Source organism: Pinus tabuliformis, chromosome 4_1, assembly GCF_031772625.1.
Source record: "Pinus tabuliformis cultivar Carrire ecotype Pingquan chromosome 4_1, CPIR1, whole genome shotgun sequence".
Taxonomy (NCBI): Eukaryota; Viridiplantae; Streptophyta; class Pinopsida; order Pinales; family Pinaceae; genus Pinus; species Pinus tabuliformis.
Window position 1 is genome coordinate 761,604,976 of NC_142303.1, and position 72,089 is coordinate 761,677,064.

Here is a 72,089-nt window from a genome sequence, read left to right on the forward strand (position 1 = left end):
GGCCTTCTTTGCCTTACTCGCTAAGGAAAAATCCTCTTCCACTTCATTGGAAGAGTCTTTGCCTTACTCGCTAAGGAAAAATCCTCTTCCACTTCATTGGAAGAGGTCCCATCTCCGGTGTTTCTTCAAAACTCCTCTTGTACCAAATGTGACCACATTTGTTCCCAATCTGGAAGCTTCTCCCTCCCATTGACAGAGTCCTGATAACTATGCCAACTCCTGGGAAGTCCTAGAAGAGCTAGGCTCACCATATCATCATCGACAATAGTGATTCCAACACTTCCAAGTTCATCCCAACAATGAGTGAACTTGGTCAAGTAAGTTGGAATTGAGTCGCCCGCCTCCATCCTGATTTTTTGAAGCTTATCTTTCAGTGCTAACTTCCTATGGTCACTGCTATTCTGGAAAAGTTTCTTCAATGATTTCCACATAGCATGCATATTTTCCTTCCCATGGATACTTGAGACAATGTGGTCTCAAACTCCCTCAAGGATTATTCACCTCGCCCTTGCTACACACTTCTTCCATTCGGCTAGATTCTGAGCATTCAATGTTAGTGGATTCAGAATGTCCTCATAAATGAATTCCTTTGAGCCATGATCCTCCAACATGACCTCCATCCTGTCCTTCCAGGCTATATAATTCGAGCTTCCATCTAAGGCATACTTGAGCCGCAAACCGTAGAACGCCATTTTCCGATCCTGAAGTATGAAATGCAAATTAAAATTTCACCTAAAACTCTGAACTCAAAACTTCGAAATCTCCTATAGTATACTGTTCTCAACTCTAATACCATGTAGATTTTCTTGTAGATTCACAAGCTCATGCGATTTACTAAAACATAGGACAAGAATCTACTTATACTTTCAACTAATGGAACCATTATATTGATGAAAACAATATGAACAAGAAGAAGATAAATCAATGACACATAACACAATAAGTATCTGGGGAAAGCCACAACTAAAAACCCCCTACTATCTGTATTGCATTAAATCAGAAATCCAAGATGATAATACAATGCTTTTTCTCACAGGAACAATCTCAGTACTCAGTATGATCAATCTCCTTGCTCACAAGCAAGCTCAAGCAAATCTCTATCCTCTTCTGTTGCTAGCCAAGCCCCTGATTCCTTACGCAATTCCTATGGCTGAATAGCCCATATTAGTGGGAATCTAGTGCTTCCAAAATTGCGCAATCCAAACTAGGTCTAGTTCCTGATTGCATGCATGATTTATACAACTTAGTAAATCATACAACTGATAGTACATTGTCCTTACACTCTAGTCGCAACTGGGTCTTTCTCACAATCGACATGCATGAGTTTCTAATGAGGGAATCTTCAGTTAACTGGAGTAACACTTATGAATGCACCAATGCACCAACTGACTGCTAATCCTCTATTAGTTCCAACAATTAGAACTAATTTATCTGAACATAACTTAGTAAACTGAGTTATCTAATTACAATTCACAATTAAACTCATCCTGGACCCCTAAAACTTAGGGAGAACATATACATGACTTCAATTAAGACTTCCAACTCGAAATTCCTAAGTTAACTAAGTCAACTTAACTTAGTTAACTATTACAAGTTGCTTTCAGAAAATAATTACAATTTTAATTCTCAATTTAATTCAATGATAAATTAAATTAGAATTTCTAGAGGCTATTTTTAACATTTCTTGTTGCTAGTTTCAACACCTTCCTCGTACCTAATACAAGGACAACTTGAGTCATGAAGCTCTCCTGATATGTTGGGAACTACACCCTCATCCACACCCTGCCCAACTTCTCGGCCAACAGAGAGAACTAGAACCCCAATATAATCTATTGCTAGAAACCCTATTCCACAACATATCATGGTAGGACAAGGTCTACCCCAAAATCAACAAAAGCTGCCCAATTAGTGATTAGCCTGGGTAGCAGCTCGGTATGCACCCCTGGCCTTACCTAAAATCTTACATGACAGTCCTGGGAATTATCTGAAACTCTTGCCTATATTCAATGATGAAAATAAAATGATGACTGAAGAACATATTAATGCTTTCCAAGATTTTACTAATAATTTCATGGTAGAGGAAGAGGTCGTGTTTATGAGAATCTTTATACAAACCATAGAAGGATATGTATGAAAATGGTCTCGTACGCTTCCTCCTTGCTCTCTAAACTCATTGGATGACTTAGAAATAACATTTCATACGCAGTGGGGTGAGAAGAAAGATTTCTAATATTACCTCACAAAATTTTCAAAAGTTAAGAAGAAACCCTTAGAGAATGTAGAGGAGTTTACTAAAAGGTGTAACAAGGTGTATAACAAGATCCCAAATGAGATAAAACCTACACCCAATGTTTCCATGGTGAATTATGCCGCAACATTTTAACTTGATTTTTCCATCATGCTGAGAGAAAGAAAACCCACAACCATGGTACACACACAATTTGATGCAGTTGAAATAGAATGAAACCTAATTTCTGTTGGAAAATTAAGGGGAACTAAGACAAGGGATGAGAATCATGGCATAAAGAAAGAAAGGGGAAATGGAAAGGGCAAAGGGAATTAGAAATCAAGTTCCAACATATTGTAATCCTAATTTCATTTGTAGGCCTTTTAACACGCAACTAATGCAAAGAGAAAAGAGGCCCGATGACTATCTAATTCAACCCCCGATTATAAGGGAATTGAACTTGCAAATGGATGAATTCTCTAACGAGTTGAACTAATACTTAGATATAAATTGGGTAGGAGATCAATATCTTGCATTTATATCACAAAGACTATTATGAAAACTCCATATCATTATAGGAAGCCTATGACTCAGAGGAAGATTATGGAATTCCTACTATTCATTTTCAATGAATCACATATACAGTAATGGCAGAAATCCAAAGGAAATATGACTTGCATCCTAGACTAGGAAAACCAACTAGAGCATGATGTCGAACTAAAGTTTCTATGCCCCCACCCAACACAAAACCATCCCCTCATACCATCCAACATCCTCATGATGATCTTAAAGACTCATAAGGACCATTACATCAGAGGAGTAAGCCTAATTTAAATTCCATTCCGAACCCGAACTAGGTAATAAGGAAAGCACAAGAGCCCTTACTACCTAAGTCACAACTTCAACTAGCTAGTGAAAGTGAAAAAGCCACAGTCCCACTATTCAAGCTATAACATGAGTTGATCAAGATAAAGATCCTAGAACCTTTGTTGGAACTAGCTTAGAATCCAACCTATCAGTCTCACATACAAAAGTTCATGAACCCCATTGAATTATCCTTTCACAGTGATACCTTGAACATTCAAGAAGATCAACCTAATGTGTTATGTGACCCACATGTAGAGGAACAAGATGATGATAACCCTCCTTTCTACATCATCCTCAATGTCCATGATAAAATTATTTCATAATTATATGTTGGACTCATGAGCTTCTCACAACCTCATGCCAAAATCAGTCATGTTGGAGTTGGGTTTAGACATCACCAAACCTTAAAATGACCTTTATTCAAGTGCCTAGGTCTCATCAAAGAATTAATGATATCCCTCACCCAATTCCCACCAAGAGCATAGTCATGGACATCATTGTGGCTGACATTCCAGTGATTTACGACATGTTACTTTCCAGATGTTGAGCTAGAAAATTAGGCGGAACCTTGTAGATGGATTTATCCTATGTAACCATAACTATTTTTGGAGGTCAAAAGAGGAGATTATACAGATAGTGTAAATTCCTATATGTTTTAAGTGACGCTAAAAGTCTAAGAGTCAAACTATATATTCCATAGAGGAACCCATGGGTTGTTACAACCTATTCATGAACCCAAAAACAATAGAAGAAATAGCTGCACTCCTTGCTAAGATCAAGCAGCTGCATGACCCACTTTCAATTTGGAAATTGTTATTTGATGGAGCATGCTCAAAGGAAGGGACATGAACATGAATTCTCTTAATACCTCGCACAAGCTAGAAAACATCCCTGTCATTTAAAGTATAGTTAGATGCCACGAATAAAATTATCAAATATGAGGCATTAATTATAGGGTTGTATACAACAAAGAAAATGGAAGTAAAAAATATAACAACATTGAATGATTCTGAGTTGGTAGTATTACCAATAAGGAATATATACACTACCAAACACCCCAGGATGTGTCCCTACCATAATGCAGTGTGGGGTACTATTGAAAACAATTTTGTTATGCTTAACATTACATCTGTGCGCAGGGAAGAGAACCAACAAGCATATGCGCTAGCACTTTTAAGCCACCTCTAGAACCAAAACTGAAGCACGAAGTAGAGATGAGGTATAGACCTTATGCCCATAATAATATCAAGTACTGGTAAGTTTTCGAAGATCATGAACAATTGAAGAGGTTTTTGGAGCTAGTGGAAGAGTTTTCAACCATCAATATAGATCATGAGTACCAAGCTCTTGAAGTGGATCAACAAGAGATAAAATCACAGAAGGGGGATCCAGGTTTCTTGAATCAAATAAAGGGCTGAAAAGTGATACAACTATAGAATAACTTTATCCCAAAGTGGCTAGTCCCTCTGGAAATTTTTTTTGACCATAACAATATACCTGCCATACCTACTTTCCAGCCGGTGGTCAAAAATGTGGAAGACAATCTTGGCACATAGACAAATCCTCATAAATTTAAGCTAGCCAAACACTTGGAACCTTCATGAAAGGAAAGGTATGTAGAATTATTTAGACAATTTAAAGATATATTTTCACAAAGTTATGAAGATTTTAGAAAATATGACACTTCCATAATACAACATAGAATACCTTTTAAAGGAGGTTCTAAACATTTTGTGCAGAAGCTCAGAAGATTTAATCCTATTTTGTTGCCAACAATAGGGAAAGAGATCATCAAAATTATTGAATGGAAAAATAATTATGCCTTCAAGATACTCAAAGTGGGTGGCTAACGTGGTGCCTGTTTGAAAGAAGAATGGGGATATGAGGCTATGTGTATACTTCATAAACTTGAACATGTGTTCACTGAAAGACAATTATCCATCGTCGGAGATGGACCATCTATGCAGAAAGTAGTGGGAGCATCTAGGATATCTATGATGGACGATTTTTTTGGATATAATCAGATAGCTATGCTTGAAGAAGACAAGATGCAGACAACATTCATCACACCATGGTGAACATTTATGTATGCCATTTGTTTTAAGGAATGCAGGAGAAATTTTCTAAAGAACCATGGATATCACAATTATGGGAGAGAAGGACAGATTGATAGTTATCTTTCTCGACGATATGATTGTGTTCTGTAAATAAGATGAAGAACATTTAGATAATTTGAAATAAGTTTTTTTGAAGTGCATGCATTTTTTTCCTTTCTTTGAACCCAAAGAAATCGTTCTTTGCTCTATTGGAAGGGAAGTTGCTGGGATACATAGTATCCAAGGATGGCATCAAGATTGACCCAGAAAGGGTAGAGGCTTATCAAAGATCATATTATCCATGAAAAAATGAGGTTCAATCATTCTTATGTAAGATCAACTTCCTACACAGATTCATTGCAAAACCTTGCAAAGCTCCTCAATTATGTGACGGGGATTCTAAAAAAGGATAGTGACATGAGGTGGACACCTGAAGCCTGAACATCATTCAAACAGATTAAAAAATCTTTCACGGAGGCTCCAATCTTAGTAAGTCAAGACTTCTCAAAGGAATTTCAGACATTCTCCTTTGTGTAAGAACTTACAATAACTGTTGTCCTCTTACAAAAAAATCAAGAAGGATATGATCTACCTATATCCTTTTTTAGTTGTTCACTAAGAGATGCAGAGATAAAATATATTATTCTAGAAAAACAAGCATATGCCACGGTGAAATATTTTAAATCTTTTTGGGGATATGTATTTGTTAAAATTGGCAAATAGGACCAAACTCCACCATGGACAACTCATATGATGGACATGATATTTTTATTGGATTCCTCTTTCCGAGAGGTGCAAGATTGATCTAAAGATCATCTCATTTTGACAGGCAGAAATGGGATTATGAATTTGTTTCTTCTATGGATAAATTTTCAAGGTCGGCCAAAAGTCTAATGTAGGCTCATGAAGCCCAACAGACGTGTCTCTTCACCGTCAACGTTGTGTATAAATAGAAGAAGCATTTTCCTCATTTGGACACACGTCAACACACATCTTTCTCTCTCCTCTCCTCATTGGTTCGTACAGCAAAGGAGCAACTCTTCTTCTCCATGTGTTGACTTGGGTTGACCAAAAATTTCAGGCTGGAATTTTAGGACTGTTTTTGGGCCATATGTAGCAGTGTTGACGAGCGTTGACCGAGGGTCAAACTCAATCCTTTGACTACATTTTTTAGGTAGGAAATCCGATTTCCTTAGGCCACATTGCCTAGCACATAAATCCAGGAATTTGCTGCTGTTTGTCCTGCGTTGACCACAGGCCCTTTGATCGCAGAGTTGACTATGAGTTGATCGAGTTTGACTAAATTTTTCAGGATTGTTTTGGGCTGATTCAAACTATCATTGGAGGCCAAGTTGACTAGGTTTGACCGAGCTAATTTGGAGGAGACTTTCTGCTGGTTTGACCAACATTGAATTTCTGGTTAGGGCATCCTGTTAACTATTGTTTGATTGGACTATTTTACAGTGATTGGGAAACGAATTTTTTTATGATGTACTCTCTCTCTCTGCTAAACTTTTGAAGAATAATAAGAAGATTTGATCAAAGGGTTTTCCCCACATTGGGGTTTTTCCCTAGCATTGGCCAAATATTGTGTCCTCTTGTCTTAGCTTGTCTTCTGCTTATTGTTTTTTTTTTTTTCTATCTGCATTTACTATCAATGTTAATGTGATTTCCAATCTCGAATTTGATATTGGGCTTATAAGAAAAATTGAAGTAAGTTGCTCTAAAACATACAACATACCATTATTATCTAAAATTAACATGGTATTAGAGTTGAGGTGAAGACAAATCCCAAGCAAGAGTGAGAAAAGCAATCACTGAGATTTGTTGGTCAAGAACAAGATTCAATGGCCTCCTCATCTTACTTCAAATCTAATGACAAGCTCAACGATAAGTCTTATTATCATGCATGGAAGATGTTGATGGGCCTCCAAATTAGACATAAATTAAGGCCCATCTAACCTTTCTTAGGAACATGAGGGCTATATTAAACCTCTCCTTCTACACTTAATAATGTTTTTTAGTTTTAATATGTTCATTAGGAAGGTTTATGGATAATTACATATTTGTGCCTAATATTATTTATTTTTGTAGAATATTGTGAGAATATTGGGAAGATTATGGAGATTTGGAGGAGGAGATAATTTAGGGACTTGCTCCCTACTATAGGAGGATCAATATTGGATAATAAATCAACAAGATATTCTGAAATTATTGCACAGATTCTAGAGCTCCAATGATTGAGAAAATCTAGGAATGTGTTCCCTGTCATTTAATGCAGATTCCTAGTGTTGGGAACCAGATCCACTATTAGAGGGATTTTGGAGGGGAAAGCTTCCTCCTTTCATGGGGAATGCTTCCTAATCATTTTGTATAAGTACCAAGTCAAATTTTCCTCTAGGGGTTGTTTTTCTTAGTCTTCTTGTGGAGAGAACTCGTATTTTTGCAGCTCCACTGTCATTTCTTGTAGGGATGTAATTGTATTGATGGAAATAATGAAGATTGGTGCCATGTTCAGCTTCTAAATCTTGGTCTCCTTCATAGGAATATGATTTTCCTTAGGCTTGGCCATCCCAAGAGCCTCAAAGCCCTTTTGTATCATTTACTTTTCTTCCTTTCACTTCTTATTCACATGCATCTTTTGTTCTTGTCTTTTTCTATTTTTGCATTTAGTATTGATGATTTCTTGTTGTAGGATTGGGTTAAATGGTTGAAGTAAGTTATTTTGCAGGATCACAAGCATCATTTCATCCTTGGAACAACTTTTGAAGGTCATAGTAATCATTGAGCTACTTGGATTAGTTTGCTTATTCCAAAATCTAAATTTTTGGAAGTCCCTTTGTGGCAAATAGTAGTAAATTTATGCTATTTTTAGAACATAATAACGAGCTTCAATCAAGTTGATTCCACTTGCATTAGATCAAAAAAATGTTCTAGTTAAAAACAAAATTTATCCCATTGCATTTTCACTTGATTAGGTTAGGCATTTGATAGATTTATTAGCTCACTAGTTCTCAAATTTCTAGATTTTAGACTAATAACTTTCTGCTGTTTTTTAGCATGTGTTAATAGGGGTATTTTTGAGCGATTTCACTTGGAATGGAGACCTAAGACATCCTAGTCAATAAAAAAATTTCTCCCATCCAATTTTGATTTGATTTGCTTGGTCATTTCAATGAATTATAACATCCCGTAACATCTTGTAGTTTCTTGTAGCACTCTTCCAACGTGTATATACTTGCCCATATTTGCTCAAAAAGATTGGTTTTCATCCCTTAGGGTTGAATAATGACCCCTAGGATCTAAATAAATGGTCGAGGAGGAATAAACACCACTTAGGAATTGCCCTTTTACCCATGCAAAACATCTCAACGATTTTTGTTAATGGACATATTTATGAAATGGGAATATAAAGATGATTTTATTGATTGCTGCATCCAATGAACTCTGCTAATGGATCTGAACTCTTTGAAATGTAATGATTGATATTTAGTTCATGATATTCGATTTATGCAATTAGAATAGGTTTGATTTCATTTTATTTTCTTTCCTGCAATAGGTTAAGGTTTCCATTTCAAGCATTTCATTTGCTACAAATAGTTTAGGATTTGATTTCATTAAATTCACTCCATTACATCATGACAACGAAGGAAGCACACAATGTATGCTAGACACATAGTTTCGATACCTCTTAATTTTGTACGAACCCCATGTTGATAATTAAAGTTGGTAGATTTGGGAGTTGCAACATTCTTGCTGCAATACTGAGGCTCATCACTTTTTGGCATCATTGTCGGGGAGGTGTCAAAGTATGCATTGTTTTCTTCCCTAGTTGATTCATTTCTTTTTAATTTCTGCAAAAACAAAAAAAATTGCATTAGGCATCTTTCATTTCAAGAACATAAAATTGCATTGCATTAGCATTCTTATTCAAAAAAAAATTCTCCAACACCAACCCCCCCATTTGATCACGTGGTGCAGTAAGAGCCACATCACCATTCATTTTTGCAGGTAGAAGAAGAAGAGGTGATAGAGAAGGTAGAAGAAATGGATGGATATGATGACAATGAAGAAGATCCTCTTGGATTTCCCATTCAAGATACTGATATTAGTGTGCACATGAAGAACATCCCTCCATCTTTTCTTCCAAACTTTCATGGTCTAAGGTCAGAGGATTCGAAAACCTTTCTCTTTGAATTTGAAATTGTTTGTAGATCTTATGGTTACTTATTAAACACTCAAAAATTGAGATTGTTTCCGACAACATTGAAGGATAGAGCTCTGTTGTAGCAGCTACAAACACCCTCCAAAATTTTTCCTTAGCCTCGTTTTGGAGCCTCCCTACCAACCTTTCACAACACCTTGTCTTGCTTCGTCAAGTACACAAGCTTCAGTGTTTTTCTTGCATAAAGGTAGCCTGTCGATTGCAGCTTGATGCATTCGCCTCACAGGCTGTTCACCTGGACTTGGTCCAGCTGCAAGCTGAGCATCTTCTTCAAGAAATTGCGCATATCTGGAGGGAAACCAACCTTCTCTCCAAAAATTGCGCAATCCTGTCTGGCAGCCTACTGGGCTCCAGAATTGTGCAATTCTTCCAGTCAAAATTCCCAGTGAAAATTGTGTAACTTTCCCCAGCAGGGCTTCTTAGCCAAAAATCTGCGCAAATCTAGGCAACAGTCAGCTGCTTTGCCCAGAAATTGTGCAAATCTCCTGCGCAGCCAGCCCAGCTCCCAGCCAGAAATGCACATTTTTCTCAAGCAGTTGAGCAACTTCATGCATGAGCAGTTCAGTTGACCAGTTCCACTCGGAACCATGGAAACTTGACTTGCATGCATAACTTTATTTTATTGGAATAGAAAAAGGCAACATGCGAAAGGTATCCCATGATTCAGGGAGCTATTTTTAGTAGTTGGAGGATACATGCAAATTTGTTTTAGAAACTTTCCTCCAAGTGTTGCTTTTTCCTAGATTTGTGGCATGCGCGTCATGAGCCCCAACTTATGTATTCGATGCATCAGAGTTTATTCTTTCACATTGATCTTGGAGCTCTGACATCCCACAGCACATCTAGGACTCTTCGACACATCCGGCTCAGCTATTCACGGGTATGTGGCCTCAACTTTTCTTTTTCAGCATTTCTGTCGCTTTTTGTGTATTCTCTTGTGTGAGTGTTGTTTGCTTGATTTCTTTGAACGCTTGCTATTGTTTACATGTATAATAACTTTTCCTAGATCTGTTTCAATTTTCGTTGCTATCTCACTACTGTCGCATGCATGAAACTGTTTTTCACGAACGTTCATCGAATCGGCGAATTGCTTCACCCACATGCATGTTGATCTGTTTGCTAAATATTTCATTCATGTTTGCATGCATTGTCAATCACTTCTTCTTTCACTTAGTGTCGCCGTGCATTCACTGTCTTATTTGCTTTCAGTTTCCCATCAGCGAGTCGAGCCAACCTCGGCTCGGACTCTGCCTTCACTGAGACAATATTGCACAATCTGGGGAAGGAAGGCTTTGTCTTCCTCTCTAGAAATGCAAATTTCTATCCAGCACTGTTGTCCAGGACTGTTTTGTGCATTTATGAAGGACAGTGACTGTTGGCCCAAAAAATTGCGTAATGCAGTCCCTGAGCCTGTAGTGATTCCCCGCTGAAATTGCGAATTGCGCAATCCTAGCAGCCAGCGACAAGCCTGGATTGCACATTGTGCAAGTCCAGCAGCCAACCTTACCTCCCAGATAGTCCAGACTGCCTTTTGCGCAGTTCTGGCAGCCAGTCACCTAGCCTCCCAGAAGAAATTGCGCAATCTTACCCATTAGTTTCCCAGGTATGTGCTATGTCATTCCTCGAATTTGCTTTGGTTTTTGCTAACAGATTTCTCGCCATGCATGTTGCTTGTCTCCAGATCTTTCAGGTGTTCATCCATCTCAATGGCTTCCAAGAGAACATGATCACAGGGCACTGATGGAAATGTAGTTGGAGTAGCAGTTGAGCGAGTGTCCTCTAGTTTGCCAATCTATGAAGATACAAAGTTGTATATAGACAAGGACATCAAACTGAAGTGGCAAGAGGTCAATGAAACATTTTCAGGCACTTTTGGGGAAGACCTCGAAGACCGTCAGGTGTATGTGAACATTCACAAGTCTCACACTGATCCCGAGACGATGACCTTGAGCAATGTCAGTGGGACGAAGCTTGCAACCTTCTGGGCACGAGATTATGATGAGATGTATCAGATGTCAGAGCCCGTGACTGTCATGAAAACTCCATTCAACTTACCCAATAGTAGTGCTAACTCCAGAGACATTCTGAAGAATTGGGTAAAGGAGCCAACTTGATTCAGGTTGACACCCAACTAGGTCTACAAGACAAAGATATTTCTGAAGGCATACCAATACTTGGTTATATTTGCATGTCGACTGTATGGCCAAGCAAGCATGGAAACCTTTCCACAGAGTTAGGTGGTTGCACTGGACCAATTGGCTAGAGAAGGAAAACCATGTAACTGGTCCAGCATATTGGCTCATCAGCTGAAGGAACAAGTAACGAAGGCTCGATAGTCACTCGAAGGTATGCATGTAGAGATTAACATGTACACCTACATCCTAGATGCAGTCTGTTTCCGACAGGAGTTCCCGGGTTTGGAGTGGGCATGGTCACCAACGGAGACTACTGTGAACATGTATTTCAAGTTGTTGTCCAAATGCAGCTTCAAAGGAGTAAACACATGGCTTTCTGATCATTTTGTCACCCCTATGTACAAGATGATATTCAAACAGGTTCCACCCTGCATGTCAAAGGAAGCAATGGAGGCATTGATAGGCATTACAGATTGGTATGCCTCACCGTTCGACACTTTCATCCAAATGTTCAGTGCGGAGAAACCTCCACATGTTCTTCCGATGTTTGCCTTGGACGTACTTGTCATGTAGGAAGTATCATATCACATCTCGACAGGATTGATAGTTAGACTGCATCGACAGAAGAAGGCACCTTGGCCCGCTCTTTCATTGCGGATTGGGTTATATGAGATCTGGAGTATCAAGAAAGCAGATTTCGAAGCAGAACTGATGAAGAAGTACCCATTCGACCTCCGAAGCTACAATCCGTATGACCCACATTGCATTGTGAAAGATCACTGCATGAGATTTTAGTTCAACTGGATCCACGGGGCATGTCGTTGGGCCGAGGAGGACCTATGGAGATATTGCTACAGTTTCTCTAGACCCAATGAACCGATCAGTTTCACTTTGGAGTGGTTATAGAAGCAACATGAAGCAGCATCATGGAGAGCAGCAACAACAACAGTGGCAGTAGAGGCAACCATGCCAGTGCGTGACAAAGGTAAGAGGAAGATTGTTGATCACATGGAGGAGGAGCAAAGCTGCAAGTTTCGAGCAGATCCACTTGTAGAGAAAGCAGTTATGGCTATAGAGGCAAATAGGCAGCAATGCGACAAGAGAATCGCGTGAAGGCAGAGGGATAAGAAGAGAATGGAAAAATCAGAGAAGGAGCTGCATGAGCTAAGGGAGCAACTCTGAAAGGAGCAAGAGCTGCGCAAAGAAGAGAGAGAAGCGCAACAACAACAGACATAGCAGGGGGTGCAACATGTGAAAACAGATGAAGCAACGCCCGTACAAGTAGTTGATTCATTGGAACATCTGGCATCAGGTGAGTACGATGAACCATCGCAGGGGCCAGACTTCGCTAATGAGATAGAAAAAGCACTTCAACAATTGGATGCAAACATGGAGCAATAGGAGTTGGAATAGGACACCGACCTCATGCCTCACCATAAAGAGGTCGACTCACCTGCTTCAATGCATCCAGATGATGAGCAAGCCTCGAATGACCAAGGAGGCACTGAGATCCTTGGTGATCAGCCGGAAGAAGAGATGCACAACATCTCGTTCGATGAATCCCAACATAGAGTTGTGCAGTCTCACAGAGTGTCAACTCCGGAGGATCATACGTCTCCTACACAAGTTACAGAACGAGTGATTGTGACTTATGTGCGCAAACATCCAGCTGCCTTGGCCGATGCAACCAGAGTGTATGCTGAAGCCACTAGCTCAAGTGTTCGCTTCCTAATAACTGAGAATGAGCGAATGGCAAAGGACTAAAAATGACCAAGCAAGGAGGAGACTTGGTGACAATGTTCGCCGGAGCTGAACTGAAGAAGGAAATACTAGATAAAGTATTATCCCTTGACACAGTTATGCAAGCATTGTACTCCAAGTTTGGTATCGTGCACAAGGCAATCATCCATCTCAACGGATGGCAGCAACGATGTGTTAGAAGAGCATGTATCTTAATGAACTTGCATGATGTTGTTGCTGACATGCAAACATGGACGATAAAGTACAAGGGAGCCCCACTTGACTTTCCTAATATGATGAGGGCCAATGCGGTTGAGCTGAAGGCACATATCCGTAGTCAGATCCAGAATTATGAAGAGCTCCCGTAGTTCATCACTAGCATACGTGCTTCCCATGCACAAGTATTCAAGAGTATGGATGTTGTGGTGCACGCACATGCGAGCCCATAACTTAGGACTCTGACCCAGGCAAAGACAAAGAAATAGGTACGACTAGAGCTTGACTCGTACTTCGATGAGTTGATGCGCATCGCCACCAGCTCAGACTTGCCTATCAGTGTAGACATCATGCACAAGTATGTTGCTGGTCCGACCACCTTGAAGACAATGATGCACATGCTTTTAGATGAGTTGGACAGAGGAGCCCGAGCAGTGTACCCGGATGCTATGGAGGCAAGGGTTAGGTTTCAAACAGATGTCACTGCGGAACACACAGACACCATCAAGGACTACAAATCTTAGCATCAGTATGTTACTGTCGATCAACATGAAGATGTTGAGGAGTTGGACTTCCATGGTTGTCTAAGTCAGAATGATGTCTAGTTTGGCTTGCTCAATCCAGTTGTGTTCACATGGGTACATGTGCATTGTAATGTTAAGTCATGTCAAGTGTAAGTCAAGTGTCAATAGTGGATGTAACAGTCATAGAGTAGGTGAAGAGTCATGAGGGTAGTTGAACGGTCACAAAGGGAATGTCAAGGTCCATCCCACCCTTTGCTATAAATAGTCCCTCATAACTCATTATATATGCTTTTTGGTCAGCCAAGCTTCCGATAAGACTATCTTGGAGAGAGCTTGGACAATATTGTAACGCACCTTGGCTTCTCCACTGCACGTAGCTAGTACATCTCTTTGGACGAGCACGCGGATGTGGATGTAGCATTCCATTGTTGGGGCTAGCAGGTTTACATGGATGTATTGTATGACTGGAACTTACACTTCTTTATATAATAAGAGCTAGCATGTTTCATGCATATGTTGTATTGTATTCCAGCTATCTTGTTTACTCTAAATAGCATATGTATTTGCTTTCTTACGTACGCATGTATGGACTGCTCTGTATGAGCATGTATGAATCTTTCTGAAATGTGTTGATTGTTTTAACCATCACTTTGGATTACGAGTTGACTTGCTTTCCAGCTTGTGATGCATCTTCGCTCGTGTTTTCCCTTCCCATCTGAGTACTATTATAGGTTTCCAAGGGGCGCACTCATCTCAACCCACCGGTGTTAGAACCTCTCATGCACCTTCCTTGACTCACTGCAGCGGTCACACCCTTGCTACTGACAAAGTTATCTTACTTGCCTCTATGCGAAATCGCGGTCAAGGAATTGTTATACGACCCACTGCTAGGACTCCTACACCAAATGGTCTGAGGTCTAATTGGGATTTCTTACCGGCGATATCCCCTTGACATGTTGGCGGGTCCAACAATGTGAACATTTTTGGCACTAGAAGGAGGGCCTAATGACAAGTTGTGTCCTCTCATCCAGTTTTGAACCTTTGCATACCTTTCATGGATTCTTGCACTCTTCTCCCTTCGTGATGTTTCTTGAATTGTGAAGATGTCTCCATCACGGGGGAGTTTTTCGATCTCTTCTCCACTTACATGTATGATGGTGGAGGCGAAGTGGCCTTGCTTCATGAGGAAGATGGGTGTTCTGACGAACAAGTCAGCTTGATGCTTGCACACACACTTCGTGAATCTCCACGTCAATGGCTGCTCAGCCTACCGGCTGACAGCGTGCACTCACTTGAGCACTTCTGTGATCTCATTGAAGACACTTTCTATCATTTTGATCTAGACTATCTTGACCAAAAACTGTTACAACAACGGAAGGCTCTGCATGAATTGGTTATGGATTTTTGGAAATGCTTCCATGACTTGCAGTTTCAAGCTCCGAGGAGCCAGAATATTCTTATGCATCCAATGGATAAGAATATTCCCAAACCCTAATGCTATTTCGCTCAAATTCTCCCAGCGCAGGCCAAAGAGGGCTCAAGTGCGCTGCATAGCACCCTATCAGTGTATGGTTTGCATTGTAACACACCCTAATGAAGGTTTGCCTACGCTGATCTTCTTAGAGGCAGTTTCTGGATGATTTCGGTCATGTAACTTCTTGGGAAGCTAGGCATTATGATGGTCGAATTTTTTAGTGCATGTAACAACTGAATTAGGGTTTGATGGGCCCTAATAATACTAATTTATAAGTTGGGGTTGATGTGCCCAAATGGACCTGTAACACTTTGGGACCGGTTTGAGTATTGCCTTAAGAAATCTACCCATCCCAAGAAGAAGCTTGAGATCAAGCCTCGCTCAACATTCTTCAGTGAGGGAGCTGCGCAATCTCATGTGGATGCGGTCACTGTCTCGACTGACTATCCACCTTCCCCTCATTCAACAGCTCCACCACTGCTGAGTGATGTTGAGGATCATGCTCACACACTTGTTCAACTTTCACATCCTCCCAACATCACTTCACTCAATTTTCACACAGATTTGGTTGTGAGTCCTTCGAGTTCTCATATGCATTATGTTCTACGACCTCCATCTTCACACTCGGGTGTTCCTCTAGATGATACTATCTTGTGTTCATCCATTCCAGACTCTTCACTTGTTGTGAACGAGGAACAAGCCACTGACGGAGTTGGTGTTGCACAACCAACATGCGCTGTCATTCGCAAAGAGTATGAGTGGGATATTGAGCATCAACACTCAGCCAAGGATGACTCCCTTCCATCCGAACCCCCTCCGTTCTTTCCTGATATCTTTGGTGAACCTGCCATCCATGATTTCTCATGTGTGTCTTCATCCACGGATGCACCCATTGTTGATCACTCACAGGACTCGCCAGATGTTGGTCCATAATTTGATAACAGAGAGGATAATTTATTCATTGAAAATCCACTTGATATTTCATCTGTCTTTTCTGGAAACACAGAGGATGAGTTTGTTCGCTTTTCATCTACCCCTCTATTTGATTCATCTGATCATGAGGATGCCAATGAAATCATTGATTTTTCTGATCATGGTGGTCGTCATCCATTTGTTTCCATATTTGGTCATGATCACGACTCTATCACAGTTGATATTTTGAAGCCACCAGTCTATGATGATCTATCTGATGATGAAGTTGAAACACCCAAGACTGTCGAGGCATTTTAGCCCGAGATGATGGTTATGTCAGGTCCTCGCTCTCTTAGGGTTAGTCTCACTTCCGATCATGAAACTATTCAATCACCCAAGGCTCCTCATCACTCATCTGTATGCATTGAAGATCCATCTCACACACAGATCATACTTCCTCCACTCAAACTGCACGATCCCATTACTCATGCATCAAAAGAATCTTACATTGCAAGCACTCGTTCACGACGCAAGTTATCTTTGTTTCTTTTGTTTTCTTGCATGTCACAGTCAAGAGTGTGCTTATGCTTCAAAGTTGCATGCAGTGTCACACAACACTATGGTAAGTCCTGGTCATCATTCACTTGCACCCACTTATGTCCTGTGGGCACTGTCAAACATGAAGTGTGGTTGTCTTCATTGTTATATCTTTCTTGCTTGCTGGTTCGCACAACTGGGTTGCTTGCAGACCAAGCCTTCACCAACATGGGTGAACTAATGCACCGGTGGCTGCATTGGAAATATTACTTCACGTGATCAGGCCCATGCACCGTTAACGTAGGAGTAGGAGTAGTGTCTGCTTTCTGTCAGTTTGCTTGCTTGCTTGTTTGCTTACTTGCTTTGCTTTCACTTTTGCTTCTGCTCTTGATTTTCTTTATTGTTTGTTAGTTCGCTTGTTTCATTCATATAGTTCGCTTGTTTCGTTCGTAGGTTAGTTTTGCATGAAACCATGTATGACTCTTCAAACGAGCTGGGTGAAGTACAAGAGGGCTTGTACAACTATCACTACTTGGTTATCTATCATCTTGCCTATGTATGAAGAGCTTGTTACTTTTAGTCCATGATACGTCGAAGGAAAATATGTACTGTTCGACGGTTGCGCGCTAACTAGTGTTACCTTCTCTAGTTGGTTGTTTTTTGGTTAACCCTTGTCAGCTCATTCAAGTAGAGTAAGGTGAGGGGGAAAACCTTAACAAACATGTCAGAGATATAATAAACTAATTCTATGCTGGAACAACCTCTTCTTCTCTTAATAAGTCGGGATCCCTCTTTCGCCTCTGTAATGAATAAGTGCTATGCACAGTTGAAAAAATGAAAAATGAAAAAATGAAAATGAACAAGCAAAAGAAGGGAAAGGCTTCCTGCGCAGGGAGGTGATGCAAGTAACTCTGCCGGGGTATTGACCAGGCTCGTTGGCAGTGGAGCCATGCTTGTGTTCCTATGTGACTTCGCCAGGGTACTGCCCAGGTCTACTGACAGCGGAGCAACACCAGAGATGAAACTAAGACTTTGACGACTATAATGCTTGTACACCAATATACCCCTCAACCCCAATAAAAAAAATTATGTTGTCTTGGCTTAGAATGTGTGTCAATCAACCAAGAGCTTGGCAGATGCTACATCTTACAATCAAGCTATTGTAAAGCCCAGATGAGCTGAGAACTGAAAAATACTGCTGGAGGTGTTAGACGTGCTTTTCACGAACAAGGTCCATTCAGAGAGTTGGAGTTCTACTAGTGTGTCGCCAAGTGTTGTAGCGGCTATAAACACCCTCCAAAATTTTTTCTTAGCCTCATTTTGGAACCTCCCAATCAACCTTTCACAACACCTTGTCTTGCTTCGTCAAGTACACAAGCTTTAGTGTTTTTCTTGCATAAAGGCAACCTGTCGATCACAACTTGATGCATTCCCCTCATAGGTTGTTCACCTGGACTTGGTCCAGCTGCAGGCTGAGCAACTTCCCCAAGAAATTGCGCATTTCTGGAGGGAAACCAACCTTCCCTCAAGAAACTGCGCAATCATGTTTGGCAGCCTGTTGGGCTCCAGAATTGTGCAATTCTGCCAGTCAGCACTCCCAGTGAAAATTGTGCAATTTTCCCCAGCAGGCTGCTCAACCCAGAATTTGCGCAAATCTGGAAAGCAGTCTACTGCTCTTCCCAGAAATTACACAAATATCTTGGGTAGCCAGCCCAGCTCCCAGCCATAAATGCACATTTTTCTCAAGCAGTTGAGCAGCTTCATGCATGAGCAGTTCGGTTGACCAGTTCCACCTTGGACCAAGGAAACTTGACTTGCATGCATAACTTGATTTTCTCAGAATAGAAAAAGGCCACATGCAAAAGGCATCCCATGATTCAGGGAGCTATTTTTAGCAGCTGGAGGTTACATGCAAAGTTGTTTTATAAACTTTCCTCCAAGTGTCGCTTTTTCCTAGATTTGTGGCATGCGCGTCATGAGCCCAAAATGATTTATTCGAGGCATCAAAGTTCATTCTTTCACATTGATCTTGGAGCTTTGACATCCCACAACACATCCAAGACTCTTCGACACATCTGACTCAGCGATTCATGAGTAAGTGGCCTCAACTTGTCTTTTTCAGTATTTCTGTCGCTTTTTGTGTATTCGCTTGTGTGAGTTCTTTTTGATTGATTTATTTGAACGCTAACTGTCGTTTACATGTATACTAGCTTGTCCTAGCTTTGTTTCAGTTTTCGTTGCTATCTCACTACTTTCGCATGCATGAAACTATTTTGCAAGAACGTGCACCGAATCGGCGAATCGCTTCACCCACATGCATGTTGATCTGTTTGTTGAATCTTTCATTCATGTTTGCATGCATTGTTAATCACTTCTGCTTTCACTTAGTGTTGCCGTGCATTCACTATCTTATTTGCTTTTAGTTGCCCATCGGTGAGTCGGGCCAACCTCGACCCGGACTCTGCCTTCACTGAGACAACATTTTACAATCTAAGGAAGGAAGGCTCTGTCTTCCTCTCTAGAAATGCACATTTCTGTCCAACATTGTCCTCTAGGACTGTTTTTCCCAGAAAATCGCGCAATGCAATCCTTGAGCCTGTAGTCACTCCAAACTGGAATTGTGCATTGCACAATCCCAACAACCAACAACCAGTCTGGATTGCACATTGCACAAGTCCAGAAGCTAGTCTTGCCTCCCAGACAACCCAAAATTCCTTTGTGCAGTTATGGCAGCTAGCCACCCAACCTCCCAGAAGAAATTGCACAATCTGGCCCATCAGTTTCCTAGGTATGTGCTGTGTCATCCCCTGAATTTGTTTTGGTTACCGCTGTTAGCGCTTGAGATTTCACCCTAGGCTGAGGAAGGTAAACCTTCAAGGCTACATCAAACCATTTCACCTCGTAGCTAGCCCTACGAGGTATGAGAAGGCTCTCTCGGGTCAGATTCGATAGATCTTTCAATATGATTAGGCTGACCAATTAAGAATAAGGATTTTAGGCTAGTAAATTGATAGGGGGTTTGGATTTAATGATTTTTGGGGTTTTTTAATGGAATGACGGGGCTTTTCTGGGCTACATGGGCAAAATCACAGCTTCAAACAGAAAAATATAATGACTACACAGGTTATCAACTGAGGCAAGGTAGGTATGCAATTTAACACCAAATTTGGTTTCAAATGGGATGGCAAGACTGGTGAGGAGCTAAGGAGGGCAGACAATAACTCTGAATCCTCCTTAAACAGTAGAAAACATCGAATGCGAACAAACTTATAGGAGGAGCATATAATACTATGAATTCCTACCTAATCACTTCATTTGTTCAGCTTGAAAGGGTCATGAAATGAAATGGAACATACTGATTACATATGAGACAAAGGGAAAAACTTATGCTAAATCAACATACCACATGAATCTCAGCAAACAGAGCTTTGAAATTCCATTAAATTCTCTGTCATAAAACTGTACAATAAAAAGCTCTCTGCTTCTCCAGCAGCTCCCAGCGCTCAGAAAAAACTCTCCTTCCTTCCTCTCTCTCTTACAAATGAATTTTTAATACAATAAGTACCTCTGCTGCCCAAAACAGGGGCGCTCTTTTAACTAACAACACCAAATATGAAACAAAAACCAGTTGGGGGAAAACCAATCGACCCCAAGATGAGGGATTTGTTTTATGATTATTTAATAAATAAAACTAAAAAAAAACCAAAAACAATAACCACTAAGCGCTGCTGAAGATGGAAACAAGTGCGTTCACAGGTGTCGATCCCAACTAGGCAATCGCTCCTCGTTCTCTGCCACTTTGCATACGCTGGAAATTACAACTGCTCCCGAATTTCTGGAAATACATTGGCGATTTTAATAAAACAAACTTTTAAATTAACATTCTGTTGATGATTTGGCTAATTATGAGGCTAAACTGGAGCGCGTATCTTTTTGATTTAGGTGATCTTGAAATAGGAAATTCGTTCCTAAGTTTTTGTTTACGGTTGTGTGATGAGGACCAATAACACGTTTCAGATGAGCGACGGCATTGACTGTCATTGTCTTTCCATTTCCTGATGGCCCGCAGAGAAGTATAATAGGTTCGGCTCCATAAGTTATCACATCTTCAAGACCAGCATTCTTTAATTGCTTGTTGAACGATTCAACTCCACCTGCTGTTGCAGATCATTAACTTTCTGTTCCATACCATGTCATAAGCCGGAGCTCCAAAGATGCTACCTCCACATGCAAGCTTAAAAACACAACTTTGGGATTTCGGATCTAGTGCATATATATTATGATCATGTGAACCACACCAGATTAACCCCCTTAATTTATCCACAATTGGCTGTGGCTTTACCTCACCACTTGTCTGAAAGCTCCACAGGATATTGCTACTAAGAAACTCAAGGAAATATATTAATCCATTGTAATATCCAACAACCACCTGAGTGAAATCCTCTGTGACAGCAGCAGTGCTTTCAACCCGGCCTCCCAACTGAGCCTCCCATCGCACATAACCACTGTATGCATCAATGCACAAAAAATTGTGTGCATGGGAGCCAATAAATATGTAATATTTATCATGCCACTTCACAAATAAAGGTGACGCATCAACACAGGAATACAACAAGGCTTTCCATAGCTTGTTCATCTTCCCAGAATCTTTATTACTGAAGATTGTACAGGATTTCTGAAGAACTGAATGAATGTCAAATTATTCTTTAGATGCAATTTTGTTACATCGAGAAAATGCCACTGCTTCTGGTAAACTAAGACCAGACTCCCAGAGCTTCAGACCAATTTCATCATTTTTGAATTGCGCTTCTAGAAACTGCTGCATTTTTTGAGGTCTGGGAGCATAACTATGAAGACTCAGATTGTGTTTTTTCGTTTTGGTGTGGAACAAAGACTTCATGATAGAACTCTTCTCCTCAGGTACAATTTTTGATCCTTCCACATTGAAATCTAAAACTAAAGGAACTTCCTCGTAACTGCCATCTGTAGCGCTTTGGGTTTCAGGAATGATTACATTATGATCATGTAAACTCGGCACCCCCTTAATATCTCTTCTTTTTCCACTGTTGCTTAGTTCTGATGATACTTTTAGAGAGGCATCAAGCCCTTTAATTCTATCCAGCAATCCTGGAACTTGAAGCAAAGGACTATGAAGTTTCTGGGGACTCGGATGTTTATAAATAAGACGCATATCAATTCCTAATGTATAGGCGGCATGTGCAACAGATATTGAAGTCCCGCCAAGTAAAAAGAAATCATCATGACTCAAAACCTTGTCAACCATAAGAACTCTTCTGAAAACCTCTCTTATAATACAGATAGCTGTATCATTTAAATGGATAGCATCATAATCTCTTTCTGTTTCCAAAACAGAAGGTTCGACCTCAGGCAATGCTGCAATAAAATGAAACCTGTAAGGGATCATTACAACAGGTAACCTTTCCTCCAACCAGCTCCTCAATGAAGCATGCAAGCCGTTTCCATTGTCTGCATTCAAGTGGCCATCAGACTTCTCTTTCCTATTAGAACCATACATAAAAGATTGATCAGTTCCTTTCATGACAATGTAAGCTATGATATGGATGCTGTCCTGTTTACCAACACGAAAAGAAACTGCAGCATCTGCTACATCAGGGTGTTTCCTCAAAATGTATTCTATCTCTTCAATTACAACCCGTTGCCCATTAATTTTCACCACACGGTCTTTTCTTCCAACAAATACAAAATTACCATCGTTAAGCTTTCTTGCAAAGTCACCAGTTTTAAAGTACATTGTATCTTTACCTACATAATCTGAAAGGATGCAGCGATATGCGCAATTTCCATTCAAATTGACAAACTTTGAAAAATCACCTGAAGCATCATTTAAATATTTCACTGCAAGACATTTACCCCCAACCCAAATTTCTCCCTCATTCTGCGACAATTCTAATGGGTCCGTAAGCAGAGAAGAAAATCCAAAGTAAATGTAACATCTGAAGGAGACATATTCCCTCCATTTTCATGTATAACATGCGTAAGGACTTGCAATGCCTCCACTGCCATCTTATTTCTGCCACCATTACTCATAGCATCTTTCAGAATGATTGAATTACTCCAAGCTGCTTCATGGCAAGACTCTATAATCCTTCGAAGAAAACTGACCATCGTAACAAGAGATGATGATTTGAATTGTGTTTGTGCTTTTGCAGAGATAGGAGCTGAGGAAGCTGCTCCCTTTTGAAGAGCTGGAGATAAATTACATAATCTGAAAAACAACATTAATGATTTCTTCTTCAAAACCCTGTTTTGAAGAAGAATCAATCTCTGATATAAGACAGAGTCTAACATCGGCTCCATTTGGGATGGCAGCTGCAGCTTCCTGGAGGTGCCAAGAACCGCAGAACTTTGGGAGAGCAGACCAGTGCTTTATTCATTGGGCAATGGAGTCATCTTTCCAACAAATCAACATAGCTGAAGACTTATTTTCACACTGAAACTTAACTCAATCAAACTAAAAGCCAACTGAAACAAGATGCTGCCCTTATGGCTGCTTATTTATGTACAAAACCTACTCTAATCTGCTGTACAAAGAATAGATCAAGTAATGCTAAAATGCCAAATTAACCACTCGAGTAAACCTGGAAATGAAGCCGCTTGAGAATGCTGCCACGAAGTCACAGATGCAATTGCTGGCAGCCCTTCATGCATGTGCTGAGCCTGGTCACGGAAAAGACAGCCTGATCTGTCCATCAGAGTGAAAAACCTGTCCATATATGCTGCAATAGGATCACGGACATCGGCCTCTGTTGGCTGCCCCAACTCTGCAATGCATATTTCCAGCTGCACATTGTCAATGTATACCTCTATAGGCAAATCTGTTATTTCTTGTTTCGATGGAGGAAGGATTTCCAAGAACTTTTTAGGGTCTTGGAAATCATAAGAGTGGATCTGCTCATCGAGATACTGAATCTCATTTTCAACTCTTTCAACAACTAACTCATAAAATCTAGTTTTGCCTTCAAGATGAAGCTTCGGAGATTTCACACATTGAAGGAAAATACTGAAAAATTCTTCATTAATTTCAATACCTGCTAACATCTCTCTAACTCCATCTAGAACTTCACAAAGTGCAGGGTCTGCCACATACCCTACCATTGCATGAACATATCAACAGGCACTGGAATGTCTGGATCGAGTTGGAGTCGCCAGGTGAATGATTCAGCCTTTCAAGTGTCTGATCGTTGTCCACTATCAACAATCAGATCTGAACTTGATACATGTACTGGGGTAAAGTGTCAATGAAGCGCTATGTTCACAAATCCCACGGAGATAGACTGAAGCAGCGTTTATCTACTTGCGCTGATGTAAAACAAGAGCGTTTTCGAAGGCTTCTGGCGTAACTTCAGGCTCCGTCTAAGACTTATGAAACAACACACTCAATGAGCAAAGATTTAGATGTTCTTCCCCAGTATGGTCGCCAATATGTTAGCGCTTGAGATTTCACCCTAGGCTGAGGAAGGTAAACCTTCAAGGCTACATCAAACCATTTCACCTCGTAGCTAGCCCTACGAGGTATGAGAAGGCTCTCTCGGGTCAGATTCGATAGATCTTTCAATATGATTAGGCTGACCAATTAAGAATAAGGATTTTAGGCTAGTAAATTGATAGGGGGTTTGGATTTAATGATTTTTGGGGTTTTTTAATGGAATGACGGGGCTTTTCTGGGCTACATGGGCAAAATCACAGCTTCAAACAGAAAAATATAATGACTACACAGGTTATCAACTGAGGCAAGGTAGGCATGCAATTTAACACCAAATCTGGTTTCAAATGGGATGGCAAGACTGGTGAGGAGCTAAGGAGGGCAGACAATAACTCTGAATCCTCCTTAAACAGTAGAAAACATCGAATGCGAACAAACTTATAGGAGGAGCATATAATACTATGAATTCCTACCTAATCACTTCATTTGTTCAGCTTGAAAGGGTCATGAAATGAAATGGAACATACTGATTACATATGAGACAAAGGGAAAAACTTATGCTAAATCAACATACCACATGAATCTCAGCAAACAGAGCTTTGAAATTCCATTAAATTCTCTGTCATAAAACTGTACAATAAAAAGCTCTCTGCTTCTCCAGCAGCTCCCAGTGCTCAGAAAAAACTCTCCTTCCTTCCTCTCTCTCTTACAAATGAATTTTTAATACAATAAGTACCTCTGCTGCCCAAAACAGGGGCGCTCTTTTAACTAACAACACCAAATATGAAACAAAAACCAGTTGGGGGAAAACCAATCGACCCCAAGATGAGGGATTTGTTTTATGATTATTTAATAAATAAAACTAAAAAAAAACCAAAAACAATAACCACTAAGCGCTGCTGAAGATGGAAACAAGTGCGTTCACAGGTGTCGATCCCAACTAGGCAATCGCTCCTCGTTCTCTGCCACTTTGCATACGCTGGAAATTACAACTGCTCCCGAATTTCTGGAAATACATTGGCGATTTTAATAAAACAAACTTTTAAATTAACATTCTGTCGATGATTTGGCTAATTATGAGGCTAAACTGGAGCGCGTATCTTTTTGATTTAGGTGATCTTGAAATAGGAAATTCGTTCCTAAGTTTTTGTTTACGGTTGCGTGATGAGGACCAATAACACGTTTCAGATGAGCGACGGCATTGACTGTCATTGTCTTTCCATTTCCTGATGGCCCGCAGAGAAGTATAATAGGTTCGGCTCCATAAGTTATCACATCTTCAAGACCAGCATTCTTTAATTGCTTGTTGAACGATTCAACTCCACCTGCTGTTGCAGATCATTAACTTTCTGTTCCATACCATGTCATAAGCCGGAGCTCCAAAGATGCTACCTCCACATGCAAGCTTAAAAACACAACTTTGGGATTTCGGATCTAGTGCATATATATTATGATCATGTGAACCACACCAGATTAACCCCCTTAATTTATCCACAATTGGCTGTGGCTTTACCTCACCACTTGTCTGAAAGCTCCACAGGATATTGCTACTAAGAAACTCAAGGAAATATATTAATCCATTGTAATATCCAACAACCACCTGAGTGAAATCCTCTGTGACAGCAGCAGTGCTTTCAACCCGGCCTCCCAACTGAGCCTCCCATCGCACATAACCACTGTATGCATCAATGCACAAAAAATTGTGTGCATGGGAGCCAATAAATATGTAATATTTATCATGCCACTTCACAAATAAAGGTGACGCATCAACACAGGAATACAACAAGGCTTTCCATAGCTTGTTCATCTTCCCAGAATCTTTATTACTGAAGATTGTACAGGATTTCTGAAGAACTGAATGAATGTCAAATTATTCTTTAGATGCAATTTTGTTACATCGAGAAAATGCCACCGCTTCTGGTAAACTAAGACCAGACTCCCAGAGCTTCAGACCAATTTCATCATTTTTGAATTGCGCTTCTAGAAACTGCTGCATTTTTTGAGGTCTGGGAGCATAACTATGAAGACTCAGATTGTGTTTTTTCGTTTTGGTGTGGAACAAAGACTTCATGATAGAACTCTTCTCCTCAGGTACAATTTTTGATCCTTCCACATTGAAATCTAAAACTAAAGGAACTTCCTCGTAACTGCCATCTGTAGCACTTTGGGTTTCAGGAATGATTACATTATGATCATGTAAACTCGGCACCCCCTTAATATCTCTTCTTTTTCCACTGTTGCTTAGTTCTGATGATACTTTTAGAGAGGCATCAAGCCCTTTAATTCTATCCAGCAATCCTGGAACTTGAAGCAAAGGACTATGAAGTTTCTGGGGACTCGGATGTTTATAAATAAGACGCATATCAATTCCTAATGTATAGGCGGCATGTGCAACAGATATTGAAGTCCCGCCAAGTAAAAAGAAATCATCATGACTCAAAACCTTGTCAACCATAAGAACTCTTCTGAAAACCTCTCTTATAATACGGATAGCTGTATCATTTAAATGGATAGCATCAGAATCTCTTTCTGTTTCCAAAACAGAAGGTTCGACCTCAGGCAATGCTGCAATAAAATGAAACCTGTAAGGGATCATTACAACAGGTAACCTTTCCTCTAACCAGCTCCTCAATGAAGCATGCAAGCCGTTTCCATTGTCTGCATTCAAGTGGCCATCGAACTTCTCTTTCCTATTAGAACCATACATAAAATATTGATCAGTTCCTTTCATGACAATGTAAGCTATGATATGGATGCTGTCCTGTTTACCAACACGAAAAGAAACTGCAGCATCTGCTACATCAGGGTGTTTCCTCAAAATGTATTCTATCTCTTCAATTACAACCCGTTGCCCATTAATTTTCACCACACGGTCTTTTCTTCCAACAAATACAAAATTACCATCGTTAAGCTTTCTTGCAAAGTCACCAGTTTTAAAGTACATTGTATCTTTACCTACATAATCTGAAAGGATGCAGCGATATGCGCAATTTCCATTCAAATTGACAAACTTTGAAAAATCACCTGAAGCATCATTTAAATATTTCACTGCAAGACATTTACCCCCAACCCAAATTTCTCCCTCATTCTGCGACAATTCTAATGGGTCCGTAAGCAGAGAAGAAAATCCAAAGTAAATGTAACATCTGAAGGAGACATATTCCCTCCATTTTCATGTATAACATGCGTAAGGACTTGCAATGCCTCCACTGCCATCTTATTTCTGCCACCATTACTCATAGCATCTTTCAGAATGATTGAATTACTCCAAGCTGCTTCATGGCAAGACTCTATAATCCTTTGAAGAAAACTGACCATCGTAACAAGAGATGATGATTTGAATTGTGTTTGTGCTTTTGCAGAGATAGGAGCTGAGGAAGCTGCTCCCTTTTGAAGAGCTGGAGATAAATTACATAATCTGAAAAACAACATTAATGATTTCTTCTTCAAAACCCTGTTTTGAAGAAGAATCAATCTCTGATATAAGACAGAGTCTAACAACCGCGAACATATTTCTCGCTATGCATGTTTCTTGTCTCCAGATCTTTCAGGTGTTCATCTGTCTCAATGGATTCCAAGAGAACAAGATCACACTGATGGAAATGCAGCTAAAGCAGCAGTTGAGTGAGTGTCCTCTAGTCTGCCAATCTATAGATACAAAGCTATATCTAGACAAGGACATCAAATTGAAGTGCAAAGAGGTCAATGAAACATTTGTAGGCACTTTTGGGGAAGACCTTGAAGATCATAAGGTGTACGTGAACATTCACAAGTTCTGCTTGTACCGGACTGCATGCATATATCCCACGTTCCCATGCGCGAACATGATACACTGGATCATCTCTCACATTGATCCCGAGATGATGACCTTGAGTAGTGTCAGTGGGACGAAGCTTGCGACCTTCTGGGCACGATATTATGATGAGATGTATCAGATGTCAGAGCCTATGACTGTCATGAAGACTCCATTAAGCTTACCCAACATCAGTGCTAACTCTAGAGAAATTTTGAAGAATTGGGTAAAGGAGCCAGCTCGATTCAGGTTGACACCCAACGAGGTCTACAACACAAAGATATTAAGGAAGGCATACCAATACTTGGTCATATTTTCATGTCAATTGTATGGCCAAGCAAGCATGGAAACCTTCCCATAGAGTTGGGTGGTTTCACTTGACCAATTGGCTAGAGAAGGAAAACCATGTAACTGGTTCAACATATTGGCTCATCAGCTGAAGGAACAAGTAACGAAGGCTCGACATTCACCCAGAGTTATGCATGCAAAGATTTACATTTCCACCTACATCCTAGATGCAATCTGTGCCCGACAGGGGTTCCAAGGCTTAGAGTGGGCATGGTCACCGACAGAGACTACTGTGAACACGTATTTCAGGTTGTTGTCTGAATGCAGCCTCAAAGGAGTAATCACACGGTTGTCTGATCATTTTGTCACCCTTGTGTACAAGATGATATTCAAACAGGATCCACCCTGCATGTCAAAGGAAGAAATGGAGGCATTGATAGGCATTGCAGATTGGTATGCCTCGCCGTCTAGCACATTCTTCCAAATGTTTAGCGAGGAGAAACCTCTGCATGTTCTTCTGAAGTTTTCCTTGGACGTACTTGTCATGAAGGAAGTAGCATATCACATCTCTCCAGGATTGACAACTAGACTGCATCGGAAGAAGAAGGCACCTCGACCCGCTCTTTCATTGCAGATTGGGTTATATGAGATCTAGAGTATCAAGCAAGTGGATGTCAAATAAGAACTAATGAAGAAGTACCCATTCGACCTCTGAAGCTACAATCCGTATGACCCACATTGCATTGTTAAAGATCACTGCACAATAGTTCAGTTCAACTGGATCCACGGGGCATGTCATTGGGCCGAGTAGGACCCATGGAGATATTGCTACAGTTTCTCCAGACCCAATGAATCGATCGGTTTTGATGTGGAGTGGTTATCCAAGCAACATGAAGCAGCATCACGGAGAGCACCAACAATAACAGTGGCAACAGAGGCAAGCATACCAGTGTGTGACAAAGGTAAGAGGAAGATTATTGATCACATGGAGGAGGAGCAAAGCTACAAGTTTCGAGCAAATCCACTTGTAGAGAAAGCAGCTATGGCTATAGAGGAAAATAGGTAGTAGTGCGACAAGCGAATTGCGTGAAGGCAGAGGGATAAGAAGAGAATGGAAGAAGCAAAGAAGGAGTTGCATGAGCTGAGGGAGAAACTCTGAAAGGAACAAGAGCTACACAAAAAGGAGAGATAAGCACAACAACAACAAATACAACAGGGGGCGCAACATGTGTGAACATATGAAGAAACGACCGTATAAGTAGTTGATTCATCGGAATAGCTGGCATCAGGCGAATAGAGTGAACCATTGTAGGGGCCAGACTTCACTCATGAGATAGAACAAGCACTTTAACAGTTGGATGCATACATGGAGCAGTAGGAGTTAGAAAAAGACATCGACCTCATGCCTCACCATAAAGAGGTCAACTCACCCACTTCAATGCATCCAGATGATGAGTAAGTCTTGAATGACCAAGGAGGCATTGAGATACTTGGTGATCAGCCAGGAGAAGAGATGCACAACATCTCGTTCGACGAATCCCAACATAGAGTTTTGCAGTCTCGTAGAGTGTCAACTCTGGAGGATCATACGTCTCCTACACAAGTTTCAGAATGAGTGATCGTGACTGATGTGCGCAAACATCTAGCTGCCTTGGTTGATGCAACCAGAGTGTATGCTGAAGCCACTAGCTCAAGTGTTCGCTTCCTAATAGCTGAGAATGAGCGAATGGAAAAGGAACTACAAACAACCAAGCAAGGAGGAGACTTGGTGACAATGTCTGCCCGAGTTGAACTGAAGAAGGCAATATTAGATGAAGTATTGTCCCTTGACATAGTTATGCGAGCATTGTACTCCAAGTTTGGTACCGTGCACAAGGTAGTCGTCCATCTCAACGGATGGCAGCAACGATGTGCTAGAAGAGCACGTATCTTAATGAACTTGCATGCTGCTGTTGATGACATGCAAACATGGACAATGAAGTACAAGGGAGCTCCACTTCACTTGCCTAAGATGATGAGGGTAAATGCAGTTGAGTTGAAGGCACTTAATCAGAGTCAAATCTGGAATTACGAAGAGCTCCCACAGTTCATCACTAGCATACATGCTTCCCATGCACGGGTATTCAAGAGTATGGATGTTGTGGTGCGTGCACATGCGATCCCATCACCTGGGACTCTGACCTAGGCGAAGACAAAGAAACAAGTCCGACTAGATCTTGACTCGTACTTCGACGAGTTGATGCGCATCACCACTAGCCCAGACTTGCCTATCAGTGCATACATCATGCACAAGTATGTTGTTGGTCTGACCACCTTGAAGACAATGATGTGCATGCTTTCAGATGAGTTGGACAGAGGAGCCCGAGCAGTGTACCTGGATGCTATGGAGGCAAGGGTTAGGTTTCAGACAGATGTCACCGCAGAACACACAGACACCATCAAGGACTACATATCTTGGCATCAGTATGTTACTGTCAACCAGCATGAAGATGTTGAGGAGTTGGACTTCCATGGTTGTCTAAGTCGGAGTGATGTCTAGTTTGGCTTGCTCAAGCTAGTTTTGTTCACATGGGTACATGTGAATTGTAATGTTAAGTCATTTCAAGTGTAAGTCAAGTGTCAATAGTGGATGTAATAGTCATAGAGTAGGTGAAGAGTCATGAGGGTAGTTGAACGGTGACAAAGGGGAATGTCAAGGGCCACCCCACCCTTTGCTATAAATAATCCCTCATAACTCATTATATAGGCTTTTTGGTTCGCCAAGCTTCCGATAAGACGATCTTGGAGAGAGATTGGACAATATTGTAACACGCCTTAGCTTCTCCACTTCATGGAGGTAGTACATATCTTTGGAGGAGGAGGCAGATGTGGCTGTAACATTCCATTGCTGGGGATAGTGGGTTTACATGGATGTATTGTATGATTGGAACTTACACTTATTTATATAATAAGAGCCAACATGTTTCATGCATATGTTTTATTGTATTCCAGCTATCTTGTTTACTCTAAATGACATATGTATTTGCTTTCTTACGCACGCATGTATGGACTACTCTGTATGAGCATGTACGAATCTTTCTGAAATGTGTTGATTGTTTTAACCATCACTTTGGATTTCCAGATGACTTGCTTTCCAGCTTGTGATGCATCTTCGCTCGTGTGTTCCCTTCCCATCCAAGTACTATTACAGGTTGCCAAGGGGCGCACTCATCTCAACCCACCAGTGTTAGAACCTCTCATGCGCCTTCATTGACTCACTACAACGATCACACCCTTGCTACTGACAGAGTTATCTTACTTGCCTCTGTGCGAAATCGCGGTCAAGGCATTGCTATACGACCCACTGCTGGGACTCCTACACCAAATGGTCTGAGGTCTAATTGGGACTTCTTACCGGGGAGATCCCCTTGACATGTTGGCGGGTCCAACACTATCAACAAGCTCTTAAATGGTTCATGAGTTTAGCGACTAATTCAATAAGATCATGGAATGATATGCAAAAGACATTTCTAGAAAAATATAAATATCATGATCTTAAATAAGAGAATGAATAAAAAAGAAGATGAGAGCCTTGCGAATCTAATAGAGAGGATCATGTGTAATGATAAGAGGGAAAAACTACATCATTTAGGATCCGACACACTAAAAACCCTCTTACGTAGAACAATTAGGGATGAATGGATTGATCTCCTTGATCTCATGAGTAGAGGTGATGTATAACAATTATCATTTGAAGAAATTTGTGAAACATGCAAACACATATCAAGAGGATGGGCAAGATTAAGTCAATCAAAGTCAAGATCGGTAAGTCAAGCTAAACTTGGAAATTTGCTTGATAAATTTAAAATAGAAATTCTTAGCAATTTAAGTGAACAAGTAGAAACGTTAAGAATACAAAATGAGCAAAAATAAGATGTTGATATTTGTGTTACCCATGCAAAATCACATGATGTTAAATATTGCCCCTCATTACCAAGGTTGAAGGAAGTTTACCAAGAGGACAATGGAACAAGTCAATTGCCAATGCAACTATTTTATGTAGCTCCAAGAGGACCATGGCAGCCTATTCAATCGGATATGATGCAAGAGCCTAATTCACAATTTCAAGCTTATGCACATCCATCTCAAAGTAATTGGAACAGACCCTTTCCTTAGTAACCTTGGCCATCTCAACCCCAAAACCAATCTTGGCAGCAAGGTTGGCAAGGAATTTATGGGATTCATCCACAATATCTTGAATATTTTACTCAATATCCGCCATACCCAAATCCATTCTATCTCTACCATTCACCTCCACCACAACCACAACCCTAATCATATCCATCTCAAAGATCCATTCCCACTCAACTACCTATACCACCATTTCCAAACACACACAAGGAAGTAGCTCAACCCACTTACAATTTTGAGGCACAACACTTCCAAACATCTCCTCTTGATCTCAGTGGTATTCATCTTAGGTCAAGAAGAGCATTGCAAAAAAGAGATTCTCTTGATGTCATTCAAGGACAACATTCAAAAAAAGAAGATTCAAATGAGAAGACCAAAGAATCATGGGCTGCACTTGATGAAGAGCAGACATCAAAATCAGAGATTGAGAAAGTTCCCTCATGTTTACCATCATATCCTCCATGTGTTCAATATAATAATCAACAAAAAGAAGCAGATATGAACTTCATGGAAGAAGAAGACATCCAATATGATCCAAATCAACAAGTGGAGCAAGGGCATCAAAACTGTATTGAAATATGGTTCCAGACAATTAGTAATTTGCACCCACACACTCTTCTTCAACAATTCTGATCTCATCTCAATCAAAGAATTTGGTCTCTGAAATTCAAGTACATGTCAAAGCATATATTTCAAGCCTACACATCAGTTTATTTGTCATATTGATGTGCACATGGCGCCATTGGAAGTATTCTTATACTTGAAAGAAATTTTGTTTTTCAAGTAGAGTAGGATAGAAAAAATAAAAATGGAAAATAAGATAAAAAAATAAAATCTTAGGTGAAAACCTCCTTTGAGGCTCTTGAGATTGGCTCATTGATTGAAAACCTCCATGAGGTGGTTAATGGGTTGGGAAAAAAGAGAAAAAAAGAGAAAACAAATGTCCTAGGTGAAAACCTCCTTTGAGGTGCCTAGGCAGACCTACTAGTTGAAAACTTCATTGAGGCGGCTAGTAGGCCTAAAAAATAAAAAATAAAAAATAAAAAATAAAAAATAAAAAATAAAAAATAAATAAAAATTTGCTCCATGTATCTTTTTGTGATGAATGCAGGTGCTCTCCAACCTTTGCAAGAAACAAAAACAAGTTAGTCACCAAAAGAAAAGTTGATCAAAAGCCTAGTCAAAGGAAGTCAAACTTGGAATATCTCCTCCTTTTCTAAAATGCTACAGAAGGACTAAGGCCATGCCAATCCATCACCCTCATCTATTTCCACCATCCACTCATCATTCCCAAGATTTTACCACTCATTTTCCTTGCTGTCCTAAAATGCTACAGGAAGGCTTTGTTTTGCTACAGGAAGTAAAAATACACAGAGAAGAAAATTATTTTTGGCATATCTTAAAAATTGTGCATCCATTTGCCAAGTTGTTTCAAGGGGAGATGCATATGGATGATAGTAACATGCCCAAGCAATTTCAACAAATTTCGGTGCACACTTTTCAAGAAATTGACCTCCATCACCTACAACCATTTTTAAATTTTCTTGATATTCGTGCATCCATTTTCCAAGATTTTTCATGGGGAGATGCATATGGATGATGGTAACATGCCCAAGCAATTTCAGCAAATTCCAGTGCACAACTTTCGAGAAATCGATCCCCATCACCTACAACTATTTTTAATTTTTCTCAAGATTCATGCATCCATTGGCTAATATTTTTGTATGGGGAGGTGCATAAGGATGATGGCAACATGCTTAGAAAATTTTAGGTCAATCCAGTATACCATTTGGGAGATATGGGAAAAACAAGTTTGCTACAGGATTCCCTATATTGCTACATGATGTCCTGAACTGCTACAGGAAGTTGGCTAAGGGGTTTTGGGGGAAAAGAATGGTGATATGAAGTGTTGGAAGGGTGTATGACAGTTGTGAAAAGTGTGGGGAAGGTGAAGATCACCCATGTCCAAGCCCAACACTCTAATAAGTCCTGATTTGACTAAGACAACTTGCTCATGATAATTGGAAGACAAAGGTTTAGAATATGGGTTGGCATCCATCAACTCCAATAACAGTAGATTGAATGCCAGAAAGAGGTCTGCACACAAAAAAGATTACATCCGTTAGAAAAAGCATCATTCTATGAAGACCTATGCATCAACAAACAAATGAAGTCAACACCTCCAAAATCATCATGTTATGAAGCTCAACAATAACATTTCAGCTAAGGATGTGAAGCAACAACAACAACAACAACAAAAAAAACCTAGGAGACCTCCAGATTCAAGGCTATCAATAATAGGGCCTCCAACAAATTATCACATGCAGCTTCAATATCATTAGCAACAACTTTAGGACCACCAAAGGAAACTTAAACACTCATATCAACAACCTCAATATCACATGCAAAAACACATCAAGGGTAAGGCTCACGTATGCAATCCTTTAAACCTTTCTTACAAACTTATTTTAGCTTGAAAAGCATTGCAAGTGTATGAAGGAAAAGGTTTTTATAGCCAAGATTAGTAGTAGGGCAACCTCGACCTTATCTAGCAATTAAATTCACTTTTCCACCAAGACCCCCGCACATGGGGGGAGAGGACAAGACAAAAGTGAAAAGGATTCAAGAAAGTGGGATATAATCATTTAGTCATGATGGAAGACAAGGAGCATGAAGGGGTAGGTGAGGGTCAACCAAGTTAACTCAAAGCACTTTGAGTTTATTTTGCATGCAATAAAAAAAATAGATAAAAGTTGAAAAAGAAAGAGCAAAATAATGGAAAAAATGAAAAAAGAAGAAAGAAACATAAAAATAAAAATAAAAGAAATAAAAGGTGGACCCACCACCTCTTGGCATGAAAAATTTAGTTTCTACAAGATTCAGGATGTGTGCACCTCATTACAGTTGAAGAACCACCTAAGGGAAAGAAGCAACCTCAACCTATAGTAGGGCTTCCTTAGGAAACTGAGATAGAAAAATGCAGTAGAAAGAAGAGCAGCAAAAAGAGCATCAAATAGACCAGAAAACAAATCATGAAACATGTCAACATACATGAAGAACAACAAGGCGAGCATGATGAATAGGTTGCTTAGAGGATGAGCAATAATTTAAGCAAGGGGATATGATGGGCCTCCAAATTATACATAAATTAAGGCTCATCTAACCTTTCTTAGGCACATGAAGGCTATATTAAAACTCTCCTTCTACACTTAATAATGTTTTTTAGCTTTAATATGTTCATTAGGAAGGTTTATGGATAATTGCATATTTGTGCCTAATATTATTTATTTTTGTAGAATATTGTGAGAATATTGGGCAGATTATGGAGATTTGGAGGAGGAGATAATTTAGGGATTAGAATTGGATAATAAATCAACAATATATTCTAAAATTATTGCACAGATTTTGGAGCTCCAATGATTGAGAAAATTTAGGAATGTGTTCCCTGTCATTTAACGCAAATTCCTAGTGTTTGGAACCATATCCACTATTAGAGGGATTTTGAAGGGGAAAGCTTCCTCCTTTCATGGGGAATGCTTCCTAATCATTTTATATAAGTACCAATTCAAATTTGCCTCTATTCATTGGTTTTTATTAGTGTTATTGTGGAGAGAACTTGTATTTTTGCAACTCCACTATCAGTTTTTGCAGGGATGTAATTGTATCGATGGAAATCATGAAGATTGGTGCCATGTTCAACTTCTAAATCTTGGTCTCTTTCATAGGACTCTGAGTTTCCTTGGGCTTGGCCATCCCAGGAGCCTCAAAGCCCTTTTGTATCATTTACTTTTCTTCCTTTCACTTCTTATTCACATGCATCTCTTGTTCTTGTCTTTTTTTATTTTCGCATTTAGTATTGATGATTTTTTGTTGTAGGATTGGGTTAAATGGTTGAAGTAAGTTATTTTGCAAGATCACAAGCATCATTTCATCTTTAGAACAACTTTGGAAGGTCATAATAATCATTGAGCTACTTGGATTAGTTTGCTTATTCCAAAATCTAAATTTTTGGAAGTCCATTTGTGGCAAATAGTAGTAAATTTCTGCTATTTTTAGAACATGCTAACAAGCTTCAATCGAGTTGATTCCACTTGCATTGGATAAAAAAAACGTTACAGTTAATAACAAAATTTATCCCATTGCATTTTCACTTGATTAGGTTAGGCGTTTGATAGATTTACTAGCTCAGTAGTTCTCAAATTTCTAGATTTTAGACTAATAATTTTCTGCTATTTTTTAGCATGGGTTAATAATGGTATTTTTGAGTGATTCCACTTGGAATGGAGACCTAAGACATCCCAGTCAATAAAAAAATTTCTCCCATCCAATTTTGATTTGGTTTGCTTGGTCATTTTTGCGAATTATAAAATTCTGAAGCATCCTGTGGCATCCTGTAGTTTCCTGTAGCACTCTTCCAATGTGTATATACTTGCCCAGATTTGCTCAAAAAGATTGGTTTTTGTCCCTTAGGGTTGAATCATGACCCACATGCTCTAAATAAATGGTCAAGGAGGAATAAACACAACTTAGGACTTTCCTTTTTACCCATACAAAACATCTCATCGATTTGGGTTAATGGACAAATTTATGAAATGGGAATACAATGATGATTTTATTGATTGCCACATCCAATGAAATCTGTCAATGGATCTGAAATATTTGAAATGTAATGATTGATATGCAATTAGAATAGGTTTTATTTCCTTGTATTTTCTTCGCTGCAATAGGTTAAGGTTTCCATTTCAAGCATTTCATTTGCTGCATATAGTTTAGGATTTGATTTCATTACATTCACTATATTACATCATGACAACGAAGGAAGGACAAAATGTATGCTGCACACAGTGTTGATACCTCTTAAGTTTGTATGAACCTTAGGTTCATAATTAAAGTTGGTAGCTTTGGGAGTTGCTACATTCTTTATGCAATAGTGAGGCTCATTAGATGTCTCTTGACTTGACTTTGTAAGAGCATGATGCTATGGACTATGTGTAAGGAAAGATTAATGGACCTCCTTCAAATGCACTGGTTGCCGCTAAGAAAAAGTACAATAAAGGTGAAGTCAAAGCTAAGAAGATCATTAGGGATTATATTCATAAGAATTTAGTTGCTTATATCTCTGATTTGGTCACATCTAAGGAGATGTATGACAAGTTGGTTTGCAAGTTTAAAGCTAGCAATGCAAATAAAGTCCTCTTTCTCAAGAACAAGTTGAAGGAAATAAAGAAGAGAAAAGGAGAAGATATCTAATCCTACTTCATGAGGATCACTGAAATAAAAAATGATCTTCTATCTATTGGATAAGTTATAGCTAATAGGGAGCTCACTCTCATTTCCCTTGGAGGTCCCCTCGTGAATGGGATGTGTTCAACACTACAATCCTCAATAATGACCAAATTCCAGGTTTTGATGAATTATTGACTGGATTTACTCAAGAAGAAACAAGGTCGATAGAGAGACACATTCCTTCAAATAGGAATGATCCTACTGCATTCTCCGCTCATGCTAAAAATAAGAACAATGCGGCTTCAAAGAAGCAATGTCAAGGAAGACCGAGATTCAAAGATGGAAGAAATGGTAGATTCTTCATTTGTAACAAGTTTATCCATTATGCTAGGGAGTGTCCTAATAAAAGGGATACACCTCGGGATGATGACAACAACAATCACAACAATTTCAGGGGCAACAATAATCAAAGGAATTGCAGGTTCAACAACAAAGGAAAAAGTAATACTCCCGCTACTTAACATGGAAATAATCAACCTCCTAAAAGATCAAGAAACTCCAGGTATGATGAATGTAATGTTGTAGATAACAAGCAAAAATAATTTGATCTTATATCTGCCCTCTCTACTGCCTCTCCTTCAGATACGTTGGGAAATTGGTTGATTGATAGTGGTGCCTCAAGGCACTTCACTGGGTATAAGGAAGCTCTTTCAAATCTAATAGAAAAGGATACAAATTTGGAAATAAATCTCGGAGACAATGACACCTATTATGTGAAAGGAGTTGGGAATGTTACTCTTCAATTGAATAAAGGTAACACCATTCATCTATAAGAAGTACTATATGTACCCGATCTAAAGAAGAACCTTGTATATATTTTGACGACGGAGGACAAATGATTCAAGGTGGCATTCATTGATGGAAAGGTACGTGTTTGGAAAATAAATTTAAAATATGCATTTACTCTTGGATTCAGGATCGACAACCTATATCAAGATGGAGGAAGTCCACTAGGAGCTATGTCTTGCGACACATCTCTTCAATCCGAATTATGGCACCGAAGATTTGCTCATTTTCATTATAAATCCCTACCTGATGCAAGGAATATGGTGACAGGTATGGCCAAATTTAAATTAGAACATGAAGGTGTTTGTCAAGGATGTATCAAAGAAGAACATATAAGGGGACCATTCCCCTCAAGTGATAGCAAGACTATCAATATTTTGCAATTGGTTCATTCTGATCTATCTATTATGTTGCCATGACATCCTTGGGAGGATATTTATATTATGATATCTTTGTGGATGACTTCACTCACAAAACTTTGATTTATTTCTTGAAGAAGATGAACGAAGTGTTCACATGGTTCCGCCCTTTCAAAGCCTTAATCGAAAATCAAACAGAGAAGAAGATAAAATATTGAGGAATGATGATGGAATCGAATATGAATCAAATGAGTTCAATGACTATTGTAGAGAAGATGACATTAAGAGGGAGACTACTACCACATATACTCCTGAGCAAAATGGAGTTGCTGAAAGAAAGAATCGTTCCATTATAGAAGCCACCCATGCCATGCTTCATGATCAAAGCCTTCCGAAGTTCCTATGGGGAGAAGCTGCCAACATTACCGTGTATGTTCAAAATAGACGCCTTCATCAAGCATTGGAATCCAAAACTCCTGAAAAAGTTTTCACTGGTAAGAAACCTGATGTTTCTCACTTTAGAATTTTTGGTAGCCCCGAAAGAAAAGAGAAGCAAATTGGATGCATCTGGGAATAAAGGAGCATTTGTGGGCTACAATGAAACTTCAAAGGCATATAGAATCTATGTTCTTGGTCAAAGAGAAGTGAAAATAAGTCATGATGTCACCTTCGATGAAGATGCTTCCCTTGGGAAGATTAGGAACCTTCCTATTCCAAGAAAGGACAAAGAAGAAGATACATGAAAGCATGGAGAACCGCAGGATGAGCCGATGCCCAATGCCGAAGGACCGATGGATCCCATTGATACACCTCCCCATGAGCCCTCCTCCTCAAAAGGGAGACACTCATGGCTTAGGGACACTCTTGAAGAAGTCGAAAGACATATTGCACCAAGGGGGACATTTCGTGAAAGTAAGAAGTCAAATAGGTACCAAGGGTACTTAGTTGCCATGAGCACCATTGTTCAAACTGAGCCTTATACATTCAAAGAAGCCGTGAAGTACCAAGTTTGGAAGGATGTTATGAATGAAGAGTATGAGTCGATTATGAAGAATGATGTCTGGGATGTGGTCCCTAGACCTAAGGACAAATCTGTTGTCACCTCGAAATGGCTCTACAAGATCAAGCATGGATTTGATGGAAGTGATGAAAAGTCCAAGGCCACATTTATTGCTTGAGGCTTCTTTGAAAAGGATGGTGTGGACTATGATGAGATATTTGCACCATTTTCCCGATATACCACCATCTGTTCGATCAATGCCCTTGCTACCGCTCAAGGATGGAATTTACATCAAATGGATGTCAAGACTACCTTCTTGCATGGTTCGCTTAAGGAGGAAGTCTATGTAGAACAACATGAGGGGTTCGAAGTTCTAGATTGAAATACATGTGTATGCATGTTGAAGAAAGCTCTCTATGGGTTGAAGCAAGCTCCCCGGGCTTGGTATGATAAGATCAACATCTATCTCATGAAGTTGGGTTTTAGAAGAAGTGAATTTGATTCGAACCTTTATTTCAAGGTTGAAAATGATAGACCTCTCATCTTGGTACTTTATGTGGAAGAGCTATTTTTGACAGGTGCAGACCCTCTTATTTATCAATGCAAGAGGGAGTTTGCTTCTGAATTCGAGATGAAGGACTTAGGGTTGATGCACTACTTCCTAGGCTTGGAGGTCTGGCAAAAGCCAGGTGAGATTTTCCTTTGCCAAGGAAAATACATGGTGAAGCTACTTGAAAGATTTGGGATGGTGGATTGTAATTTTGTGACTACTTCGATGGAACTTAACTTCAAGAAGTTATGCGGAAGTGCTTCTAGGCCCGATTTGGCAAATCCTTCTGAGTATCGTCAACTCTTGGGGACCCTGATGTTCTTGGTGAACTCCCATATACATATATGCTTTGCAGTGAATGCATTGAGTCATTTTATGGTCGAGCCTCATCACATACATTGGATTGCTGCCAAGAATCTCTTGAGATATGTCGGGGCACACTCACCTATGGATTGAGATACACTGCCGAGAATTTGAGGCTCCATGTTTATTCTTATGTTGACTGGGCTGGCAGTGTGGTGGACCGTAAGAGCACATCGAGATGTTGTTTCTCACTAGGTTCTACTTCGATATCCTGGATGAGTAGGAAGAAGAAATCAATTTCTTTGAGCACTGCCGAGGCCGAATATATTGCTGCTAGTATGGCCTCTTGTGAAGTTGTTTGGCCAAGGAAGCTCTTTAGTGACCTGTTTGGACATGTGCTAGATACCACCATGATCTACTATGAAAACCAAAGTGGGATTCGTTTTTCTGAGAATCCTGTGTTTCATGACCGCTCCAAGCATATTGATATCAGGTACCACTTTATCCGGGATATGGTACAACGGGGAGAAATAAGGGTCCATCACATTGGGACTGATGAACAGGTTGTAGATATTCTTACGAAGCCCCTCGGGAAGGTCAAATTCTTAACCTTCCATGAACGACTTGGAGTCGTGGAGAGACCCTCTTATGAGGGTCATGTTTGAGTTGGATATTGAGCTCTGGGAGCTCCGGGGAGCTTGGGGTACTTCTTGGAGCTATGAGTGACCATAGGGTGAGTCGTTCACTTTCCCCTAGTGGTGCGTTGTGTACAAGGTGAGTGGTTCACCTTCCCCTGCGATACCCCATGATGGTTGATATATGCATAGGATGAGTGGTTCACCTTCTCCTACGACATATGAGCAGGATGAGTGGTTCACCTTCTCCTGCTGATACATCCCACCCATGCAGTCTGGGACTCATGGGAATTACCTCTCAACTGGCCAATGAGTTGGGAAATGAGGATAGCGACCATAGTACTACCGATGGACGCTTTGTGTACTACCGTACTCCCTATGCTATGATGTTTGATATTGATCTAATATTAATAGACACTGGCTCCCGATCAGTGGAGAGTGGTATGATACACTCTTGATAATTTCTTCTTCATTATTTTTTCATGGTTAAACAAAGTAGAGCCGAAATGATAGAGATGGTACATATTGACAGATGGTTTGGAAGGTGGTTTTCTCCCTAGTTGAGAGGGAGTGTTAAAATTGGAAACTAGGGCCAAACTCCACCATGGTCAACTCATATGATGGAGATAATATCTTTATTGGACTCCTCTTTCCAAGAGTTGCATGATTGATCTAAATATCATCTCATTTTGACAAGTAGAAATGGATTATGAATTTATTTCTTCTATGGACAAATTGTTAAGGTCGACTAGAAGTCTAATGTAGGCTCATGAAGCCCAACAAACGTGTCTCTTCACTCTCAATGTTGTGTATAAATATAATAGGCATTTTCCTCATTTGGGCACACCTCAACACACATCTTTCTCTCTCCTCTCCTCATTGGTTCGTATAGCAAAGGAGCAACTGTTCTTCTTCATGCGTTGACCAAAAATTTCAGGACTGTTTTTGGGCCATCTGTAGCAATGTTGACCAGTGTTGATCGAGTGTTAAGCTCACTCTTTTGACTGTGTTTTTCAGGTAGGAAATCCGATTTCATTAGGCCACATCTCTTGGCACAGAAATCAAGGAATTTTCTGTTGTTTGACCTGCATTGATCGCAAGCCCTTTGACCATAGAGTTGACTGTGTGTTGACCGATTTTGACCAATTTTTTTAGGACTATTTTGGGTTGATTTGGGCTATCTTTGGAGGCCGAGTTGACTGGGTTTGACCGAGCTAATTTTGAGGAGACTTTCTGCTGGTTTGACTAGCATTGACTTTCTGGTTAGGGCATCCTATTCACTATTGTTTCACTGGATTGCTTTACAGTGACTGGGTAAGGAAATTTTGTATGATGTACTCTCTCTCTCTTTGCTAAACTTTTGAAGAATAATAAGAAGATTTGATCAAACATTTTTCCCCATATTCGGGTTTTTCCCTGGCATTTTCCAAATATTGTGTCCTCTTGTTCTGGCTTGTCTTTTGCTTATTGTTTATGTTCTATCTGCATTTACTATCAATGTTAATGTGATTGATAATATGGAATTTGATATCGGGCTTATAAGAAAAATTGAAGTAAATTTCTCTAAAACATAGAACATACCATTGTTATCTAAAATTAACATGGTATCAGAGCTGAGGTGAAGACAAATCCCAAGCAAGAGTGAGAAAAGAAATCACTGAGATTTGTTGGTCAAGTACAAGATTCAATGGACTCCTCACCTTACTTCAAATCTGATGACAAGCTCAATGATAACTCTAATTATCATGCATGGAAGATGCCCCTTGACTTGACTTTGGAAGAGCATGATAGTATGGACTATGTGCATGGAAAGATTGTTGAACCTCCTTCACATGCACTGGTTTCCGCTAAGACAAAGTACAAGAAATGTGAAGTCAAAGCTAAGAAGATCATCAGGGATTCTATTCATAAGCATTTAGTTGTTTGCATCTCTGATTTGGGCACATCTAAGAGATATATGACAAGTTCGTTTAGCATGTTTAAAGCTAGCAATGGAAATAAAATCCTCTTTCTCAAGAACAAGTTGAAGGACATAAATAAGGGAAGAGGAGAAGATATCCAATCCTACTTCATGAGGATCGCCGAAATAAAAAATGATCTTCTATCTATTGGAGAAGTTATAGCTGACAGGGAGCTCACTCTCATTTCCCTTGGAGGTCTCCCTCGTGAATGGGATGTGTTCAACACTACTATCCTCAACAATGACCAGATTTTAGGTTTTGATGAATTATTGACTAGATGTACTCAAGAAGAAACAAGGATGATAGAGAGAGACATGCCTTCAAATAGGAATGATCCTACTGCATTCTCCGCTCATGCTAAAAAGAAGAATAATGCAGGTTCAAAGAAGCAATGTCAAGGAAGATCGAGATTCAAAGATGGAAGAAAGGGTAGATGCTTCATTTGTAACATGTTTAGCCACTATGATAGGGAGTGTCCTAATAAAAGGGATACACCTCGGGATGATGACAACAACAATCACAACAATTTCAGGGGCAACAACAATCAAAGGAATGGCAGGTTCAACAACAAAGGAAAAAGGAATGCTCTTGCTACTTAACATGGAAATGGTCAACCTCCCAAAAGCTCAAGAAACTCCAGGTATGTTGAATCTAATGTTGTAGATAACAAGCAAAAATAATTTTATCTTATATCTCCCCTCATTACTGCCTATCGTCCGGATACCTTGGGAAATTGGTTGATTGATAGTCGTGCCTCAGGACACTTCACTGGGTATAAGGAAGCTCTTTCAAATTTGATAGAAAATGATACAAATTTGGAAATCATTCTTGGAGACAATGCCACCTATCCTGTGAAAGGATTTGGGAATATTACAATTCAATTGAATCAAGGTAACACCATTCATCTACAAGAAGTACTATATGTACCCGATCTAAAGAAGGACCTAGTATATATCTCGACAATGGAGGACAAATGATTCAAGGTGGCATTCATTGATGGAAAGGTACATTTTTGGAAAATAAATTTCAAAGAAGCAATTACCCTTGGATTCAGGATTGACAACCTATATCAAATTGGAGGAAGTCCACTAGGAGCTATGTCTTGTGACACATCTCTTAAATCTGAATTATGGCATTGAAGATTTGCTCATCTTCATTATAAATCCCTACCCGATGCAAAGAAGATGGTGACAAGTATCCCCAAATTTAAAGTAGAACATGAAGGTGTTTGTCAAGGTTGTGCTGAAGGAAAACATACAAGGGGACCATTCCCCTTAAGTGATAGAAAAATTACTGATATTTTATAATTGGTTCATTATGATCTATTTGGTATGTTGCCCGTGACATCTTTGGGAGGATATTTATATTATTCTATCTTTGTGGGTGACTTCTCTCGCAAAAATTTGATTTATTTCTTGAAGAAGAAGGATGAAGTGCTCACATGGTTCCGCTCTTTCAAAGCCTTAGTCAAAAATCAATCAGGGGAGAAGATCAAAATATTGAGGACCGATAATGGAACCGAATATGAATCAAATGAGTTCAATGACTATTGTAGAGAACCTAGCATTAAGAGGGAGACTACTACCGCATAGACTCCTGAGCAAAATGGAGTTGCTGAAAGAAAGAATTCTTCCATTATATAAGCCACCCGTGCCATGCTTTATGGTTAAATCATTCCGAAGTTCCTATGGGGAGAAGTTGCCAACACTACATCGTATGTTCAAAATAGATGCCCTCATCAAGCATTGGATTCCAAACCCACCGAAGAATTTTTCACCGATAAGAAACCTTATGTTTCCCACTTTGTAGTTTTTGGTAGCCACGTGTATATTCATGTGCCAAAAGAAAAGAGAAGCAAATTGGATGCATCTTGGAAGAAAGGAACATTTGTGGGCTACAATGAAACTTCAAAGTCATATAGAATATATGTGCCTGGTCAAAGAGAAGTGGAAATAATTCATGATGTCACCTTCGATGAAGATGTTGCCCTTGGGAAGATTAGGAACCTTCCTATTCCAAGGAAGGACAAAGAATAAGATACATGAAAGCATGGAGAACCGCAGGATGAGCCAATGCCCGGCGTTGAAGGATCGATGGATCCCATTGATCCACCTCCGCATGATCCCTCCTCCTCAAAAAGGAGACCCTCATGGCTTAGGGACACTCTTGAAGATGCTGAAAGACATATTGCACCAAGGGGGACATTTTGTGAAAGTAAGAAGTCGAATAGGTACCAAGGGTACTTAGATTCCATGGGCACCATTGTTCAAACTGAGCCTTGTACATTCGAAGAAGCTGTGAAACACCAAGTTTGGAAGGATGCTATGAAAAAAGAGTATGAGTTGATTATGAAGAATGATGTCTGGGATGTGGTCCCTAGACCCAAGGACAAATCTGTTTTCACCTCAAAATGGCTCTACAAGATCAAGCATGGAGTTGATGGAAGTGCTGAAAAGTTGAAGGCCATGTTTGTTTCTTTAGGATTATCTCAGAAGGAAGGTGTGGACTATGATGATATATTTGCACTAGTTTACTGATATACCACCATCCGTTCGATCATTGCCCTTGCTACCACTCAAGGATGGAATTTACATCAAATGGATGTCAAGACCGATTTCTTGCATGGTTCATTTAAGGAGGAAGTCTATGTAGAACAACTCGAGGGGTTCAAAGTTCTAGATTAAAAGACACATGTATGTAGGTTGAAGAAAGCCCTCTATGGGTTGAAGCAAGCTCCCTGGGCTTGGTATGAGAGGATCGACAACTATCTGATGAAGCTGAGTTTTACAAGAAGTGCAGCTGATCTAAACCTTTATTTCAAAGTTGAAAATGATAGTCCTCTCATCTTGGTACTTTATGTGGATGATCTCTTTCTGATAGGTGCAAACCCTCTTATTTATTAAATCAAGAGTGAGATGGATTCAGAATTCGAGATGAAGGACCTAGAATTGATGCACTACTTCCTATGCTTCGAGGTATGGCAAAAGCCAAGTGAGATTTTCCTTTCCCTAGGAAAATACATTGTGAAGCTACTTGAAAGATTTGGGATGGTGGATTTTAAGTTCGTGAGTACTCCGATGGAACTTAACTTTAATAAGTATTGCATCATAGGAGGAAGTTTGTATTAGAAAAAGCATGTTGGTGTCTTGCTTAATTGTGTCACTGAAGACCATACACAAGAGATCATCTCAAATTTTCACCGTTGAATATGTGGGGGCATTAAACATGGAAAGCCACAACATATAAGATTTTGAGAGCTGAGTACCATTTTCCTTCCCTATTTAAGGACACCAATGCTACTGCTAAATCACGTTCAAAGTACTAGATGTCTGAAGGCAATCAAAAGTTGAAATCTCTCCCTTTGAAGCCCATTGAAGTCTAAGATTTGTTTTAGTAATGGGGACTCGACGTCATTGGAGAAATACATCCAAAATCAAGTGATAAACACAAATACATCCTCACAACCACTGATTACTTTACAAAGTATGTGGAGGTAATCCCAACCTGAAAGGCTAATGAAAAGGTGATTATGGCATCTCTTGAGGACTTTATTCTTTCAAGGTTCAGATGTATGAGGAAGCTTGTGACAGATAATTCCTAGGCCTTCAAGTCATCTAGGATCATACATTTTTGTTAAGATTATGGGATAAAACTTGTACATTCCACATCTTATTACGTGCAAGGTAAAAAACTAGCAGAATCCTCAAACAAGAATCTCATAAGAATAATCAAGAGGATTCTAGATAGGAATAAAAGGGCCTAGGATGAAAATATTAAATATGTGTTTTGGGTAGACCCATAGGAACTTCTCCTTATCAATTGGTGTATGACATAGATGTCATTTTTCCTATGAACCTATCTCTACATATAATGAAGTTGATGTAGGAAGATTAACAAGGCACCAACCCAATGTAGAAAATAATTTATTAGTTGATCGAAACTCAAAAACATAGAGAAGAGGCTCTTGGTAAGATAAAAGCTTACCAACATAAAATGGAGGCCGTGTTTGGAAAAGAGAAAAGGAGAGGAACTTGCAAACATGAGTTTTGATGTTAAAATGGAACTTAGTTCATGTTGACAAAGGAAAACATAAACAATTTGACAACTTGTGGATTGAACCGTTCCGGGTGCAAGAGGCCCAAGATAAAAACACCTATCAATTGGATACTCTCGATGGAGATTTCCTTGGGAAGCTTTTCAGTTGAAGGTTCCTGAAGAAGTTCTTCACATAATGATTTTGGATGTTTCATCACAAAAAAAAAGGAATAAGAAAAGAAAAAGAAATAAGATTTTTGTTTTGTTTCCTCTCAAATCATAGGACAAAGACCCCACAATGCAATGTTGGAAGGCAATCGAACTACATTGTTCTCAACAGACCACAAGGACATGTTGTCCCCCATGGAGCTGATGTTGGTGCTAATATCTCGCTCCAGAGACCATGGACACTTCAACAATATATATATATATATATATATATATATATATATATATATATATATATATATATATATATATATATCTATATATATATATATATCTTATTTTTATAATGTGGGATGATGTCATCATGACCTTTCAGGTCACATGACATCACCTAGATGTCATAATATTAGACGTGGGTACGATAGTTGCACGATCCCAGATCCAATGGACCATGTCCCCTTGTAGATTGACAATGTGAATTTTATCGCAACATCGACTTGTGCAACATTTAACGCTCACAAGTAGTGCGACTGATACTGTTTGGGGATGTGTGCAGAGCCACCATTAGCCGTGCACCTTGGGAGGTGATGCACTAAACCACACTCCCCACTATTCAAAAATTGTTTGGCGGAGGAGGGAAATGGAACGGGATCCACTGTGCCACCTAGTTTTCCATGACAACATCCATCCCATCTGCACACCACCATGTCACTTCTTTCACCTCCACATCATCTATCTCATGTCATCCCATCATTCCACGTCACCACCCCATGCCCTCGCACCATGACATCATCACATCCAACCGAAAAATGACACGTGGCTGAATGGATATATATATATATATATATATATATATATATATATATATAATGATCGATGGGGCATTTTTCTATTCATTGTGACTGTGAAAATCGATAGAGTGGACAACTTGAACCACGACCCACATTGTGTTCCTGCGTCTAATTGGCAACCATCTTCCCATCCCTTCGAGCCCTCACTACACTGATATGAACAAGGCACCCACAACCACACACACTCTGTCTCTTTCCCGTGGAAGCCATTGTTGCCACGATTGTGCAAATTTTTCACCCTCCTAAAGTAGCAACAATTCCCCTAATTCCCACATCTCTATCCAAATTCAACCCCAGTATTTTCCTCCCACAACAAAAGTCAACCCTAATCAACATAGTCAAATTCTAAAAGTCACATAGCCCAACTTCAGTGACCTCTCTAGCAGTGGATAAGCCACATGAAGAAGAGCTCATAAATTCCCACCCCGAAATCCATGATCTCGTTCTCAACACTTAGGACATGTATGCCGCTATTCGTATAATCTATTCAAATATGCAAGCAAGATTGGATTTGGACAATCTGTTCAAAAACAAATTGGTGAAAGTAGTGGCACGCTAGGTCTATGATTTTCCAAAAGTCATCACTAGTATTTCTCCACATTATAATCTTGATAGCAGGACTACTTCTTCTACCATAGAAACCAAGGTGGCATTGTCAATGACAACAAAAGCAATAGCAACAATGTTATGCTTCCCAGATTAGGCTGGGCTGTAGAAACTAGATCAGGCCACATTTCTAGGATATTGGAAGGCCCTTACTAAGGAACAAAGGACAAATATATTGATAGAACATGTGCCTAAAGGAGTGGTGGCCCACATAGGACCTCCACCATATTCCATAATAAAATTTTCTGAACAAGCTTAAATAAATATCTCCATGATTACTCAGATCTTAGGAATGGACAAAGATGTTGAAGTTGATGATACATTGTTAGGTTTCCTAATAGCCATATGTCATCATGACGTCACAAATTATTAATTGTTTGACTACCCCCAATACATATCAGAAGCCATCCACCATCACTTTAGAAACTTCTATTCTACTAATGCATTCATATATTATTCCTATATCATTTACCTTTTCATGCATCAAAATTATAGTTCCTTGGAACACCTATCCCCAATGCTAGTTGATTCTTCCAACACTATACTACCTACCATTGAGTGGATACCCTTTGTGAGAAGAACCCCAGATAATGTGGGGATTCTAAATTATCTCTAGTCTTTTGTGACCATATTTTACCAACTTATGCGTGAAAAACCTTTACTCAGGGTCATCCCTGAAATGTATTGGAAGACTGCATTGTAATTAGGGTCTATGGTTTTGAAGAGAAGCCATACTTACTGCCAAGTTTTCTTACACCTAGAATAATTTCACTTAGAAAAATGTTTATTAGTGATTGGTTACACTTTGCATCAAGGAATCAAGTAATAACATTTAATCTTCCACAAGAAATTGGGTCATCCATAGTTCGAACTAGAAAGGCTTAAGAGATAGTACAGAAGATGTTGAATGAATTACATTTTTCTTAGGGAGTTGAATGGGTGTACGATCCTCTGGACATAATCTATAATCAAAGGAAAGACAAAGACAAAGACAAAGATATGCATAGGCACCAGTCAAGACCTCTCTTAGAGCAATCAACAAATAAAATGACTTTTGATGAAGTAGAGGAAGTTCGCTTGCCATCATACTCACAATATTCTCAACTATATCGTACTAAGAGGAGCATGACTAATGACATGGAAATAAACCAGGACATAGAGTCCAATTCCAAAAGGATCAAAGTAACAAAGATATAAAATGGTGATGATTAAGAAGATGGTGTCGATAAAACCATGGCAATGATTGCAGGTATTGCTGAAGGTCCACCAAGTAGGCCAGTGGTACCTAAAAGCTCACCAATTATAGTGCAACACATATCAACAACCTTAACTTCCTCAGAGGCCCTGGACACCTATGCCATATAGATTGGCGGGGAGCCATCATCCCTCCTTACATAATTTGAAATTACAACAAAGTAGTCTAAATAAGAAATGAAGAGAGACGGTTTAATAGATGAAATTGGAAAGATGTTGGACACTCAACTACTCAATGTCCTAGATTACACGGGAGACAAGTTGAATTTGAAATTCCTAAAGGCCAAGGGTAAGGAAGTTCGCACTGCTGAAGATTATGAGGTCACTCAGATCACCTTTGATTTGTCCCAAATACCTTTTCTTGACACCTACAATTTTTTTAAGGCTCCGAATGGCATTATATACAATGAATCCCAAAAATATCATTCATCCCTGAAGAGATTAAGAGAGGACTATAATAGAGCAAAGAAAAATCTAAAGAAATAGAAAGTGGCAACAAGGGCATGAATGCTGAAAAGTGAGGCCTTAGAAAAGGTAATTCTGAAAATGTTTGTTGTTAAGAATCAGTTCCAAGAATACAATAAGATATTGGATGAAAAGGAAAAGGAAATGAAGCTCCCAAGAAGACAAGGAAAATGGGAGTCCTATCCAGTTTAAACAATGGAGCTAATGGAAGTTAAGAAATTAAAAAAAAGAGCTGGTGAAGAAATTGTATGCAATCACTCAAGAGGCTTAGTAATACAAAGATAAAGTGTTTTTATTAAAATTAGAAGTAGTTGATTTGAAAGCCAAAGGTAGTGGATAAACTATCATCATACAGACTCTAGTGGACAATTTTTCTACAATTGTGGAAATCCTGTGAATGAATGACGAAGTTAATAGGTTGAGGACTGTGTTAGCTAGCAGAGATGAAGAATTGCCTGAAAAGTAGAGAGCAATCAGAGAATTAAATAAAGGAGCTAAGGAGTGAGAGCGGTCATATGACTGGGTCAAGAAAGAGCTAGACACCATTAGGAAAAAGTATTCCTCTCAAGCCAATCGTAAGGTGACCTATCACACTATCTGGGATAAGATCAGTGAGGATATGCTAAATGATGGGAATTGGTAACAACTTACGCTATCACATGAAAAATGAGCATTAGTCCTAGAGGCCATAAAAGATGTAGGAAGCTCACAAATGATACTAGAGGCAAAGCCAGAACAATTTCAGATCTTAATACAATTTATACTCACAAGGACCAGGTAGGATTTATCACTTTGTGAGAGGGATTTCCTTGTCTGAAAATGCAACATGGTCTTCCAAAAGATAAAGCTCATGGAGGAAATAGAAAAAAAGGCGAGAGAAATGTATACCAAGTTAATGAATATCATGGGAGACCTTGAAACATTATTCAAGAGAGGTTTCTCTAGGTTCATGGACACAAATGGGATTGTTTCATAAATGGAAGACTATCAAATTTGCTTGGAAGCAATCAATAATGATCCTATAGTGTTTGAGAAGGAAGGAGATGCAGTGGTACATAAGGACATCATCAATCAATTGCAACCATCCATCTACATTATGTTTAAGTTGAAAGATATCTTCAAAAGCTTGCATCCTCTAGAATATGATTCAATTATTTATTTGGCAGTAGCCATTAAAGCATCTTGAGACTACAAGTGTCTTTTAACCAAATATTGGAGCATAATCTCATAATATATAATTACAACAAAAAATTTGTATCAGAAAGAATTGAAGAAGCCTGCAGTGCCAATAACATCTACCTCCACCCAATAGAGACCATCAACATAAACTACAATGACGCAACATAGACCTCAATGATATACACTTTCCTACACTGAGTCACCTATAGAATCTGAACAACAAGAAGATTGAGCTGGAGAAGTGGGACCCACCCTGATAGCTGGAAGTCTCTAGAAGTAGTTAGTTATAAACTACCAGTGGTTAATTGTAAATTGCCTAGTATTTTCTCATAACCACTAGTAGTTTAGGGTTTAGGTCCTAGGGTGTTGTGCCTTATAAATAACCCCCATTTTAATGTAAAAGAGGGGGTATTTTTTTTGTACATAGATTCTATCAAATTTTTGTTGAAATATGCTAGGCTTGTAATCTGGATTGTGGTCAAAGCTGGGATTCTGCAATACATGATAGGTTGTCAGTGCTTTTTCCTATGATCATATAATTCTAATGTAACCTGAATTTTGCAATTTCAAATTAATACAAATGCAATTGTTCATGACAATTCTTGATGGTACATCTTGTTGTTGTTTAAATGAAATAATTGTATGTTGTCTATAATGAGAAGAATTGAATCAATTTCATTATTCCTCTTATGCTTATGATGTGATTTAAGATTTTATGAAGTATTTAGTTATCTTAATGAAATATCACATGGTTTTAAATGATAAATGCAAATTCACTTTATGTTTATGTTAAATGCATTGATTCTTAAGTGCCTAATTATTGTTCTCGTCATGTCATTCATTTCTTTATTTGGAAAGGTGCAGCGGAAGGAAGATGAGGCTCAACAAGACTATCCCAATCAAAGGAAACACTCTTAGCACTTGGAAGGGGAACATTCGAAGTAACCGGAATGCCCCCTATACTAGAAGACTCTGTACTAGAGATCAAACAAACTCTTTTTTTAGGCACTTCACCCCCCAAAAGAGGAGTGTAATCGGCCAACGATTGCACTGGCTCTACCACATTTTCAACCAATGGTTGATGGGATTGATGAGAAACCATATCAGATCTAGGAGCAGAAGTACTTTCAGACTCGGACCATATCCTTTGAACCTCCGGAATACCAAGGCATAAATGAGTAAGATGGTCTCCCTTGCATATCTTACAAGGGAACTTAGGTTTAAAACTTCTACGTCCAGGTTTCTTATCAGCCTCCATTCCGCCAACATGACTAGCAGTGGTTTGCGGAGAGTCCTGAACATGACTTGCAGAGGTCGGTGACTCTTTGCTAGTATGACTTGCAGTGACTAGACTCATGCCCCCAGCATGACTTGCAGCGGCTGAAGACTCATCTTCAACATGACTCGCAGAGGTTGATGATGAAGTGTTAGTGTGACTCGCAGTGACTAGACTTGTGCCCCCAGCATGACTAGCAGCGGTTGAAGGCTCATCTCCAACATGACTTGCAGAGGTCGGTGATGAAGTGCTAGTGTGACTCACAATGACTAGACTTGTGCCCCCAGCATGACTAGCAGCGGTTGAAGGCTCATCTCTAACATGACTTGCAGAGGTCGGTGATGAAAGGATAGAATTATTCTTCTTCTTTGACTTCCTTTTTCTCCTCTTTTTAGATTTCTTGTGACAAGAAGGAGGAGAAGAAGGAAGCCCAGATTTCTCTTTGAAAGAAGATGAACAATTAGCACCCATGTGATGCCCTTGAAATAAAGCATTCAACTGAGAGGCTTCAAGGGCATTTGGAATATTCGCAGTGGACCACATCCAAACGGGTAGTCCAACATTCAACCCAGGAATATTCAAAGTGGCCATCAAGGGAGTACCAACGTTTCCAAAGAAAGGAAAAGCACAAGGATCCCCTTTTGGAAGGGTACCTTGGTTGGTTTCCACAGGAATATTAGCCATATCTAACTGATCCAAAGACCCTTTCCCTTGTGGGAATGTAGAAATAACTCTTCAAGAAATATGAATAAGCAATCAAAACCTTTGCCCTTGAGGAGGCAACTCCACAACTTCTGAAAGAACGACCAAAAGCCTTTCAAGATTGGTAGAGTGGTAAGCCGGTCACTCAGAACACAAAGTCCAAACGTGACTAGACAAAAATACCTAAAGCCAACTATATACAAGGAACAAAGAGCACACACTATAAAGTCCCTAAAGATACAGCCAGTCAAACAACTTCCGAGTATTTCCGCTCCGGGTGATGAGGACCGGACACCAAAATACAAGAAAGTGGAGTCAGGGGCCTTCCGAAGATAGTCTGGGATAATGACGGCCCAGTCCTATCAGCGAAGGTAACAGAGGAAGTTACGCTGACCTCTTAACAACAGCCTGCGCCGGTGCAAGCCCCCAAGCTTCGCAAGGGTGCCCTCCAGTAGTACCGTTGAGAGTGATGCAACGTCGACCTCAGGTGCCACGGGATTCCCCTCCGCAACCACCTGTGTAGATCCCTAGGAGAGGCAACTATGGGCACCAACTCATCGCAGAAGCCAGGCGGAACAGTCGTGAGGTAAGTTCGGACAAGTAGGAGAGGGGGTATCTCTCTTCCCTGTCTTCACAGACCCTCGTGCTTAACTCCCAGATCCGGAGCTTTCTTGGTCTTCCTAACGCTATTGGATTTTCTCTCGTTATTCAGACTCCTACGCTTGACGTTTATATGGCCTTGGAGAGTTAACTCTCCACTCGCCTAATCCAAGGCCCTAAAATCCTAAACTTGTTGGTGTAACTGACTAAAACAAAAAGTTCTAGTGGATTTTAATTAGCGCTTGATTTTATTAGGCTGTTCTTTAAGTCACAAGGTAATGGAGATGAAACTTGTGGTGTTTTTATGGACGCAAAAGAAATTAATAAAACTTAGCTATATGCATATGCACTTTTTGTTTTCGATGAATAGCAATTTCTATGAGGTTCAAAGGTACTTCTAATAAAACAAAGTTTTTTGCTTTCTTTTCAAACTCCGCACTCACAAAAGCTAACAAAGCTATGTATGCATAAAAAGGGATGCAAATCTATCCTAATGCAACAACTATATGTGAATGCAAGATTTTAAGACTACTCTGCAAACAAAGAAGGAAAGTTGCTCACTTATCAAATTTGTCTTGCCACTAAAATGCTTAGATAGAATATGATGTGCTACCAATCATTTCGTCCAAACAATAAAAACAAGTTCTAAGATAAACACAAAGCACTTTCACTTCGTAAAAAAGGAAATAAAATGAAAAGCAAGTTTAAGAAAGCGAAACTTAAAACTTTCAAAAGATTTTCTTTCAAACAACAAGCAAAGAAGTCTTTTTCAAAGAATGCTCTCAAAAATACTGACACTAATGATTGAAGAATAGGCAATCAAACACTTTTGCGAATTGACACCTTTCAAATGATGAAAACCCAACAAAAATAAATGCGTTTGAAATCACTCTTGACAATCAAAAGCAGCAATGAAAGTCCAAGAGATCAAAAGACAAGTTTCAAGAAAATGGTAACAAACAACTTTCCCGAAACGAAGGAGCAAATGGTCACAAAAATGATTTCGTTAAGCAAACAAAAGGGTCATCAAAACAAAAATGAACACAAAGCTTGAAATCCAATCTTCCTACTCTGCCAAAACAGAGCAGTCAAGATTCTTAACCAGAAATCTTGTGTGTCAAAAATCAATGACGCTTGCAATCAACGAAAACAAGACTAATACTCCTTATAACTAGAGAGAGTTCAGAACAAGATGCCCCCTGTTAAAAAGAGAACTGTTACTGGAAAATGACTGCTTGAAACTGACCCAAACCACCAGACAAACATTCAGCAAAAAGAAAATTTATAAATCTTGAAAATTATATAATATACGCGCCTGCAATGATGTGCAGAGTGCGTGTACACGCGACTGTAACTGAGGAAACCTGCGTATACGCGGGTTCACTTAGTACAACTTGCGTATATACGCTTCTGTAATCCAGAAAAACAACGTATCTGAAGGTTTTCAAGAAAAATAAAAAAACACAGACTGAAAAACTGGAAAAGCTTAGAGTTCAAGAACAGATCAGACAGTCAGAACCAGCAAACAGAGAGGCTGAGCCTTGATTGGCTTGAAGGCTACCCAAACTAGGAACAACAAGAGTGTTGTTCCCCAGCGGAGTCGCCAATTCTGGTTGAAGGGAAAGTACCCCTAGGGTCCTTTGGGTTAAGACTCTACCAGACTGAAAATTGCTTATTCAAAGAAACACACACACAACCATTATCTTTACTTTAAGCAAATTCTAATGTTAAGGGTACGTACCTAAGGTCCTACGTTCGAGAAGGCCTTTAGGGTCCAAACCCTTCTTGGAGTTCCCTTCTTCTTCTTTGACCTGTAAAACAAGCAAATCAAAGAACACAACAGTACATGGACAAATACTTATATGAAAACCATCTTCATGCTATAAAGTTAGTTATAAAAATCTTTAAGTAACTACTTGCATAAGAATTCAAGACAAGAATCTCATAAGCATAAAGAAAGATTGTTTCGGGAACCAAGACGTGTTTCTTTATATAAAGGCAAGTAAAGTACATCTAACGGAAAGATTTCACCTGAAACACCTTCAGCAGGCTCCAAGCAAAGCTTCCTCCCTGATTCGTTCCAGCCTCAAGCCTCCAACAAGAGCTCCTTCCAAGTCTTACTCAATGGTGATATAAAGGATGGATGATCACCAATACACATGGAAACAAGGGTTTCCTATGCAAAACGGGGGAAGTGCAGAAGGTACCAAGGACTTCAGACCTGGTCTAAGGGGAAAATCTCAGCATAATAATCTTGCTCTTCTTTTCTCTCTCTTAGGCCTTCCCTTTGATGTCTTTTTATACCATCTCCAAAGTAGTTTTTTAGTTAGGAGTTGGTTGGGAACAGTTGGGCCACGGGCACTAACAGGTGATCAGCAGGTAAAACCCGCGATCTCCGCCCGAAAATGAGGAATTATTTATTTTTTTAAGTGTTTTAATACATACACGCGGGTTGGGTATACACAGACCCGCGTGTACACGCGTTTAACTCAGGGCAATGTCGCGTATAGGGAATAAAACACTGTTTTTTAAATTTTAGGACCAGGTTTGGAAGGAGGGGTTGCCCTAGGCCATGAGTGCAGCATCACAAACCATAAGAGTGAGATTTGGAGCTATAACACCCATAACATGTATGTTAAAACCTAAGTGTATGAATGCCTCAGATTGAAAATAGGTGAAAGAATTAAACCCAATAGTCTCTTCCAAAGGTTTTATGAGTTTCTACCACAATTCTTATAGAAATAGATCAAATAACTAATATTTTTTTAAAGAAGGTTATAATTGAGAAAATCTTAGATGTTCCTAGGCTCTGCACCGTTGACACAACACGGTGTGACTCTGAGGCCCGAAAAAATGGATAAGATATGGAATATGGAAGTAGGTTAAGGAGGAAGGATGATTTAAAATCTTGCACATGGATTATATGTGCCATTTTTATTCTTTACCTACTTCTTACCATGTTTAAAATGTTTGTATAATTCCTTTCTGATGATCTTGGTGTGATGATCAATGAGTGTTGAATTGTTGTAATTTTGTTGGCAACGATTTTTATTTATTTATTTAAATTATACCGTGGTGAATTTGTAACTCATTGGATTAATCTAGACGAGGCCTAAGATCAAACCTAGCGACTACCACTATAATACCAAGAGTATATACAACAACCTGTAAGCCAGATATACTGAGAGTTTATGATTTAGTAGGAGTTGAGACTTCACAAGGGGGGATCCTACTTCTTGAGCCTTATTACAATGAGCCAAAGATGTTCCCCATGGGATTTGAAACTAGGTTGAGGGGATAACATCTGGTTGTACCAACCACTCGATCATCCCACAAGGGGACTATTTACTTGAGTTACCATTACACATGCTTGGTTGTGAACATATAGGAACAATGCATTAGAGGCAACCAAAGATTGTTAATAATACATGTGTGAGATATGTATACATGCCTTTCATGTGGACACATGTACACTAACTTGATATATAATTATTAAACTATGTTAATAATTACTTAGTTAATGGTATAATAATTATGGAAATTATATTATATACACATAAATACCTAATGACCTTAAATATCATGTTGAATTTGATTGTTTTTGATATGAAAAATTAAATAGGTATGGTGGGTTGCCACAAATTTTGGGGGAAAATGTCAAATTTATTAATAAGCTAGCATTATAAGGAGGCTTTACATTTTATTTTACTAATTTTCTTATTTTATCTCAATTCATATTTTCCCTAAAAACTAGTGGGGGAGGTTGATGGCATGTTGAAGAGTGTGGTTGAGGAGACTGAAAGAATTGGGTATGGGAATTTGATAAATAGAGAAGAGGAAGAGGTGCCAAGGTAGCTTAGAGAGGTGGGAAGTTTTGAGAGGGAAAATCCTCTTTGCGGACAAAGATGATCCCTCTAGCCCAATGAGCGGGTCTAGCAACAAACGAGACAACCTACAAGACACTTTCCTAGACTACAATCAAAATTAAAGAAGAGGAAGGAGACCTACCTCGTTTTAATGCTATGATGCATTCCTTTGTTGAAGATCTTGATCACTTACTCCCCCAAGCTCAATCCTCGCTACTCATGGCTTTTGAATACCTGCATAAGAGACCAAGAACACAACAAATCATAAAAGTGCAACCAACACAATTCAAATGAATCCACTTAATAGATCAAGGACCATTAATATAAATGAAGCATCAACAAAAACATTTATGGAAGGTGAACCGATAGTTTTATATATTAATAAATAAAAGAGGAAGCATACAACCCAGGCCTTGATGTTGGAAGCCTGTGGTGAAGTAAAATTATAAGTGTGGACACGAACAAATTCCTCTAGCCTGATAATGGGTCTATCCACAACAGATACATTCTATGGAAGATTTCCTTAGGTTAGAATCAATCAAGAGGGCCTACCTTTTGATCCACTTCTCCTGCTTGATGATGTCCTCGCTCCAACAATCCCTTGCTTCCTTCTTCAAGCTCCTGGAACAAGTAAAGAACAACAAGCCACAAACATAATAATAGACAAATTGCAATTCAACCTACTTAGCAAGTCAAGAAACATTAAGCCATGAATATGTAATATTACAAAACACGTAGGAAATCAATCGATAGTTGCATATATTAATATCAAAGAGAGATTACAACCATTTGTCTTGACGTTACAGTCCTCCTCTGACAAGACCAGGTCCCCACACACTTTTGCTAGCATTCCATGATGGCCTAAAGCAACAATAGCTTTAAGGCCCTTCCCTTTAGGCTTCACTCCAAACCAAATCACACTTCTCCCTCACACAGCTAGATAGCTACAACTAGTAATAGCTTGCTTTTCTACTCCAAACCAAAATATCATCAACACTCAACCAAAACTATGACTAGGATTAGCTTTTGCTTGGGAAGAAGGGAGGTTTATATAGGAAATATGGATGGGAGATGGATCCTATTCTCATGGGAAAAGGACTTATCCCTTGAGGTAGTTCCATCCTTATAGGGGAAAGGATCCCAAAGTGTCATCCTCGACCACATCCGGCCAAACCATTTACTAGACTTCCGTTACGAAGCTTCTAGAGATGGAAGCTTCGACTCTAATTTAAAAAACTTTCCATAACAGGATCGACGCGACTGGAACACAACTCAGTCACTTCAGTCGGTGTGAGGAGTAGTGCTAATCTCTACACATCGGCGAGGGCAAGACAAAGGCCATTAGCGTTGGTCTTGTAAACTAGGCAAAACATAAGTTTAAGGGGAAATGGTGCAAATGGGAATTTATCTGCTCATGAAGAGGGACACAATGGGAGTTTCTTCATGAAGGCAAAGCGTGCGGGGTTCATTGTAGAGGACCTCCAGGATCAAAAAATGGGGAGTGTAGGGACAGTGACAGAATTCTGTGTAACAGATGCCCCCTAAAGCATGAAGGCCAAGGGAGAGTGAGGGATGAAATGCTTTATAAATCAGTGCGGGGAACCGGTCTGCCATCGGAAAACCTGCAAACAAGTACATATACATATACATAGACTGAGATCTTTGTCAAATGATACATGAATCATGGCATGGATGCAACCATCCAGAGAATGATCATGTAAATAGATCCAGGTATGGGCACAACCATCCGTCAAGGAGGATCATAATGAAACTAAGGTATGGTTGCAACCATCCAATAATGAGAAGGATCACATATGATAACTCTTGGTCTGGTCACAACCAACCATCTGAAAGAGACATGCATATCATCATAACCATATCACACCACTTCGCAACCTGGACTTTTGTGATCTCAGTCCAGGGTCTTACGCTCCAACACGATTTGACCAAAGTACATATTCTAACATGTAAACTGTTAACATGCGCGAGAGAGGCCACCAATAATGAAAATGGTCCTCAAGGTACTATCAACACAATCCATGGAATGTGAATAGAGGAACTGAAGTCGAACACCTGTGAAATCACTCGATCGAAAGCCAATTATGTGAGCTTGTCGTCGAGTGCGAAGAACTTGCCATTAAGGCATGCAAGCTCTAAGGTACCGAAAAGAAGTCTCTCGGTCAACTTCCTGAATAATGAGTTGAAGTCGATGGAAAGTGACCGTGTCGAAGGAGGGCCATAATGAATCCCACATCATCGATGTGAGACGAGAGGATGCAAAATGATTTTGGATGATACAAAGAATCAGAGGTAAGTGTAACTGCAGAAGGACAACTCTTGAACATATCGGTGACACAACTGGAAGTTTAGCAGTTTTTGGATCCATGGGATCGGTGGTCAATATGATGTGGCAGAGATCAAAATGGAAGGCAAAAATGAACAACCCAAACCCAGGAAGGTCAATGATACAAAGGAGGATGTCCCAATCTGACAAAAAGCAAAAAGTGTCATGTTCAAGAGTGAGCTATTGACACAACTGATAAATTTCCAAATTTCCCCCCACCATTTCTAACAGGTACCCCAATTATTTTTTAATCGCAAGCTTGAAGGGGATAGCATATGCTTGCACTGCAAGTTCATCCTTTGGACGAATCTAACCTAGTAAATTTAAGGATCCCTAGGAAGGAGAAGCTCATGTTCATCATGGTGATGAATCCAATGTCGTTTGATATTTTAATGAGTCCGAAAAAGGTCTAACTCAGTATCTTTTTCATGTTTAGAAAGTTTGAAAAAGACACATAAAAGAAAAATCCACATGATCCCTTTTCGTACATTTGTGTCTCTTGAGCCTTAAAAAGTAGAAAACAATGCTTGAGAGAACCGCTTGACCATTTCAGTCAAGGAGTACCTTTTTCGTAAATAGTGCCTCCTAGCCCGAAAAAGGGGTAAACTTATACTGGGCACACGACGTTTCACATCCATTAACGAGTTTGAAACGATAAGGGCTCGGCCATATTTTCACTTTTAAAGGGTTGGAAAAGAGCTGAAAGCGGACCCCCCATTTTATTTTCTTTTACGAGTCAAAAGGGAAAAACACTCGGCAATCTTTTCATATGAGTTTTACAAGTCAAGAAAAGAGCTGAAACGTGACTCAGCCTGGAGGAACAAGTGGTATAAAGGGTAGCAACTGGTTCCAGTAATGGTGGAACTGCTCAAAACATGTAATGGTTAAGAGGCTGGCTAATAAAACCACTCATCGCTGCAGTCCCTCAGGAAAGGAATAACAACCAAGTGAAAGCATATGATCTGCTAAAGATATAGTGGCAATGGAATGAAACAACCAAGGCTCATCTAGTAGAAAGTAGCTGATTAAAAAGGAAATCACGAGATGTAAATCGGACGTGGGTTCATTTTTACACAAGATTGAACCATGGAGAACTCTGCTTGGATTCGGTTTCATGTTTACACAAGCTTGAAACAAAAAACTATGCTTGCTATAAGTTCGCATGCCCCCAACATAATGTCTCAAATCGAGGTACATGCCCCCCAAGCTTCATTTCAGTTAGTTAAGTGGATGGAATGAAGGTTCACTTTTTAAATCTAGGAAATAATCAACTGGGATTTTACGAGATCTTAATCAAAGAGTCGATTTGGAAATGGGAGTTGTTTCATTTTTTAACGAGGTTGACACAGGGCAAAGAACTATGCTCACCCCCTTTGTTTAATTTTTTAACGAGGTTGTCACAGTAAAATAACTATCCTCATACATCTATTCATGGAACATACAAGAACATGGCTCCCAAGAGGTCTTCACTAGATGGAAGGACCATGCTCCGGGAGGAATACATGTCATTTGGTACCAAAGACAGATCAGGTTCCAATGCCCCCAGTACATAATGTACTATACCATCTGTGTGATCATCAACATACATGGAGACAGAACGGGTAGCCACATAATTGACCTGTGGCATGGGAGGTACTGCTTGCAAACAAGAGCCGATATCGGATGATGGTTGCAAAGGAGGCACCTAGTGACCAATGAATGACAGTTGATCAATGGTTACAATTCTCCCTTCACGCGGAAAACAAACCACAAAAAAAAGTGAAGAAACAAGAGCTCCCATGATATAAATGTAGTCGCTTCCAAGGAGAACATTGAAATCTAAGGGACCTTGGACTACCATCACGTCTATATAGACGGTCTTTCCTCCCAAAGTAATAGGCAACTTTGGAAGGATCCCTAAGGGTTGACTAGTTCCTCTGTTGAAAGCCAACAGATTCTGGGTGACATGTACAAGCTGTGGGGAACCCAAAGCTTGCAAAGTAGTGGAAGACATGATGCTAATAGACGTGTCTTCATCTAATATAGTTCCAGGTACTACCATATTATAGGCTTGTACTGTGATCTGGAAAGGCACATAAGATGGGAGGCGGAAAGCAGTCAATGGACCCCAATCGAAAGAGATGACATAACTACTTGGTGGGGGTATCATATGATTTCCCCCATGCTGTACAGGAATAGGAGAAGTACTCTCCTGAACAACTGGTATGGGATGGTCACTCTTCAATTCATGAGAATCTGAGGAGACGAGAAGAACATGAGTAGTATGATCACCACTCTCTTTCGGAATAGAGTGAGCAACTGGTGGTGAAACCAAGTTGACACTCTTTTCGACCAATGGTTGGTTGGGTACAGAAACAAGAGAGTCACGCTAAGGAAGAGCAGGATGGGCAAGAGATGAACCTAAGTCAATCTCTTGACCAACTGGGAGAGGGTTAGAAGAAATCCTCCAATAACCAACAAGAAGTTGGGGTTGAGGAGCTGCAAGGTTTTCCAAAAGTTTGGAAGCTTTATCCATAAGAGGACAAAGGTGAAGAAGATGCTCTCCTTCACATAACCTACAGGGGAATCTAATATTTCCCTTCTTCTTACCATCATTAACTGAAGGTGTAGCATCGACATGATCTCCAGAAGTTGACGGGGATGGTTGGTTCAGGTCTTGAGACCATACCTCTAAGGCTTTGGGAATTCCAAGACAATCTCGAAGGAGATGGTCACCCTTACACAGCTTGCAAGGGAATCTAACCTTCTGTGGAGGATCAGAAGGTTTGTCAAAAGGAAGTGTGTTCAGAGCAATAGTTGCATGGTTGGCCTCTCGCTTATCAGACTTCTTCTTCTTCATCTTCTTCTTCCTCTTCTTAGCCTCCTGGTTACTAGATTTGTAACTTTCACCAGGGGAAGTAGAAGAGGAAGGTGAAGAAATAGGGGAAGAAGGTGAGAGGTCAACTTGAGAATCAACGTGATGCGATTCAAATGAAGGATATGGTGGGGCAGGAGTTGGGACACTCGGGACCACCGAGGTCGAAAACAACCAGACAGGTAAACCAATGGTTAACCCAGGAAGGGGAAACATTGCCATATAAGGAGCACCAACATTTCCAAAAGAAGGAAAAGGGCCAGGATTCCCATACGAGGGGAATCCTTGACTGGTGGACTCTGTAAATGTTGCCATTGGAATTGACCCTAAAGAATTACTAAGGAAGATAAATTTTACCAGGAATATTTCATGGGAAGTTAATTTTAGAACACTGAAACAAAACTTTGCCTTTTCATATTTTAAGAGTCAAGAAAAGGATGATAGGTGACTCTAGTCGCTTTTAGAATTAATGACTCAAAAGGACAAGTGCTTGATGATCTTTTAAATTTAAAGAGTCAAAAGACCAAAATGACTGCTCATGATAACCTAGGCAAAAGGATTACCAGGTAACCGTGAGCTGCAGAATACCTCTCAGTGAACCGAGAAGTACAGGCAAGCAATATCCCCGAATGCTGTGTTCAATGTATCACGTTTACAAGGCGGCAGACTCAGCTTCCTACGGATAAAGGATTGCAGACCTAGTTGGGTCTCCCTTTATATACGCGATGGTACAGGGAGCACAAGTCCGTACTAGCGATGTCTAATGCCAAAGCGAATGACAGCTGCTAGGTTTAAAGACACCAGAACATGTCTCTAGCCTAGACCACTAAATGTCAGCATTAAGTTTCAATGCTTCCTTAGGTTAATTCAATAAATTTTAATGGTTGATCTTGAATTAGGTTTCAGTTACAAGGCTCTACCATTGTCATCTAAAAACTCCTATATGTAGCTATGTGAGAAAAGAGATCTTTGTCTTTGATGAAAGTTGTCACTAATTGAGAGATAGAGAGCACACAACCAATGCAACAATCAAAGAATGAAAGCTTTCACTTATGCATGTCCTAAATGCACTTAATCTTCCCTTAACAACAAAAGAAGTTTCATTTCATTTTTCATGCCTATGCTGATGCAATTCTAGCTTCTTAATGACGCTACTAATGCAATATTTTCGCTTAAGTAAACTAGAATGATGTTCTTATTTTCATAAAATGCAAAATGAATCTTTCACATAAAGCACTTTAATGAAAATTTCACAGTTCTGAACAAACAAGCATCAATCAAATCCAAAGCATGATAAATGAAACTAAATGTAACTTCTTCCTTGAATCGACAAAACCAAACTCATAAATGCTTCAATCAAGAAACCAAGCAATGTAATCTATGCTTGGAAAGAGTAAATAGACATTCGAAATAAGAGAACAAACAAGACTCTTTCTCTCATTTTATTTAAGATGAAGCAAACAAAGCATCCTAGTCACTTTTGGGAGGAAGAAGAGAGTCTAAGGGTCAAGGCACACTGGCACTGAAATGGGAGAAATTCTAATTTTTTCTTACCCCGGAGACCGGAGCGAATTTTGGGCCAAAAGTGGCATTGATCGACACGACTGACTAGTACTACAACTAGCGCCAATGGCCCGATTAGCGCGACTGCCTAACTGACAACTAGTGCCGATCGAGGGATTCAAAGAAAAAATAAAAAATAACTTCACACAGGGCCAGTCTTAACATATCAGAGGGTGGGCTAAACCAAGCAAGCACACATACCAAGCTAAATCAAGCTCTCTAATCAAGGAGAAGACAACCTAAAAAGCTTACAGGGTTGAAATCATGAGAGCAAAACACACTGGCCAAGATTTGGGGTAAACCCTAATATTCACTTACAAGCATCGACACGACTACCTAACTGACAACAAGCACCAGAGGCTGGTCGGCGCAACTGTTTCCCTGCAACTCACACTGGTCAGTGTGACTATCTATGAATTAAGCGTACTAATCAAGGGAGCTAAGGAAAAAAATAAAAAATTCTGAAACAGGGACTAGATTTGCTACTATGAATTCTAGACTCAGACTAGTAAGCAGGAGAATAGACACAGAACGAAAGGGAAAAAGTGGAACTAGAAAAGTTCTCACAAAATCATGAAATCCAAGACAAACAAAAGGATGGGACTCCCCAATATGGTCGCCAATTTGTGGTGAAGTAAAATTATAAGTGCAGACACGAACAAATTCCTCTAGCCCAATAATAGGTCTAGCCACAACAGATACATTCTATGGAATATTTCCTTAGGTTAGAATCAATTAAGAGGGCCTACCTCTTGGTCCGCTTATCCTTCTTGATGATGTCCTTGCTTGCTCACTCCAACAATCTCTCGCTTCCTTCTTCAAGCTCATGGAACAAGTAAACAACAACATACCACAAACATAATAATAGACAAATTGCAATTCAACCTACTTAATAGTCAAGAAACATTAAGCCATGAATATGTAATATTACAAAACACGTAGGAAATCAATTGATAGTCGCATATATTAATATCAAAGAGAGATTACAACCATTTGTCTTGGAGTTGTAGTCCTCCTTTGACAAGACCAGGTCCCCACACACTTCTGCTAGCGTTCCATGATGGCCTCAAGCAACAATAGTTTTAAGGCTATTCCCTTTAGGCTTCACTCCAAACCAAATCACACTTCTCCCTCACATAGCTAGATAGCTACAACTAGTAATAGCTTGCTTGTATACTCCAAACCAAAATAGCATCAACACTCAGCCAAAAACTATGACTAGGACTAGCTTGTGCTTGGGAAGAAGGGAGGTTTATATAGGAAATATGGATGGGAGATGGATCCTCTTCTCATGGGATAAGGACTTATCCCTTGAGGTAGTTCCATCATTATAGGGGAAAGGAGCCCAAACTATCATCCTCGACCCCATCCGGCCAAACCATTTACCAGATTTATGTTACGAAGCTTCTAGAGCTGGAAGCTTCGGCTCTAATTTAAAAAACTTTCCATAACAGGACCGACGTGACTGGAACACAGCTCAATCGCTCTAGTTGATGCAAGGAGTAGTGCTAATCTCTACTTATCGGCACAGGGGAGACAAAGGTCATTAGCGCTGGTCTTGTAAACTAGGCAAAACAGAAGTTTCAGGGGAAATGGTGCAAAAGGGAATTTATCTGCTCATGAAGAGGGACACAATGGGAGTTTCTTCATGAAGGCAAAGCATGTGGGGTTCACTATAGAGGTCCTCCAGGATCAAGGAACGAGGAGTACAGGGACAGTGACAGAATGCTATGTAACAAAGCCTTCCTTGAGTGAATGTCTAAGTCCAAGCACAAGTTCTCCAAGCACTCCTTCTCCAAGTCAAAATGAATAGCATGTAAGTACTATCTCAGCATAAGGGTGCAAATGATTAGAGACCAGCCATTTGGGAATGGAGGGGGATGAATTTATAGGTAGGGAGAGGGGGTGAGGATCTCACCAAAGATAGAGGAAGGTCCACATCTCAAGGAGGAAGCTCATGGGGATAAGATCAAAGGGTAATATTTGGAGAATTCGACCACATCCACAACGAACAACATCCAACTCGCCGTTCTGGAAGCCTCTAGATCAAGAAGCTTCTCCTCCAGTTTGGAAAAACTTACCTTAAAGGGTTTGGTGCGAGTATCCAAACAAAAACCACGATGGAAGCGTGAGGCTTCTATAATACAACCGGCCATCAACACAAGAGGAAGTGTCGCAGTCGTGCTGACCTAGAAATTAGGGTTTTGAGCTTATCTTTCTCAGGAAAGGCTCAAGGCAAATTTTTATTAGTTCTTCAGGGAGGATTTTATCTGCATATCAGGATGGGTACACTTCATAGTTGTCAATGTTTTGGCACTCCGAGGTATGACACAGGGAAGTGCAAGAGGTGTGACAAAATATTATGTAATAGATCCCCCTAAAGCATGAAGGCATAACAGGGAGTGATGGCTGAGATGCTTTACGAGCCAGTGCAAAGACTAGAACAAACACCATCAGGAGGCTTGCAAATCAAGGGTACATATACATATACATATCTGATACCTCTAACATATATATCAAAACATGAATCCAATTGGTATGGATGCAACCATCTGGATAGAAAGGACCATGTGAAAATATCCATGGTATGGGTGCAACCATCTGAATGAAAGGGATCATCTGCAAATCTAAGATCCATGGTATGGATGCAGGCATCTGAATATAGAAGGATTTTCATCATCATAGGTATAAGGTCCCATAGTATGGTCACATCCAACCGTATAGGGGAAACATGTGTATAATCACCAACAACTCATAACTCCATGCTACCAAAGTTATATCAAACAAAACTCAGGTTCTTGCGGTCCATCCCAACCCAATCAAAGTATGAATCCTAACATGCGAATGAATGTGTCGAAGTCAAACATGCTAGAAAACCACCTGGTTACCGACCAACGCTGAAAACCGTTAACAGGCATGAGAGAAACCACCAATAATGAAAATGGTTCTCAAGGTACGATAGTACAATCCATGAATGTGAAAATGAATCTGAATTCGAACACTCATGCAATCATTCGATCAAAGGCCAATTATGAAAACTTGTTGTCGAGTGCGAAGAACTTGCCATTAAGGCATGCAAGCTCTAAGGTACTCGAAGGGAGTTTCTAGATCATCTTCCTGGATAATGAGCTAAAGTCGACAGGAAGTGACCCGTCAAAGGAGGGCCATAATGATTCCCTCATCATCGAGACGAAACAAGGAATAAAGTGGAATAAATAAGTATCATCCAGAACTGTGGCAAAAGGTCGGGCAATGCATAGGTAGTAAAACTGCAAATAGGACTTCTCTTGAACATATCAACGACATGACTCCGAAGTGTGATAACATTTGAATCAACGTAGGACCAAGGGTCATGATGACGAAGTGGAATAGTTAGATGAGAGGAAAAATGGATTACCCAAACTCGAAAGGACAACTGACTAAGTGAGGATATCCCAAACCCGACACGAGAAACAGATGAGGTCATTTTTAGGAGTGACATGCTGCTTCTACAAGAGATGTTTCACTTTCACTTCCCCCCCCATTTCTAGTGAGTACCCCAATTATTTTTATTCACAAGCTTGAAGGGGATAACATATGCTTTCCATATAAGCTCATTCTTCGAATGAATCCATCCTAGTAAGTTTTATGAGTCCTAGGAAGGAGAAACTTGGTCTCATCATGGTGACAAGTCTTTCGTCGTTTAATTTTTATGAGTCCGACAGAAGAGTAACTCGGTGTCTTTTTCATATTTAGAGAGTTTGAAAAAGAGATGAAAAAGAAAACTCCATCAGGTCCCTTTTCGTAATCTATCTCTCCAACCCGAAAAGGTATAAAACAATATTCGATAGAACCTCTTGACCAATTTGATCAAAGTTTTCCTTTTTCGTAAATAGTCAATCCTGGCCCAAAAAAGGGGTAAATGTATATTGAGACAACGTCAATTCATTTAATTTAACGAGTTTGAAAAGACAAGTACTCGACGATCTTTTCATTTTTCGAGAGTCAGAAAAGAGCTTAAAGATGACTCTAGGGGGGTCGATTTTCATTTATTTTTGACGAGTCCGAAAAAGTGATAAAATAAAACTCGTTGAATCAGTCAAAGTAAATCACCTTCATCTAGAAGATATGACCTGTTGTTGCACAAGGAAAACTCACATTACCGATTTTAAGGAAAAATATAAAAAATGAGTGAAATATGCCCTAATTTGGTAAAAATATTATTTAAAAATTAAACATAAGGAAAAAAGTAAGCCATCTTTAACATTTTACCAATTTTCACTTGTGGGAGCATTTTTACCTCATTTTACCTCGAATTTCAGGCAAGGAGCACAAGCAATCCGGGACACCATTTGTCGAGCCGCTTGTTACAGGTAATAGATCTGTCCTTCCTCTTCATTTTGGCAGTCATTTTAAGCATTTTCATCCATAGGGTAGGCTGTGAGGAGGATTTTTCAAAAATGTACATCATGGGTGACTAGTGCGGGTTTCACCCATTGGGGTTGCGCTGCTCACCTTGAGGCCAGTTAGGCACTCATGTTGGCAGCGCGAAATTTTTTTAAGATGCGTTGTTTCCGAAGTAAAAGAATTGAATGAAATCCTCCATGAAAAATAGTTAATCTTGATTTTTCTCTCCATGGATGCTCATAAAATGTTGGTTTGTTGATGTTTTGCAGAAAAAACTAGTCCAAAATGGTGATCGAATGGAAAGAGAGGGGTCATGAAGCTGAAGACCATCAAGAAATGCAGGATGAAGACTGTATTGATGCCCTTCGAGCATGTGGACTGCTCAAATTATTCATGATACCTGGAATCAGAGCACAACCTAAATTATTGCAGCATTTGATCAGTTGGTGGGATGTATATCGCCAACTGTTTATGTTCAGGGATCAAGAGCTTGAGATAGAGGTCGCTGACATCTACTTCATTACTAGGTTGTCCAGAAATGGACAACGGGTACAGTTATCTGGGTCACGATCTGGAGGAGAGAGCATGAACATGCTCATTTCGAGACATTGTCCGGGAGAAAAAAGGGTAATAATGTGAAGATTAACATAGTAACCATCAACAATATTCCATTGCACACCATCCTACATACTATGGCCCGAATAGTAGGGGCACAAGCATTGCACGAGGCGTCAAATTCTCACTTCCAGTATGTGATTGAATGCCTAAATCCCATATATTCAATTGTTGTGAAGGTTTATTGGCATGCATGAAATGATAATTGACCAAGTGCAAGAGGGGAAATCTGAAACAATTTGGTTTTGTTGAAAAATGGCAACAAGAAATGCTAAAAATAGAAGTGCTAAAAATAACAGTTTGGGTACCAGTGCTAGATTGAGCAACAAGGAATGAAAAATGGAAGTGCTAAAAATAGCATTCTATTTTTAGCAGTTCAGGATGGATTCCTATTATAGTCAGTCCCTGGACTAAAAATAGGAAATAAAATTCGAATTTGAACTTAACAGCTGTTTGAAAATAAATCAATTAATTCTTCACGAGTTAATTAGTTGTGAAAAATCAAACATGAAGTCTATGTGAGGACATGCAACAATTTTTCTATTAATTGAGGAATTTATCCATCAGTTAAAGAGATAAGGATGAGTTATATATTGAGTAGTAATTAGTTGGCTAAGTTAACTGAGTCAAGTCCAGTTATATTTGATTTAAACAGTTTGTTTAAATTAAGTAAGTTCAGTTAGTTAATGTATGCTAGCATATAACTACTGTTCTTCAGATAATTGAATATTCTCTCATAAATAACTCATGCATGTCAGTTCTAAGAAAGACCCAGTTGAGATCAAAGAAGGGACAGTGTACTATCAGTTGGATGAATATTTTTCCTATAAAGGAAGCTTATCCATGATGAGGATTTATCTCCTTCAGGACTGGGTAGTTGGATCAGAGGTTAGTGAGTGTGTGAAGAGGCCAATTCACACAAGTAGTTGCACTGGGCCCCAATCAAAATTGCGCAAAGAAATAGGAGGCTTGGAGGGTAGACCAGAGGTTAGATAGAGGCCTTTGATTGTCTATGAGCAGCATAGGTATTGCAGAGAGAGCAAGATAGCTTTTGAGCTGATTCTTTTTGTAATACTGGCTATGTTTCCACTTGTATGATAATACATAGTTGGGGTTTTAGGCTGAGGCTTTCCTCGGGTTATATCTTCTGTGTTATGTGTGCTTGATTCCTTCTTATCAATTATATGTGTTCTTATTGATGTTGCTCATGTTCGATTAAGCTTCCACTAAATTGTTTGTAGAAGTAGATCAAATGTTTTGCTTTAGTATATTGCATTACCAGGTGATCTACAGGTGAGAATTTCTACATGGTGTTGAGTCCCAAACCTGCATTTTCCCTATATACCTTTTCAGCCTTCTTTTCCATTTATTTGATCCACCAAGCTGTCAAATCATTGCATATTAGTCTAAAAAGAGCTTATGAAATGGTTTCCTAACTATGTTTATGGCTGCTGTTTGATTTAGATTTTTGTTCAAGCAGCTGCGGAAACTTGTCACTTTCCGCAGCCAGCTCAAGTTTCCGCAACCATTTTGTTAAAGACTATGTTACAGGTGTCCAATGGAGAATCCGGCCACATGGGCAAGCTGCAAATGACATGTACATGGAGCGTGTCCCCTCAGTTCAGCCGAATCACTCACAAATAGCCATGGTCAAAGACGGTCAAAGGAGGGGTCAAACCAAGAGTTTTGCGGTGGCACGACTCTGTTTTGCCCACGTGAAGGTTTGCGTGGCAAGATCCTCAATTTCCGGAGGTGTGCCAACACCTGTGGATCAAT

The 72,089-nt window shown here is 39.7% G+C and overlaps 1 protein-coding gene across 1 annotated transcript; it reads right to left on the reverse strand.

The window, feature by feature from the left end:
• Positions 1-21,097: 21,097 nt before the first annotated feature.
• LOC149178383 (putative acyl-activating enzyme 19) lies at positions 21,098-22,876 on the reverse strand. Its single transcript, XM_089422068.1, has 2 exons — positions 21,679-22,876; positions 21,098-21,636 (listed from the first exon to the last, which is right to left on the reverse strand). Exons 1-2 carry the CDS (start codon positions 22,724-22,726, stop codon positions 21,098-21,100), a joined length of 1,587 nt encoding a protein of 528 aa, XP_089278194.1. The 5' UTR covers positions 22,727-22,876.
• Positions 22,877-72,089: the final 49,213 nt, after the last annotated feature.

Coding starts and splice junctions, on each gene's coding strand:
- LOC149178383 (XM_089422068.1), bottom strand. CDS start 22,726: ATGTACTTTAAAACTGGTGACTTTGCAAGAAAGCTTAACGATGGTAAT. Junction 21,637..21,678: donor AGCAGTGGCATTTTCTCGAT/GTAACAAAATTG, acceptor ACATTCATTCAG/TTCTTCAGAAATCCTGTACA.